The 72089-nt window shown below is 47.4% G+C and overlaps 2 protein-coding genes across 2 annotated transcripts in view; both read right to left on the bottom strand.

Annotated features, from left to right (window-relative positions):
- LOC119179220 (uncharacterized) overlaps positions 1-1845 on the bottom strand; it is a 13662-nt gene extending 11817 nt beyond the window's left edge. Inside the window, exon 1 of the mRNA XM_037430289.1 lies at positions 1820-1845. Within this exon, the coding sequence (XP_037286186.1) occupies positions 1820-1845 (26 nt within the window). The remainder of the gene's footprint in view (positions 1-1819) is intronic.
- Positions 1846-47661: 45816 nt separating this feature from the next.
- Positions 47662-62652, bottom strand: LOC142766931 (BTB/POZ domain-containing protein 6-B-like). Its single transcript, XM_075868126.1, has 3 exons — positions 62570-62652; positions 50404-50624; positions 47662-48258 (listed from the first exon to the last, which is right to left on the bottom strand). Exons 2-3 carry the CDS (start codon positions 50517-50519, stop codon positions 47673-47675), a joined length of 702 nt encoding a protein of 233 aa, XP_075724241.1. The 5' UTR covers positions 50520-50624; positions 62570-62652; the 3' UTR covers positions 47662-47672.
- Positions 62653-72089: the final 9437 nt, after the last annotated feature.

Below are 72089 nucleotides of genomic sequence, written 5' to 3'. Positions count from 1 at the left end.
TCAACACTTTTCCAGCTTGCGCAAGCGACTTCTTGCTCTTTGGAAGTAGCGGAAGAACTTGTCGCCAGATATACTCGGCCGTGTCATTGCTAGTGCGGCACCAGTCCCTGTAGAACGGCTGCCAGCTAGTACCCTGAAACAAGCTTGCCGACACCTTCAACCAGTCCTTGTATCTCCTTACTTGCCAGAGCAATTCGGACCGCAGAATTCGGCACAATCTTCTTGAATGCCTGACGGAGGGAAGAAACCATCCACACAAGGCTTGAAGATCGGGAGGACAGGTTCCATAGCGAATGTGCCAAGATGCCACTCTTGCCTTGCAAATGCATACGGCAATCATTGAAGCCAGCGTGGCCGGGTCCGATACATTGAGGTGAGGAAAAGAATTAGTGCCCTGGGTACTAGAAATGAATTGCAACAGAATCGAAAGTTGGGCTAGTTGGATATGCATGGTATAACTATCATTTAAAGCGCACGAAAAAAACAGACATAAAGAGAGGACAAGCGCTTTCTCGCAACTAAACAGTTTATTAGAAAGGGCGGAATATATATACAGGCAACTGAAAAACACGACTCATGCCTGTGCAGGCAAAAAAGTACATCAGTGGCACATCAAGAACACATGGTAAAAGAAGACAGATTATCTCGGGACATACTCAAGAAAAACAAACTCTTTATCGTGCAGCAAAACAGAAGGCTGTCTGACGCATTGTTCCCCTCTTTTTCTTATGTGAAACGCTTCTGTCAACTCGCGAGTTAATTTATTATTTGACCGAAAAACCACTTCAGTATCCTGAAAAAGAGGGTGACAACCGCACTCTCTGCAATGAGCCGCAAGATGCGATGCACCTACAGATTTCAAGGAAGAATCGTCCTCTCTGAGACGAACATTGACGCATCTTCCCGACTGACCGATATACACTTTACCACAGCTAAAAGGAGTCATGTAAACAACGCCCATTGCGCACTCCACGAACTTTTTGCTGTGCTTTATGTGACATTGCGGAAATTCTTTGCGCATGCGTGAACAAATAGACTGCAGTTTGCCTTTGGCTGAGAAAAGCACATCGACTTTATATCTATTAGCTAATTGCTTAAGTTCATGTGAAGTCTTATGAAGGTAAGGAATAACTGATATCCTCCTATCCTTTCTGCTCTCTTCACGACGCTCCGAGTGATTCCCTTCAAATTTAAGTTTCTTAATCATGTTGTTACAAACTGACGTAATGACATCATTAGGATACCCTGCTTCTACTAGTTTCTTTACTTGACTATGAAAGCTCATTTGCATTCTGTGTTGACAGGACTGCAGGCCAGCAGGCCTGCAGTCCTGTCAGCACAGAATGACAGGACTGTAGGCCAGCAGCAATGGAATTGCTCAGAAAGCCTCCTCCACCTTTCGTGTGCTGCTCCCATGCTTTGAGGTAGGACAGAAAATCCTGCAGCACTGCTGTTCCTGATGAACACGGTCTGAGGGCTTCAGCAGGGAACCGCGATGTCATCATTCTTATGAGCTGGTGGAGTTTGCTGAAATATGCAAAACAGCTGTTTTCATAATTTTGTAGTTTACATTGCATGATGCATTCTTCATAGATAAGAACGGCGCAAAACACACGAGACACAAAACGACGAAAAACACAAGGACGTCATTTTGTGTCTCGTGTGTTTTGCGCCGTTCATAACTATGAACCAAAATCAACTCGCCCAAATGTTGGTGCTAATGATGCATTCTATTAAGATATAATTTTCATTTACAAGTTGGTTACATCAGACATTTCACTACCTAATTTTAACCAGCATATGACAAGAGACGACTCACCTGAAGAACTCTTGTGCTACATCCATCCTTCCAAGTGTTGCTTCCAACTTGTCTTTGTATAGGTGGAAAGCTTGGAGGACTTTTGTCCCAAAAATCTAGAAGGCATAGCTGACCCTCATCTTCTCAAATCCATTAGGATCCAGGTGACACCGTGTTATGCCCGGCATCACTTTAAGGGTCACGTGGAAGGAGTCTATTTTGTGAGCTTCCCTTACATGTTGCATATCAACCTGCAATGAAATTAAGTGGACCATATTGAAATGCACCTGGTTAAGCTTGGAGATAATGTAAGCATATATGAAATCCAATGTGTGATATGCGTAAAAAACATCAGACTTACATGACCTGCAGGAGTGTTGAATCCAGACTTCAGCAGCGAGTTCCGTAGGCATTTGATGAGATGTGGGAAGTCAGATATAAAATATAGGTGCCGTGATGCATCACTGGGGTGTTCAATTTTCGAAGTAGTAGAGTCAGCTGTCGCTTGGATCCCAAGTACTTTCCACATATTTCTATTCTAACTTGCACCATCGCAAGTAATAAAATCCACAAAGAGCCCACTCTTTTCAGCTAGTATGGTTGCTTCAATGACCACTTTGGCGAGTGTGACCTTTCATGTAATTAATAACTTGACTCCATTTGCCTTTAAATGGGACGAAAAGGATAACCATACCGTGGTCACATGGTACACCTTTGTCCTTGGAAGTTGTAAATGGACCTAAATCCACAAAACCCTCAATTTCACCCGACTTATTCACTGAAAAATGTTCTGATAGTTTCAGTTCGTCGATGACCAATCCACCGTGTTTCTTCCAAACATCAAGCTCCGCTGTCTTTTCCTTTGGCTGCTTTAGAACTCTCTCACTAAAGCCAAACACAGTGTGGTATGCATGTACATAGCGCTTCATGGTTGATTTACATGGAAGGGCTAGGATGTTATTGCGACGAAGGTGTTCATACAGGCGAGGGCTCTTCATCTTCATGATTAAACAATCTAAAACCCAGCTTTTCGTATAGCGCAACCCATTGGGTTTTACTCTTGAAGCTGCAAAGCACTGTCGTACAGCTTCCTGCTGTCTTGGTGGAAGCCTTGCAGTCTGTGTTTCTAAAGTTTCTGTTTTTATAGCAGTATTCCTAATTTGCATTTGTTCCAGCTTCTTTTTCACACTTTTCAAGCGAGAAAACAATCTAGTGTTTCTTCTAGCCTTAACACGCAACTTCAGCGCTGCATATTGGCAATTCCTTGTTGCTGTTCGCTTCACCCGGGCTCGTCGGATTCGCAGTGCTCGTTTCAAATAGCGGCAAGACACACATTGTGCACCTCAAAGAAAGGTGCAGTGAATTAGGTTGCAATAACTGGCAAGAAATCTTTCGTAGCGACAAAAGTTATAGCTGTCATACTAGTAAAAATGCACATTATAAATACCTTTTTTATCAACCTGGCCAAGACACTTAATGCTGAAGTACATTTCGTTGCATGTAACCACATGGTCCTTTAGCTTCTTCGTAAAAAATCGTTCTTCATAGTCTTCGTGAGATATTGCTCCAACGCAAATGCACATACGATCACTTGTTTTCAGCACTTCTTCTGCTGCTGCCTCTGTTTCCACGGTGCCTTCTTTCAACAGGGTACCTCTGACGAACACTTTGCAGTAGCTCACAATGCGTGATTCAAAAAACATGACCACTTTTTTCCGATCGTACTTCATTCTTTGGTGTCAACACGGACGTGCAGTACACAATGCCTTTGTGATCTGGAAAGATGTGCTTAGTCTAGTGCGGCGATGGTACCTCAAGACAGCTAAATAACGACATAGACTTGCGGTCTTCCTGCGGATTTTCTGAAGAAGAAACTTCTACATCAATGGCCAGCTGTTCGTCTTCTGGCCTCGATGCTGCAGCGTCTGGATCCGGAGTATTTACGGCGTTTGTGTGCAACACCGTCGAGTTGCCACTCGTGCTCAGCCGGCGCTTCACTGGCGAAGCATGACTCTCAGACTTCCTTTTTCGAGGCGGCCTTTCTTTCACTGCTTTTTTGGCGAGATACGATGGCAAATTTGGCAAAATAGTGGGAACAGCGTCACTGCTCAACATAGGCCTCCCGCGTGGAATCCGCACTTCTTTACCGCCGATGGTGTGTACATAATCGCGAATTACGTACCGAGGCTCGAAGTGGAGTTCACAAACCGCACTTGTGTCTTCGAGTGGCTTGTCCGCACGGTGTAAATTATTCTCCCACAGTCTTCTGAGTCTCTCATCCGTGGGGACGAAGAACAGTGACGGTTTTGGAGCACCTTTCACGTGAACGTAGCCCGTCTGGCATCCGGGCGCATAACAATGGTTCTGGCGTCGTGGTGCCATTCCGCACTAAGTGTTGATGACCACGAGGTGTTCACTACCAATCTACATTATTCACAACTTTAAGAACTGAAAAATGGAACGTATTGACAAAGCACTGCTCGGCCGTAAACCTGCAGCAACGACGACACACAGCCAACACAGAAGCGGAGTGAAAAGGTGAAAACTCCCATTGCTGGCGATGGTAGCGCCGCCACGCGGGCACTCAAGAAAACGAAAACTCGTTGACATTTTTTGCGCTACGGCAACGTACCCTCTCCCCGTAGAGTGGGCTCACTACCCATTCTAGAACACTATAATACTGCGTTGTGCATCCAGCGCGTTTCTGGAGCTCCTACGCTAGCCACTCGCGCCGCGGAGCCTCGGTGGCCACTGAGATGGCGCCAGCGTCGCAGAAGACGGAGCAGCTTACCAGGCGGCTGATCGCGACGTCAGCAGGGGAGGGAATAGCAAAAGGGGCATTCATACCCTTCAATCCGTGCCAGCTCTTGCCTATCACCCAAGCTACACCACCACTCTCCCCCTCCCCCACCCGCGATTCAACAGTACTTTGCATGACTATAGTTATAGCGCGAGAACAAAACGACGACACAGAGACAAGAAAGACACGAAGGACAGGAGCGCTAACTTCCAACTTCGTGTCCTTCTTGTGTCTGTGTCGTCATTTTGTTCTCACGCTATAACTATTGTCATGCCATATCAACTAGCCCAAGCTGCCACACTTCCAAGTACTTTGCACCTCCCAAGACAAAAATCTTTCCGACGACCTTGCTGATCGCCCTGCAGAGTAGCGGCCGTGCTAGGACACTGAAAAAGAATATTGTGCAGAAGCAGCTCATGGAATCGGGACAGGACGTCCCAGGAGATACTGCGGAGAACGGGTCCCCCTTTCTGTAATGAAAAGCGGATAATCGGAGTGAAAAGGAGGAGCGAGAGCTGGTGAGAGACGCGCGTCTCTGTTTTGTCCCTTTGCTAAATGGTGCGTGGCTAATCCGTTGAAAGGATTACCAAACAACAAGTAGGCAGAAATAGAGGTAAACTTCGAAATACTTCACCGAAAGCGCAACTTCTACGATTAACAGATATCTCTCGCTGTTTCTGAACGATCGACAGCGTGCGACGGCAGCGAGCTAGCGCGAACCGTGTACATGATACCGCAGCGGGTGCACGATTTCCGTCCTGCTACTTCACTACATGTCACTTTCCCCCCCTTCCACAAGGGTGCTTACCCCATTAACCCCCCCCCCCCCCCCAAAAAAAAAGATAAATCTAGTTTTTGGTTCGCTAAGCGTTACGGCTAGGTGGCGTTAGCCGCCGCCCGATTCAAAGGGTACAGCCATATTGTTACGTGATTTCGTCTGACTGAAAGAGGGCATAGTGGGGCATACCCAAGTAAGGTGCCTCAGACTGAGAGTGAAGAAGTGGACGTTGTCGGTGAGCTGCGTTGTGGCTGCGGACTGACAAGTGTTATTTTCCACGTAACATTTTGGTGGAAGTGCTGGGTGCTCTTCTGACAACGGAGCTACGCAGTGGACGCCTCCTTAAGTCTGCTACCATGGCTCCGGGTGAGGATATGGCTTCGCCACCTACCTCAGCAACGACAGCAACCCGGTACGTCGCCCTAACGCAACCCCGTGATCCCGGTACTTTTACGGGAGAGGACAACGCGAATGTGGACAAGTGGCTTAGCATGTACGAGCGCGTCAGCAAGCAACATGGCTGGGACCCAACCGTTATGCTTGCGAATGTCATTTTCTATCTTGACAAGATCCCTCGCATCTGGTTTGAGACCCACGAGCACGAAATCACAAGCTGGGAAATGTTTAAACAACAGCTCCGCGACCTTTTTGGCAACCCGTTAGGTCAACAGCTTGATGCCCGAAAGCAATTGGCTGTACGTACACAGACGTCCACTGAGCCCTACTTGACTTATATTCAAGACGTCTTAGCGTTGTGTCAAAGGGCCGATACCAACATGACTGAGGCTGACAAGATTTCGCACATTTTAAAAAGAATCGCCAACGATGCGTTCAGCCTGCTTGTATTTACCAACGTAACGAACATCGACGCCGTGATCAAAGAGTGCCGCCGTCTCGAGCAGGCGAAGAGTCGACGCATTTTGCAGCAGTTTCAGCGCCTACCCAACACCGCGGCAACGTCGTCTTGCGAAGCCACTCCTTGTCATCCGTCTACAACCGAAGACGTGACGCGCATCGTCCGACGTGAACTCGAGGCCGCTTACCCGGCTGCCAACAAACCGACGTTGCCCGACGCCTCAACGCCAGCTGTCGCCTTGATCCAGGCTGTTGTCCGCCAGAAATTCGCTAACCTTGGTATCCTGTCCACTGCACCCACACTGGATAATACTGGTCCCTCGATAGCTTCTGTGGACATGAGACGTCACCGTGCGTACTCTATTCGAACCAGGAACCCGTCTGAATGGCGAACAGCTGATGATAAGCCAATCTGCTTCCGCTGTGGTCGCGCAGGACACATCGCTCGTTACTAACGCAGCCGATGGCCATCTATGTCTTCTGGCTCGTACCCCGCTTACAGTAACTCATTCCGGCCACCAAACCACCGTTATCCGACCCGCACTGAGTCTACAGCATTTACTGCCCCTGAGGACTACGGCCACCCTGTCCCGTCGTCGCCACCGCCTCAAAGCCGCCCTTCTCGTTCAAATACCCGTCGCCGCTCTCCCTCGCCATCGTTCAACCGCTGCATGTCCCCGGAAAACCAGGCTGCGCAGCTTCTGGAGGTGAAGCTGCCCTGTCGACCTTACCCAAAAATCCTCTGTTGCCTTTACGTTTGAACCGGAACACCCTAGAAGAATATGTTGATGGCACACCTGTTGAAGCTTTGATAGATACGGGCGCTCACGTCTGTATTATGAGTTCGCGTTTTCGTCGTCGCATGGAGAAGGTCCTCACGCCCCCCTTGACCAGTGTCGTCCAAGTTGCAGATGGTGCAACAGTCCCTGTCGTCGGTAACTGCACAGCTCAACTTACCGTAGCCGGTCATCAAGTGGTCGTCCTTTTTACCGTGCTTGCAACATGTCCCCACGACCTCATACTAGGCCTCGATTTTCTTGCCGCCAATTCTGCTCTGATTAATTGCTCCGCTGGTGTGCTCCGCCTTAAACTGCCACAAATCAGTGCCGCCCCATACCAACCTACATGCCGATTACAATGCAGCGACTTTGTTCGCCTGCCCTCCAAAACTGTGACGTACGTTGATTTTCTGTGCTCACCAGCTGTGCCCGACGGTGACTATTACGCTACGCCTCTCACCAACGTACTCCTTGCGCACAATGTTACAGTGCCCTATACGGTGCTCAGCATCACCGATAACAAAACTTGTCTACCTCTTGTCAATTTCGGCTACATGAATCATGTGCTTCCACAAGGCATTTCTGTGGCCCGCCTGTGTCCGTTGCTCGATTCACAAATTGAAGTGTTTGCCTTAGACACACTTGTTTCACCACAGCGCACATCACTCGCAACACATTCGGGCAGCCGTCAAATTGTAGACATGATCGCCACTGATCTTCCACATCCACAAGTTGAAGCCCTACAACATTGCCCCGCCGCGGTGGTCTAGTGGCTAAGGTACTCGGCTGCTGACCCGCAGGGCGCGGGTTCGCATCCCGGCTGCGGCGGCTGCATTTCCGATGGAGGCGGAAATGTTGTAGGCCCGTGTGCTCAGATTTGGGTGCACGTTAAAGAACCCCAGGTGGTCTAAATTTTCGGAGCCCTCCACTACGGCGTCTCTCATAATCATAGAGTGGTTTTGGGACGTTAAACCCCACATATCAATCAATCAGCCCTACAACATCTTCTCGAGGCCTATACCAGGATATTTTTGATTTTGGTGACCGACCTCTTGGGCAGACGTCCTTTGTCCAGCATCGCATACACACAGGTGATGCCAATCCTGTTCACCACCGTCCCTACAGAGTGTGTGCTTCTAAGCGCAGCATAATTCAGAAGGAGGTGAACAAGATGCTAGCGAAGGACATTATTGAACCATCCTCCAGTCCCTGGGAATCCCCGGTGGTATTAGTTAAAAAGAAGGACGGATCGTGGCGGTTTTGTGTGGACTATCGCCACCTTAACAACATCACTAAGAAAGACGCATACCCTCTGCCCCGCATTGAAGACGCCCTTGATTGCCTCCATGGTGCCGCCTACTTTTCTTCCATCGATCTTCGTTCTGGTTATGGGCAGATTGCCGTGGACCCCATGGACCGAGAGAAGACGGCTTTTGTAACACCCGATGGCCTCTACTAATTCAAAGTCATGCCGTTCGGCTTATGTAATGCCCCCACCACCTTTGAACGAATGATGGACCCCCTGCTCCATGGATTCAAGTGGTCTACGTGTCTTTGTTATCTGGATGACGTGATTGTGTTTGCTCCCACTTTTGAAGCGCACCTTGAGAGACTGTCGAAAATTCTTGATGTATTCCGTCTCGCCGGCCTTCAGCTGAATTCATCCAAGTGCCGGTTTGGTCGCCGTCGCATTACAATACTTGGACATATTGTTGACGCTTACGGCGTGCAGCCTGACCCAGAAAAAGTTCGAGCTGTGAAGGACTTTCCTGTGCCAAAAACCGCCAAAGATGTCCGCAGCTTTGTGGGGCTCTGCTCCTATTTTCGGCGGTTCATCAAGAACTTCGCGGAAATCGCTCGGCCCCTAAACGATTTACTCAAACCAGATTAGACGTTTACCTAAGGTCCGTCGCAAGCAGCAGCATTTTCCGACCTGACCACTTTGCTCACATCTTCTCCTGTGCTGGCTCACTTCGACCCTACGGCACCGACCGAAGTGCGCACCGATGCCAGCGGTTACGGAATAGGCGCTGTGTTGGCTCAGCGACAACGTGGGCAGCATCGCGTGATAGCTTATGCCAGCAGGCTGCTGTCCACCTCGGAGCGTAATTATTCCATCACAGAGCGCGAATGCCTAGCGCTGGTGTGGGCAGTCGCGAAATTTCGCCCTTACTTATACGGCCGACCATTTATAGTTCTCACCGACCACCACGCTCTCTGCTGGCTCGCCTCCCTCAAAGATCCCACAGGTCGTCTCGCCCGCTGGGCACTCCGCCTCCAGGAGTATTCTTACACCGTAGTGTAGAAATCAGAAAAACTGCACAAGGATGTGGATTGTCTGTCACGCTACCCTGTGTCCGACTGCGATCCTACGAGCACTGATTCTGTGGGCTGCGTCCTTTCCATCTCCCAACTGCTTCATCTCGGGGACGAGCAGCGTCGCGATCCGGATATCAGCCTCCTAATACAACAGCTCGAACCTTCACCGCAAGACGCTTCTGTTCGCATGTTTACCTTGAAGGACCACACCTTATATCGGCGTAATTTATCGCCCAATGGTCACGACCTTCTTCTGGTCATACCAAAGCACCTGCGTTCCACAGTCCTACACGAGCTCCATGACGCGCCAACCGCGGGTCACCTTGGTGTCTCTCGCACATATGACCGTGTCCGCCGCCGCTTCTACTGGCCTCGCCTTTCATGCTCTGTACGTCGCTATGTCAACGCTTATGAAATTTGCCAGCGTCGAAAAAAGCCATCGGGACTCCCTTCCGGATATCTTCAGTCCATCGACATCCCATCGGAGCCATTCTTCCGTGTTTGTTTGGACCTTCTCGGTCCCTTCCCAACATCCGCCTCCGAAAACAAGTGAGTCGCGGTGGCTACGGATTACGCGACCCGTTATGCAGTTACGCGAGCCATGCCAACAAGCTGCGCCACAGACGTCGCTGATTTTCTACTACGCGATCTAATTTTAGTGCATGGAGCCCCTCGTTAACTGCTGACAGACCGAGGCCGTACGTTCCTTTCGAAAGTGGTTGACGATATCCTGCGTTCCTGCTCTACCCAACATAAGCTCACGACATCGTACCACCCCTAGACAAACGGGCTTACAGAACGTTTAAACCGCACCCTGACAGACATGCTATCGAAATACGTCTCGGCCGACCATCGTGATTGGGACCTTGCACTACCCTACGTGATGTTTGCGTACAATTCTCCCCGGCATGACACTGCCGGGTACTCGCCATTTTACCTTCTGTTCGGACGCGAACCAACATTGCCGTTGGATACCTTCCTGTGAGCCGCTGCGCAGTCTACTTCTGAATATGCACGCGACGCTATTACCCGAGCTGACCACGCTCGTCAGCTTGCCCGCAGCAGATTAATGGCGTCCCAAGACTCGCAGAAGCATCGTTACGACGAGCGACATCGCGACGAACACTTTCCAACAGGTTCCCTCGTTCTTCTTTGGTCCCCTATGCGACAAGCAGGCCTTTCGGAAAAACTTCTCTCTCGTTTCACGGGCCCATACCGCGTGCTTAGACGAGTGACCGACACTACATATGAAATTGTTCCTGATAATCCATCAACCTCTTCCGCTCTGCTGTGAAGGGACATCGTCCACGTATCAAGGCTCAAGCGTTACCACACTGCTCCTGCTGTGGCCCCGTAAACTCGCCGGGTCGGCGCTTTTGCCGCCGGGGGTCGTGTTACGTGGTTTCGTCTTACTGATAGAAGGCATAGTAGGGCATACCCAAGTAGGGTGCCTCAGACTGAGAGTGAAGAAGTGGACGTTGTCGGTGAGCTGCGTTGTGGCTGCGGACTGACAACTGTTATTTTCCACGTAACAATATCAATCCATCCATCCATACTAAGAAGAAGGTGAAGGAAACGGAGGCCGATATGTGGAGAAGTGGCATGATTAAGAAGTCCGCACTAGAGATCTATCGAGCTTTTAAGCAGGAAATTGCCAAGGAAAGAATCTATGAGAATACTCGGGGTAGTTCTCAACTGTTTGAGGGGGTAGTTCTCAACTGTTCTCAACTGTTTGAAAACTCACTGTCTAGTTCTGCAAGAAAACCGCACTCCTTACAGAACTAGACAGTGAGTTTTCGGCCACACGCTGACCCACACACGTCACGGACGCCGTGTTTACTATGGGAAGAAAAAAATATACGTGCAGAATTTATGGAGCTGTGTAACAGAAACAGAACCAAAAGGAAGACAGTCTTGGAAATTTATTAATTTCACATTACCTTTATCTGTAACTGCTCGAGTTTCATTATAAAGAAAGCGGCATTTTACTTGCTCGAGGAAAATGAGAAAACTATATTTATTACCCCCCCCCCCCTCCCAAGGCTTATGAAATTCGCCGTCTGCATCAGCTTCCGGTTCAAGATATCCGTGGCGCGCTGTTTCACTGGCCGCTTTTTAAATGCGAAGCATTTCTTGGCCAACTTCAGCGACTTTGCGCACATCTATCTATCTATCTATCTATCTATCTATCTATCTATCTATCTATCTATCTATCTATCTATCTATCTATCTATCTATCTATCTATCTATCTATCTATCTATCTATCTATCTATCTATCTATCTATCTATCTATCTATCTATCTATCTATCTATCTATCTATCTATCTATCTATCTATCTATCTATCTATCTATCTATCTATCTATCTATCTATCTGTCTGTCTGTCTGTCTGTCTGTCTGTCTGTCTGTCTGTCTGTCTGTCTGTCTGTCTGTCTGTCTGTCTGTCTGTCTGTCTGTCTGTCTGTCTGTCTGTCTGTCTGTCTGTCTGTCTGTCTATCTGTCTATCTATCTATCTATCTATCTATCTATCTATCTATCTATCTATCTATCTATCTATCTATCTATCTATCTATCTATCTATCTATCTATCTATCTATCTATCTATCTATCTATCTATCTATCTATCTATCTATCTATCTATCTATCTATCTACCGTATATACTCGTGTAAGGGCCGCCCTCGTGTAAGGGCCGCACCCCAACTTTGAAAGCGGATATTTCGAAAAAAAAAAAACAAAAGTTCAAAATGTCCCGCCAGAAAAGTGTAGTTAGTTCATTTACAGCCAGATGGCGCTGCACGCTTTTCCGCTTTTATTCTACTTCCGCCGACGCGCCGACCACGCTGTTGACAGCGCGCCGCCATATTTGCCTTGTGCGGCCTCTTTGTTGGCATCGTTCCTAGCATCGTGTCGATACGTTGGCAGCGCGACTTCAGATCGGTGTCGTCGGTGTCACTTTGTTGGTTGTAGTGAACCCTGCAGAAGCCAGCGCACGTGACGGACGATGGGCCGGCATCTGAGATCATTCACTGCAGCATTTAAGCTGCAAGTGATTGACTATGCCGAGGAGCACGGGAAGCGGGAAGCTGGACGAAAGTACGACGTCGATGAGAAGCGCGTGCGTTACTGGATGAATCAGAAAGATGCCCTCGCCGCTACTAACAGGAGCCGAAAGGCGTTTCGCGGGAAAAAGTGCAAGTACCCGCAACTCGAAAGCGAGCTCGTCAACTACGTCGTCGACACACGAAGGGACGGCTACGCCGTATCGACTGACATGATACGCGTCAAAGCCCTCAGCATCGCTCGCCACATGGAAATACCCCCGGCACAATTCAAGGCAAGTCGGGGCTGGGCTACGCGGTTTATGAACCGTAACCAGCTTTCTATTCGGCGCCGAACGACGATTTGCCAAAAACTGCCGCGCGAGTACGAAGACCACGTCATTAAGTTTCATCGCTTCGTGAATGCTCTCAGGAGGGAGCATGAATACGACCTGTCCCAAATTGGGAATGCGGACCAGACACCTGTGTGGTTCGATGCACCGGAAAGCACCACAGTGGATTTAAAAGGTGCGAAAAGTGTGTCTGTGCGCACGACTGGTGCAGAACGCCAAAGGTGCACTGTGATGTTGTGCATCACGGCAGACGGCAGGAGGCTTCCGCCGTACGTCGTATTTAAAAGGAAGACTCTCCCAAAAGAGAAGTTCCCTCAGGGAATCGTCGTACGTGCGCAAGAGAAGGGCTGGATGTCCGAGGAACTGGTCGTTGACTGGATTAAGACCGTCTGGGCAAACAGACCTGGAGGGCTGTTACAACGGAAAGCCCTCCTTGTTTTGGACAGCTTTAGGGGCCACTTGACCGACCGCGTCAAGAACCGAGTTGCCGCAACTCGTACGGACTTGGCCGTCATTCCCGGTGGCCTGACGAGTGTGCTGCAGCCGCTCGACGTATGCGTCAACAGACCATTCAAAGTGGAATTTCGCCGATGTTACTCTGAATGGATGGCTGGAGGCGTCCACGAGAAGACCCCTACAGGACGGCTGAAGCGGGCGTCGCTCCAACAGGTGTGTGAATGGATTTTGAATGCGTGGCGTGCCATGTCAGTAGAAGTAGTTGCTAAAAGCTTCAAGGTAACGGGAATTTCGAACTCCATGAACGGCACCGAAGATGACCGTCTCTGGGAAGACGCGGACGCCGAGGCGAGCTCCTCCGAGAACGAGGACAGCGAAATGGAATCCGAATAAAAACATTTCTGGCATGTCATTTGTGACTCTTGCACTCTGCTACTGTTGCATAAACAGTACAGACCTTTGGCCTGTACTGCCTGTACTAAATCGGCCTGATTCGTGTAAGGGCCGCACCTAGCAAAATTTTCGAAAAAAAAGTGCGGCCCTTACACGAGTATATACGGTATCCAGCCAGCCAGCCAGCCAGCCAGCCAGCCGCCTAAGCCTTTTAGCTCTCCTGGCCGTATCGATAATGCTATCGATACCGAACTTGGTATGGCATAACATGACTGTATGAAAAGCATATCTGACAAGTCTTAAAATAAAAATCATGACACGGAAGTCGTGAATGTCATGATTTAGATTTCATAGTCCTGCAGCTCTTGCAGTGGTTTCGTTCACATGCATGTCCCAAAACTGGTATGGTATGACATGATTGCATGGTGAACACAAGCGACAGACCTTAACATGAAAATAATCCCATGCTTCTCATGTAGCAACATGACTACATTCTACGCTCACGATGCCCTCGCGACCGTTTCGCTAGCGTCACATATACCAAATTTGGTATTACGGTACGTGAATGTATGACGAAAGTATGTGACTGGTGCAAACATGATAATCATGAGATGCGTGTCATGTAACTACATGAATACATGCCACGCTCATGATGCGCTCGCGACCGTTTAGATAGCTTCACATGTACCAAACTTGGTATTGCAGGTTGACTACGTGCCATCGACGTTTTTGCACGACTAAAGAGGAACAGAGGTATCGAAACGGAAGCACGAAAGGCATTTAGGTCTGCTGTTTTTCGTCAGCACAACCACAATCACCATCTGCGCAGCTACGACATGCATACGGCGTTTGCGCTAAAACACTCGGCCGCCGCTAATACTGAAGATAGCGTGACGCAGCAGCCAACAACGGCACGATGTCACGCCAGCGGGGACGCCATGAAATTTACGGACACGGGATTGGTCAATGACATCAACTGCAGCAATGTACATACACACAATCAGCGAGTGGTTCTGAAATCGACAACCTCGCACCAGAGGGAGACAATGATGCGTCATGACGCCTTATAAAAATGAAAAAAAAAAGTGCCCCACTATGCTACCTATACAACGGGTGTACAGTGTGTTGTTGCTGGTAATCGCAAGCGTTCCTCCAAGCTTTTATTTCGTAGCAGTCAATTTACTCTTATTCATACCTTATCGGGTGCACATGCGAGCAGAACTGGTAACAGAGCAAAACAAACATGCCGATAATAAGGTAGCGTCGTCTTGCCCAGGCTGTTCATTAACGCGATCCAATACGTAAACGCTAAATCAGCTGGACTTCGCTGAAAGAAAAAAAAAATGTTACTGCAGACAGATTTCGCTTTCAAAGCTTTTTCGGCGCTGCATTCTGGTCGAGGCCATTCACGGACGATTGACTGAAAGGCCGTCGCCGCTTCACACACAGCTTTAGTAACATAGAACCCTGATTGATTGATTGATTGATATGTGGGGTTTAACGTCCCAAAACCACCATTTGATTATGAGAGACGCTGTAGTGGAGGACTCCAGAAATTTTGACCCCCTGGGGTTCTTTAACGTGCACCCAAATCTGAGCACACGGGCCTACAGCATTTCCGCCTCCATCGGAAATAAACATAGAACCCTTGCACATGGTAAACAGTCATACAAGCTATTGTTTACCGAACAATCTGAGACGGTGAGAGAGCTGTCCAACTTCGAATCCAAAAACAGCTGAGCACCCTCACAGAAGGAAACACGTAAGAATGAGCGTGTTACTGAGAGATCTGCATAAATATGCAAGTGTAAAATTAGTTTAAAGACGTGGCAACTGAGACCACGCCATTTGTTAATTAAAAAAACAAAAAAACACAGAATCATGATAGCACGTACAGTCCTTTGTTTTCCACTCAGATGAAAATATTATTTGGCAATGACACATGCTTTCCAGCGCTAACGTGTGCTAGAAATTCGCAGCATCCGCGTTTTATTTGCCAGAAAGAAACCGATACCCAAAGAGTGACGCAGCAGATGGAGGGCCGTTGAACCGGAAACCGGTGCACACCGCGTGCATCCCATGAGCCTTACGGCTAATTCAATTGGGAGAGCCGGAGCACTCAAAAGCACGCTGAAAGCGCTCTCGTCGGAGCCGGTGTGTTTGCGTGGTCCAACAGGTGCAGGTGCACTGTCATCCAATAATGCAGCGAGAGTGCTACTGCTATAGAGTGACCTAGCATATGTAGTTTCACACCGCTGTTTTGTACGGGTGGCGACAATGACAGCTGGACGTCTACCGAATGCGTCGTTGCACAAACATACTAGGTACTAGGATAATGAAGAGCCTGCGGCTGACCGGTTTCACGTGTATATTTCTGCTGCCCCACAGAGAATACGTTGGGGCTTGGAATGTTTCGATCACATGGTCTCGGCACTCATCACCTTCTTCACCTGCCCTCCGGGAGTGCGCCGCATTCAAGGGGCAGGTTGAATGGCTATGCTCTCAGTTCACTGCCCCTCTCCCCCTCCTCACTGTTCTACTCCTATACGCCTGTTCTCTCAATAGGATTCGCCATTAGGAAGTGTACGCCTTACTTAATTCTAGGCGTTATAGCAGGCATGCGTTTTGGTTCGTAGCAGCCGCAGTTCTGCTCGACGCAGCTGTTAGTGAAAAACACGCTAAATTCGTTATATCCCGCCGTTTTCGATTTGAAACGAGAGATTGGTCAACTGTTTCCAGTGTTTAATCTTCAAGTTTGGGTACGACTTTTGTTTGTCTAGTAAGTAGGGCAACGTCATAGAAATCGATAAGAATTTGCGGCATATTTGACAACCAGCGCACGTAGAGAAAATTCTTATCAAAATGAATCTGCAAGGTTGCCACTTTCTTGTCAATACTGCTGTCGACGTGCTCGCGGGTGCACGTTTCTACGAAAAAAAAAAAAGACACTGTCTATTTTTATTCAAAATATTCATTGTTTGTAAATACACAAATGATTTACCACTTTCACAGTGACTAGATACAAAATCTGGCATGGAGACGTACGCATCGCAACTTTCACAGATGGTGGCGTCGCCATGCGGCATCCGTCGTAACTGTCGTTTGGGAGATGTCCACGCAGCCAGCCCATGCCATCGTTCAGTCAGCCTTACTTTGGCGGCTCGCTGGTGCTTTATAATTTGTCGCTGCCAATTTCTACTACGGTTATTGTGAAGTCATACAGTTACTGCGAGTCGTGGTAGCAATGATTTCATCTTTATTGTTTGCTTGCTGAGCTAGAAGAACCTCAAAATAAGTTGGACGCCGTTGTGCAGACGCCGTGCACTCAAAGGCGAGGTTTTCTGCTCTGAACGAGCACAGCCGTTTGGTCTTCCCCGGCCGTGGCACGAGCAGCGTTAACAAAGCTGTACACTGCAGCAGACGACGTGGCCGGTGTTCGAAACTTCTTTTCCACCAATATACGCCGCACACGCGTTTCTCAACACGCAGTGTGGGATGTATTACAAGCTAGAGTCCATGAACTTCTCAGCAAAGCCTTGACAATACGGTGGCTGCAGCCGAAAATACTACAGAGGTCGTAGTGACGGGCACACCGGTGGCGGCTGTTGGCGCGCCGGCTGCACGATCCCCCAAACGACAGCCATGTTGGGCTTGCACCAGTGCCCTCTCTAGGCTGTGAAAGTTGCGACATTACTTCGTTTCGTGTTTGGTTGGTATGCCAGGGTGCGTCGGGTCGCTGCTGTGATCGTCGTCAAAAGCACAGCGGAATGCGATGGCTTGACCGGTCGGCACGAGTTGAACAGTGAAGGGGGGGGGGGGGGGAGCATTTTCTACATGTGCGCGTCCAAGTGAGAGGGCGCAGATGGCAATTTTTCATCTTTTTTTTCCATCCTTTTTTTTGCGTGCTCTGCGCAGTTCACGTTGCTAAGGTTCGTTTAGTCATACCAGAACTAATTTTGGATAATTGGTCTCAGCTGAGTGGACCATAGTTGTAAATATGATGGCTGGGCGAGTTCATATGTATCCATATTCAAACTTTCGTACTGAAGCGAAAAATGGGAAATGTAGGGACACTCAAGCGTTAACTATCAGCTGGTACATTTTCTCAGGCCACTTTGTTTCCCACCGTCCCAGAATATTTGCCCCACAAATATTCTGCGACCTTGGTAAATATCTGCAGGAAAGATTACCCGAAATAATCTCCACGTTCCGGAAAGGGAATTGTCCGTAATAGATGCACTGGTGGATTTTATTATCAGTCCAATGGAGGCATACGTTTTGTTTCCTTGCTTATTCTACATATTCCTGTTGGCATTTCTGTAAAGCAGAATGTGATCGTACAGATTATTAACAATGTCTGAGACCATGAAAACCTCTTTCAGAAATTTTGTTGGTCCATGAAAAATTATCTTCGTTGTTGGAACTTATAATAGCCTTTCTGCTTATCAGCATCGTTAAATGTGTATTTGTCGTTATTGTAGAACTTGAGCTGACAAATAGATCGGCAAATATTTTTTTGTTGCCTGCAGAATGGCTCAACTAAAGGCATGCACCAATAAGTACGTGGAAGGGAATCGCTTGCCCTGGGAAATCTTCTAATGAGGTGTATTTTTCCGTTTTTCATCGGTGACCTTCGATGATCTTCCTATAAAACGGGAATAGAATCCTCCAGGAGCTCAATAAAGTTTTCCATCCATCCATCATGACGTTAATCACGTGACTGGATAGTTCATGCTTGAAATTGTATGGGCACACCTTATAAGGCAACCATTGTTAGCGAAAATCATTTTAATTTATTATCATTATATGTGGTTTTACTTTCGAAATCCACGATATGATTATGAAGGCTCCGGAAATTTCAACCATGTGGTGTTCTTTAACGGGCACTGACATTAAATCGTTTTAATTTACCTTCTTTTTTTTTTTTGAGGGCTGAAAATGACGTTTTCGTTAGGGTGGTCATGAAACAAAAATGAAATTTCCCGGTTGCAATGTTTTTTTTTTGCTTGTTTTTACAGATGGAAGCTTTAAGTCATACTCAATGGTACACGAAAGAGCCATTTACAAGCATCTCAGTAGCAGATATGCATACATTTCATTCTGCAGCCTTCGTCAAAATATAAAGAAAACCCCTGACATATCGTCCTGAGCGACCAACAGGATTGTTTGAAGTCGTTTTGTAACTACGCATGCACACAAGCTGTGGAGAAAGATGTTTTATTTATTCACAAGATTCAAATGACCGCGAACGATCTGCACCTCGTTAGTTGGAAAAAGTTAGAAGAGTAAAAATAACAATGGTCGTGGTTGAGATGCCCGTCCTAAGGCTGACACATCTCTGTAAAGTCACACGCTCAGTGTAGCTGAATATATATAAAAAAAATCAGGAACGTGCGCGCACGTGCACCGGAAATGGAAACTTGGCGGGCATGTCAATACCCCATGCCGCGAAAGATATGCGGAGCCTATATACATTAAGACTATATGATTGGGCGTGTCGGTGTCAACATGATCATGTTTCCAAATAAGCACAACCAACCGGAAAGGACAGAAGAAGGCGCACAAAACGATCTGTGCCCTCGCTTCTTGTCCCCCAGCTACGGTCGGTTGTCCCGATTGGCAATCACATCCTGCACACACATTCTGATCAGTGGATGAAGATTTTTCTGTTTGAACCTGAAGATAAAGCGGTAAATGTTAAACAGAACTGTGGACTTTTGTTATGGACGCGTATGCAACACTGTTTAGACAGCTGCATGAACTGGTACATGTGACAAATCTTGATGTCACATGCACTGTGCACGCAGGGCAGTGGCCAAGTCGCGAAACACGGCACCATCGTACACAGACCCCGAAGACTTCATCTGAGAATTGAATAAGTGAAAAGCAACAGTATCTTGTTTCAAAAATGAATTTCAAGACATCTCAGTGCTCTATCATAGTCATATACGGGGGTAAAAACAAAAGGGTCAGAATGACAACCCCTCAAGCCTTTTTTTTTTTTTTGCCACTTGGAGAGGGCCCTCCAAAGTACACTTTAGACTCCTGTTGACAACTGGGCCGTGGGGCAGTAATGAGAAGGGAAAGGGGTTTTTCGTGCCTTCAGACAGTGCGCTACCATCCCCGAACCACGTCCAGGCACTGCGCCGTGCTCCCGACCGGATTGCAGAATTTAGGTGCCTTTTCTCATCTTCTAACCACTGCCACCGCCACCTCCGTCACTTCTCGTCGGTAACGCTGCTTCCTCGGTGACTCCGGGACTTCTGAGAGCAACTTTTTCTTCAAGCCGCGGGGTTGCGCCAATTTCCGATGATGTGTTTGATTGTGTCGAACCCGACCGTCGACAGCGCACGTGGATCGTATTGATTTTACCGGCTGAAGCCTGGCTAAGCGATGGTTCCACGAAAAGCCGCTTGCGATAGCTGGCCTGGAAGTTGACGACGTGAGAGTCGTCAAAAGCTACACGCGAATTGTCGTTAACCTCGGAATTCCTCTGTTGGTCGAACGTTGTATCCCGACGTACTTTTCAAAAGCGACGCCCCGCCGTGGTGGTCTAGTGGCTAAGGTACTCGGCTGCTAACCCTCAGGTCGCGGGATCAAATCGCGGCTGCGGCGGCTGCGGCGGCTGCATTTCCGATGGAGGCTGCAATGTCGTAGGCCCGTGTGCTCAGATTTGGGTGCACGTCAAAAAACCACAGGTGGTCGAAATTTCCAGAGCCCTCCACTACGGCGTCTCTCATAATGATATGGTGGTTTTGTGACGTTAAACCCACACAAATCAATCAAATCAATCAATTACTTTTCAAAAGTGCGTCTGCACTTCGTCCAGTGTCGCCGCCCGCCAGAAGGGTGTCAGCGGTTGCGTTTTCACCTCTCTAACGTTCTTCTTGCGGTCGTTAAGTGCACGCGCAGGGCGGATGCCCTCAAGCCTGCATCAACGGGCAGCGCGCACTCATGATAACACTAGTGGAACTATTCCTTCAGTCGCGGAGGCTGCCGATTGCGGCACGTTGGTCCTTTGCGGGTGTCTTCTAAGCTCAATAAGCAATTGTATCGGGAATTGTATCGAGAAGGTGGATTCTTCTAAGCTGTTACAGTAACGGTGTGTAGAGAGCGCGCAGCGGCGCCACGCGTGCTCCCAGTACTCGTTCACGCAACGAGATTTCTTGCGGCTAATAGCGTGTGCGTGCATTTCGTTGAGTGTGCCGAGTACATCGAATCCTTGAAAAACAAAAAAAAAAAACGTTCGCAGTCATGCGTAAGTCACTTCACTAAACGGCAGCTTGTCTAACTTCAATGTAGAAAAGGAAGCGAAAAAAGAAACAAACATGCTTTAACACCGTGGCTCCTCCCTTCTCGAAATGAAGCGATGACGAACGTGCGCTTATAGTTCAGCGTGTGCCACTACCGAAACGTAATAAACAAAACAACACATTCAACAGAATTTATAGGCGCGCGCAATTAGCTGCGATAAAGCTTGTGGCGTGAACGCGGTTTCTGCGTCAAGCGTACGAGTCGCCTTCACTTGTTAAACGGCTGCTAGGGAGAACGTTGTGAAAACTGTCTTGCTTCGGCGTGCAACGATTTGAAGGAACACGAGTACACACGCTATTGCACGTCCAACTTGCTTTGGAAAGGAGAACGCGTGTTTCGGGAGCAGCAGCCGGAGCACATGCTGAAAACGCCATCATCTTGAGAAAAAAAAAAAGTAATAATAAGGGCCTAAGTTTACGGTTTTGTCTTTCTGCCTTCAGCATTCCGAGTTACTCTCTGTGTGCAGCAAAGGACGCAGCAATACGTCGGGATTGCGATTATGGCGGTCAATACACGCCGATACCCCTTACATATACGTCAACACACTCGGACGGCACCACGCTTGAGCGTCTAACATGGCGGTATGCACACGACGGCGGCACCGTTTTCGATATACTCATGTAACCGATGCTGTATAGGCTTAACGAGTCAACTTTCTGAAATGTCGGAGAACATAAATTGTATGTTAGTTGTCTTTTATCCTCCATACAGGACGCCACTCGACGTGGTGGCAGCTGCGGGCACGTTATTCAGTATTTACGCTACGCCTTTGCGTTACCTGAATGCGGGATCGAAATACTAAAAAGCGCTATTCTAAGCATGCGTGGCGGATTTGAGGAGTGCGTGCCATTTTCTTTAGTGGTTAGAGCTTGGTGATCAAGCAAATGTACTGGTGACAGGAGCGAAATGAACGTCACCTGGCTTGAGAGGTTTGCAAATTTTTCACAAAAAAATACCAGACCTCCCAGACTGTCTACCGGCACGTGACGGACAGTTTCGTGAGCCACGAAACCAGTATGGGCTAGCCACCATGCAATTTAAGCAGCAATAAAGCGAAGTGGGAGTAAGTGCTGCATTTCGTCGCCACAACGTATAGCGATAGTCCCCGGAGGGATGAACTACAAGACGAGGCTGCCGTGTGCAAACTGAAGGGAGGAATTCTTAGAACATCCGCAGCAACTTTCACTCCCATTAAACTTTCCGGCACAGGGGTGGTCTCGAAGGAATGGTGAGCATGCGCGTAAGCCAACAGTCCGCTAAAGAAATCAACTGTTAACAGCTTATTTTTGTGTAAACACTTATGACAACTACGGCAGGAGTAAAGTTATATCAATATTATAGCATGCATAAAACTAAGCTAACGCGCAAGAACTCCCTCTATCCCCACCCCCCGAAAAAAAAAAGCTAGCGGCTGTTTCGTGTAAGATGTACTCTCAAAAAAGGTTGGCGTACTCACTAACAAAATACCAACGGTTCACTTTTCACAAAAAGCGCCAGCCTCTTAGTAAGTGTCCTTAGTGAAATGCAGATTAGCGAAATATACTACCTAGTTAGGGAGTGAATCGTGCTGCTTCGAGTAATCAGTATGCTAATAAATTGCTCGTAACCACGCTATAGCAATAGTTGGATACAACTTCATAAGTCAGGAGAGACCCACCTAGACGACCGAAGCGCGGCAGCTGATCAACTCAGCACCTCAAGCAATAATCCCGTTCTTGCTCTCGTAAACGTTCTCTGCAGGAGGGGTCAAGGGGTCAACGGTCGTCCAGCTCATGACGTCAGCCTGGAGCACACGCTCATTGGCGAAGACTTGTGTGCATCGGCGGAGGAAATGCCGATAACTTCCAAAGTTTTAACCGACTAGAGCCCTGTCTAACCTGAGTGCCTTACGCGTTAATTAGAACCATGTATTGCGAATAATAAAAAAATTGACATCTTTGTTAATAATTTCTAGTGCAAAACGATCAAAAACGAGAACTGATGTCTTGTATGAAGAGAGGAACAATAACACATCTGTAGTCGACTTTACTGCAAGGATTGTAACGAACTATAACCGCTAATTCACCGGCAGCTTTTCGCCTTTCAAGCATTTTGCCTTTTCGCCTTCTCTGCCCTTCAACGAGCGATGCTTCCCTTTCTCTCCCTCACTTGAGCCACACTCTCACCTTTTGGTCACGTGACTTACGTGATACCTTGGAGCTGGTGCGTTAATTCCAAACCTCATAGCGCGAAAATGCGCGTGACAACGACAAGCGATGCGACGTAGATCGTCTTCGCGCGATCAGTCGCTAGCGCAGGCAAACCTCATTCACGCGACGGCTTCGGCGAGCGTACACTGTTGCTGGCATGAGGCCGTCTACTCGCACCAAAAAAAAAAAAAAAAAATAAAAAATAAAAAACCACGTAGTGAGCGGTCTGCAATTTAAAAATAAGATATATTGTTGTGTAACGAAACAGAAAGTGTTTATTATTGCCTTGCAGCACTTTTTTATATGAACATGCGTAATAAACATTGCGTTATTTCTTGTTGTGCATACGTGACTCGGGCAGGGTCACGTGCACCTATGTAGTCTTTGTTTTTTCCGGTTTTTCGCTATTGGCTGCTTGACCCCAGCACTTCCACGCGATGAGCGACAGTTTCCAAATCTGGAGAACAGTGCGACCGCGTGAAAACGAGCACGCGACACGTCGCGCGAACGCCCTGTTTCGTCGCTCATAGCATTGCTCGTCGCTGTCGCGTGCATTTTCGCGCTTGTAAGGTTTGCTCTTGCACGTTAAAGAACCCCAGGTGGTCGAAATTTCCGGAGCCCTCCACTACGGCGTCTCTCATAATCATATGGTGGTTTTGGGGCGTTAAACCCCACATATCAAATCAAGGTTTGCTCTTTACTTCGCATCCATGGCTTCCGAGATAGCGCGCCGGCAGGTTTTGAGAGCCTCAAGCCACCAAAAATGTTTCCGGGTGGCGCCATTAGAGTATTCTCGCTGTGCATGCGCAGAAGGTACCCGTGAAGAAGGCCTAATGTGGTTCCTATAGATCCATTGCAGAAAAAAAGGCAGGTGTAATGGTCGCTTTGACTGACGAAAGGAAGAACAAAACTGAACCAGGGCAGATCACGTAACGCGCAGGACAATAAACGACGGTTAATTATATCTATTGTCATTTTAACTCAAAATTATTTTTTTTCTTGCTGACAATTGGCAAAATAAATGCGACGCGCACAGGTACACTAAAGATCATGTGTGTAGCATGCACTTTGTGCCTTGTGTGACAATCATGACGAAATCGAGCTCGAGTTTGTTTGAGTTGGACTATTTAACGGGTTCGACAGCTCCCTCGCGCAGTTTCGACGTCTGAAAATGTCGCCGCGTCAGAAAAGGTCCCCTTTCCAGGTTAGAATAGGAAGAGGGTGCCAAATTTCTGCAGCCCGGTAGAGAGCACAGTGCAGCGCCTACCACAGTTCTGCCCCGCCGTGGTGGTCTAGTGGCTAAGGTACTCGGCTGCTGACCCGCAGGTCGCGGGTTCGAATCCCGGCTGCGGCGGCTGCATTTCTGATGGAGGCAGAAATGTTGTAGGCCCGTGTGCTCAGATTTGGGTGCACGTTAAAGAACCCCAGGTGGTCGAAATTTCCGGAGTCGTCCACTACGGCGTCTCTCATAATCATATGGTGGTTTTGGGACGTTAAACCCCCCATATCATATACCACCATATACGGTCTCGAATTCGCCTAGACTTGAAGAAGGAACGACAGAAACTGATACGCAAGAAGCCAATCAATGAGCTAGCACTGAGAGGGAAAGTACAGGAATTCAGAGTGTCGCTGCAGAACAGGTACTCGGCTCTTAGTGAGGAAACCAACCTTAGCGTAGATACAATGAATGATAATCTGACGAGTATCATTACGGAGTGTACAGTGGAAGTTGGAGGCAGGGTAGTTAGACAGGACACTGGCAAGCTTTCCCAGGAAACGAAGAACCTAATTAAAAAGCGTCAAATCATGAAAGTGTCAAGTACAACAGACAAAATAGAACTGGCAGAGCTTTCGAAGTTGATTAATAGACGTAAAGTATGCGATGTAAGAAGGTATAACATGGAGAGAATTGAACACGCTCTGAAAAACGGAAGAAGCGTCAAAGCAGTGAAGAGGAAACTTGGAATAGGCAAAAGTCGGATGTATGCACTAAGGGACAAAGAAGGCAAAATAACTACCAATATGGATAGGATAGTTAAAATAGCGGAGGAGTTTTACAGAGATCTGTACAGTAGCCGAGACAACCACGACCTTAATACTATAAGAACTAGCAGTAACCCAGATGACACCCCACCAGTAATGATAGAAGAAGTCAGAAAAGCTTTGGAGAGCATGCAAAGAGGCAAAGCTGCTGGTGAGGATCAGGCAACATCAGATCTGCTGAAAGATGGAGGACAGATTGTGTTAGAAAAACTAGCTACCCTGTTTACGAGGTGTCTCCTGACGGGAAGGGTACCAGAGTCTTGGAAGAACGCTAACATCATCTTGATACATAAGAAAGGAGATGACAAGGACTTGAAGAATTACAGGCCGATAAGCTTGCTCTCTGTAGTATACAAGCTATTTACAAAGGTAATTGCTAACAGAGTAAAGAAAACATTAGAATTCAATCAACCAAAGGAACAAGCAGGATTTCGAACAGGCTACTCAACAATTGACCACATTCATACTATCAATCAGGTAATAGAGAAATGCTCAGAGTATAACCAACCACTATACATAGCCTTCATAGATTACGAGAAGGCGTTTGATTCAGTAGAAATATCAGCCGTCATGCAGACACTGCGGAATCAGGGCGTAGATGAAGTATATATAAACATTCTGGAAGAAATCTACAGGGGATCAACTGCTACCATAGTGCTTCATAAAGAAAGCAACAGAATACCAATCAAGAAGGGTGTAAGGCAGGGGGACACAATCTCCCCAATGCTATTTACCGCATGCTTACAGGAGGTTTTCAGAAGCTTAGAATGGGAACAGTTAGGGATAAGAGTTAATGGAGAATACCTTAGTAACCTGCGCTTCGCCGATGACATTGCATTGCTGAGTAACTCAGGGGACGAATTGCAACTCATGATTACGGAGTTAGACAAGGAGAGCAGAAAGGTGGGTCTTAAAATTAATCTGCAGAAAACGAAAGTAATGTACAACAACCTCGGAAAGGAGCAGCTCTTCGAGATAGGTAATAGTGCACTTGAAGTTGTAAAAGACTATGTCTACTTAGGGCAGGTAATAACCGCTGAGCCTAACCACGAGATTGAAGTAACTAGAAGAATAAGAATGGGGTGGAGCACATTCGGTAAGCACTCTCAAATTATGACAGGTAGACTGCCACTGTCCCTCAAGAGGAAGGTTTATAACAGCTGTATCTTGCCGGTAGTTAGCTACGGAGCAGAAACCTGGAGACTTACAAAGAGGGTTCAGCTTAAATTGAGGACGACACAGCGAGCAATGGAAAGAAAAATGGTAGGTGTAACCTTAAGAGACAGAAAGAGGGCAGAGTGGATTGGGGAACAAACGAGGGTAAAGGATATCATAGCTGAAATCAAGAAGAAAAAATGGACATGGGCCGGGCATGCAGCGCGTAGACAGGATAACCGCTGGTCTTTAACGGTAACCAACTGGATTCCCAGAGAAGGGAAGCGGGTTAGGGGGAGACAGAAGGTTAGGTGGGCAGATGAGATTAAGAAGTTTGCGGGTATAAATTTGCAGCAGCAAGCACAGGACCGGGTTAACTGGCGGAACATGGGAGAGGCCTTTGTCCTGCAGTGATGATGATGATCATATACCACAGTTCTACGTCGTGCAGTGTAAAACCAGCGCGTTTTAGTATCGCCCAAACCGACACTCGTACCATGGTGATACGGGTGGGGGGGTGGGGGTCGTTCTACGTTAGCTAATAAAGGGGGATAGGCAGGGAAGGGTGACAGACGCGCGGCGCTTTCCTATGCTATACTCTGAAAGGTGCGCGTGGTTAATCCCCTTAAACGAGCGTGGTTTCGTAAGTCTTCTAGGTAAGAAAGACGATGGCGGCAGACGCCGGCTGAACATGAGAAAGAGTCGGGGAGGAGGCAGAACCAAGGTAGAAGGGAAACATAATAGCTTTTCTACTATAAAATAAAGAAAAAAAAAACCCGTCGTTTCGCGTTCAACTCGGGCCCTTTTCGCAAGGGTTAGCAAGGGACACCACAATGCGACCGCCACTCATTTTGTTCGGAGTTGCAGGGAGAAGGGGGGGGGGGGGTCCTTCAGGCGAAAACCTGTATTTCAAGCTGTATGGTTATGCCGACCGCGATCTCCGACGCCAGCGTAGGTCTCGCCGACTGGTTCACCCTCCGCGATCTGCTGACGCCGTTCAGTTCTCGGAGTGTGGTGCCCCGTCTTCGGACTTCTTCGACCAGTTCCCACCTTTCCTATCTCCTTTGTTTTTTTTTTTGTCGCTTGACTGGTCATACTTTTTCTATCTATATCTTTACACTATTCTTGTTATCCCCCTTTTCCAACATTTCACTGCGCTGCGTCACCCAAGAAGTAGACAAAAATTAGGTGCCTCCTTCCCTCCTTTCAAGAATCACCAATACAAAAATGTTTTGCTTCAGGCTGCAGCATCCCCGCAAATGTCCGTGAAATGCCGATGCGGGCTGTGGACGCTCGGCAGCGCACTTGGAGCGGCTGAGGTTTACTGATCCACGATTCCTCGAAGCACTAATCATGGTGGCCGGCCACGAACTCGCCCTGGCTGGAGTTCTTAAAAAGCTTTGCAGTCGTCGTTCACCACGCTGAACTCCGCGAAGCCACTCCTCTGTCGGTCGAACTTTCATATTTTCCCGACATACGTTGCCCCAACACCCCAGCCCCTCTAACGAGGAGTCACAATGAGAACACGGTATGTAGCCGATTTTCCTTACACCGTGTTGATGTTCAACGAACCATAACCGAGCCTCGCGTCCCCTCCTTATCCAGCGCTTCGCCGCTGCCTCAATTTTGCAGCAGCTGCAAGTGCAACTCCCAGACGTTGTCCTTATGTTTCTGAGAGAGGGGTGTCTTCTGGCGGACGCACACAAGGCTGCACCAATGGGCGGCGCACGCTCGCTGACAACAATGCTGGGATTATTTGTCCAGTCGCAGAGGCTATCGGCTCCGGCGCTTTGGTGGTTTGAGCGGAGCTTCTGCCATTCTGCAGGCTACCGGCATTTCGGGAGTGTCGTGTCGCCACTATGGCGGATTCTTGTGGTTTGCTACAATGTGTATAAGTGGAGTCAAGTGAAATCTAGGTGAGCTTACTGGATCATGCCATTCGTGAAAGGAGTCTGGACAGCGACGTCAATCATGGACTTAGCGGAAAGTGTTTTCATCAAATCCCACAGAATTGACCTTATCCCATGCACAAGCCGTGAGGATCACCTCTGCCACATCTTCGGAGACATTTCTCTGATGAACCAAGGTTTGTGGTGGTTCAATATCGAACTGAGGGAGCTCGAGCCCGGCCGGCTGTCTCTCGTTCACAGTGATGAAGCGTATGGCGGAGTGTGCAATCGTGACAGTTTCATGAGGAAAGAGGTTCAGGAGGTTGTCAAGCTACTGAGCCACCTGCTGACGTTCCACCAGTGCGTCAGTTCTGTGGTCATAACAAGGCTAATTTTCGACTATTGTCCCCAACTCATATGCGACGCGTTGCGCAAGAACGCCAGCCTTACAGAGCTCAAGTTGTACGCACTGGACATGACCACACCCTTGGAGCGCAGCATCACCGCAGCGCTGCTCAACCTGAAACACCTGCAAAAGCTCGAAGTGAAACATTTTGTCCTCCAACGCCCTTTCATCGACGGACTCTCCGAGTTCCTGGCAAGCACCCAGTCGCTGACAACGTTCGACGTGGCCCACCAGTTTTGGGACAGCGAGGACGATGCCGTCGCTTTCGTGCAGGCACTCAGGCGGAACCAGTCAATTACGACACTCTCGTTGGACGTAACGCTGATCGGGACACAAGAGCCTTACTGGCGGCCAGGAATGCTGATGTCACACCAGTATGTCATCTTGTTAGCCGACTACCTGTACGGTAACAAGACACTGCGCACACTGACGCTGAGAGGAAGTTTCGGAGGACGTTTCACGGATGTGGCCCGTCCAGTCGTCATGGGACTCGTCAAGAACAACACTATCACCAACCTTAGTCTCTTCCTGCTGCCTCTTGAAGATGAAGACATTGAGCTCATCACCTGGCTGCTAAGCGAGAACCAGACCTTGAAGAGCTTCAAAATGCTCAGATGCGATTTACCAGTGAGTTCCAGTCGGTTCTATTCTAATCTGCTGACTCTCCTCGGAAACAAAACGTTTGAAAGACTGACGCTCGACTTGCCATGGTCAGGCAAGAGCGATCGCTGGTCGCTGTTCAGAACACTCGGTTCAAACCCATCCTTTAAGAAGGTCACCTTCGAGCGGTGGAGGGACTCTGCTGTATCTCGGCTACTGCGTGATAACGGCGTACAGAAGAGCTTCTTCATCGGCACGCACTGTGTTCTTCAGAACACCGAAGACGCGCTCACGGAGTGCAAGGATCTTTCCAGCGTGATCGTGATGTCGGAATCTTTCGACAGATTTGAGCAGTTGCTCACCACCCTGAGCCAGTTGCCGTCGTGTAGTCACGTGACATCCCTTTGTCTCGCACTGCTGCCAGCGCACTTCAGAGGAACTGCTGGCTGCCTGATTTCGGAGTGCATAACAGGCATGATCGCACTTCGGAATCTAGAGCTGAGCATCGATGGCACAGGGGTCGGGGACGCTTTCATTAAGGCGAGGAGGGAGGTGGCGCAAGCACTGTCCGAAAACAAGACCATACGCACGCTGAGACTATATGGCTCGTGGTTCGGCAGGACAGAAACAGAGATGCTTGCAGACACAGTGCAGTCTAGCAGAACGCTCTGCGAGCTGTACCTCTTTCCCTGTCACCACATAGATATCATCACGCTGATGCAAAAGCTGGTACTGAACATCTCCAGCAACTACTCCCTTCTCGTTATGCGCCTGCGGGCACAATGTGCAGGCAACGACGTCAGGTTCACCGTTTCGGACGTCATTCGTCGAAACTGCACGCTGGTGATGCGGGCGGCGCACTTCGTTTGCGGCGAGAGGCTCAAGTACTGCGCGGAAGCTGCCGAGATGGTGCACTGGACCCCAGGACTTGTAGACAGAGTTCAGAAACTCGCTTCCGTGGACGAAAACGAAGCGGTATGTCGGATCAAAACAAGCCTCAAGAGCTTCTGCGAGTTGAACGACTTCATGCGTCTGGCTGGGGTCGTCAAGTATGGTGTGACCTGCCACAGCCGCGACGATGGTCAGAAGCAGTTGGTTGACATTGGTAGAGACTGCTGGTTGTGCATTCGAGAGTACCTTAAGGTTAGCGACATCCTGGATGAGCGTTAGGCACGTATTCATTCTCTGTGCCGTGTGTGTATCTGCTGTTGGGTGTAATTATATGTTATGTTGTGCACTCAAGCTTTGCCGTTCATATGTAGGCGGGCTATAGGCGTCACTTGCTTTTTAACATTTCGTGATAATCACTGGTGGAAATCGTTTGTGGCTATTTGTTTTCACCTAAATTGTCCCACCAGAAGACCAGTTTAATAATTTGGACAATGACTGATTCTACCGAAAGTGCCGGCTTTGCTTCGACAGTGGTGGTGCTTATCAGCTAATCATATTTTGCGATCTGCTTAGGTCACTGAAGATTCGCTTGGTATTTACTGATCGCAAGCAATGCTTTCACCCTCACAATGTAGTCGTGATGGCTGCACGAATTTGCCGCGTTGTGTGTCGCTGCAGTATGTACAAGCACGGCTGTACTGACTTGTACCGGCATTACTACATGTGCATTTGTTCGACATTAAATGCCCAACAGCTCATTTTCCCAGTACCTGTTTTCTTCAATGGAAAAGAACGCGCTTACCGATCAGGTCGTCTATTCACTGAATGATAGCGCGACAATCGCCATGGAACATCTGTAGTCAAAATTTTCTGACCCGCAGTGACTACGAAGAGTACACACAACCCATGCTGCAAACAACGGCTCCAATTGTTCCACTATTTAACGCGAAGAAACTTTCTTAGTCTCCTCGTATACCTCTTAAGCATTGGGGAATATAGCTAACGTGTATATATACTCTAATAATGACAACTAATTATGATACGCATAACAGCATCAAACTATGTATGTAGAGCAAGTGGAACAACTCCGTGGGGAAGCACGGAGCCGTTCTTCCGCTAGGCGGCGCAAAATAACGCTGTTTTCGTATATTTGTCAAACAATGTTGAAGACTTGTGATCTTTCTCAAATCGTGAAAATTATGATTCATTATCTCGCTGTAATTCACATCACTTTCAATTCGGTGATGACCTAACCACACGTTCTGGCAACTTGTCGGTCATCTTAAGCAGAAGTTCGAAGCCGCGGGAAAAAAAAGGTATATAAAAAACCCGGAGGAGTTTAGACCAGGAGTGTGCGTAATCTGAGTCTGTTGCCAACATGCCCCTTCTCTTCTCCGAGTACTTTAACCCTTCTCAGAAGAAGATTTCTGTCTGCGCACTAGTGACATTATCTTCTACTACAATGATTCCCTCCCACATGGGCATGGAGAGGGTGTTCAATGGCCTCGAGGTTTCTAAAACATGTAAGTGCGCATTTTCAAAGTTTTCTGGCTGGTTGTGGTCATTCTGCGAGGATGCCAGTCGTATGAATGATGATGAGTTGATGAGTCAGTTATGTGCAACTCAGACAAAGCGCTTTCGGCGCCGCATTTTCTTCCTATCTGACAACGGCACGATGCTTTGTGAAGCCCTTGTTGATATGCGTGAAACTCCCTCCCCTCTCCCGCCTACGATAGCTCCCGGGTCAACTACGTCAACCCTTCGCCCTTTCGTGCAACTGGACACTAATCAGTAATCAAGTAATGCGATTTGCCTGACGGTGAAGATATACTCTCAAGCGTCCGCATAAGCTCGCCATCACCGCCATGTTTAATTCTGGAAGTTGGACTAACTTTGCTGCCTTTGGCGTCATATTGTAACGCAACGGACATTGTAGAGTAGGCGCAGCGAAAGAACTTCTTAACAAGCCTCGTGGCTTGTTGAATTGTTATCTCTCTGGTCGCTTTACCAAGCAGTGCTGACTTTGTTTTTATTATTTTTTCTGCGGCGTTAATCTGAAACGCCAGTATTTCGTGCGGCGCTAGTGGCTAGTGGCGTAAGCAGAGGTTAGCCCACCGGGTCCATGCCCACCATCCCCTCCAGGAAAAAAAATTCTCCAAACGCCCCTGTGTGTCATCGGTGCAACTTTCTTCTGCAAGGGGTCGCTCAGAGCAACAAAAAAAATTGTTTACTTCAAAGTACTGTACTTTTGCTTTAGTGTTCGGGGTTCGAAAACCTGAGTGGACTTTCTATAATGTATTATATAGTATTAGAACCAACGCGATGCCGCACTCGCGAATATTCATACTTTCGGTAATTCCAACAGATTCAAACTTTTTGTGCATTCCGAGCACTCCTTCAACGACCTCTATTCTCGGCAAATGCAAGGAAGAGGCATCGTGGCAGCGTCAAGACGTGTACTGACGATTTCCTTTCTACGTTTGTTGTAAGCCCCATTAAAGCAGCGTGGCCGTCAGTTGGGCCGCTGTTGACAAACATAGGTGCTGGATAGCTTACAGTTCAGTGTGCCGGCGCCGCCTAGCAGTATTGTTAAGCAATAGAAGCCTTGAAGAGTAGCAAGTACATTTTCCAGGGTTGTCTCCCTGTATCTGGTCAAATGTTTCAAACACACGTTACTTTAAGTTAGATAAAACATTATAAGAGTTGGTCCTTAAGTTTGAGCGCCTCCCTTTGTATCTGAAGGCGAACAATTACAACTTGAAACACAAGAGAGTAATAAATGAAGTGACCGGAAGTTCCTTGGCTAGCAACACGTGCTATATGTTTAAACCAACCGAAAAGGCGTCTCGAAATTTCATTGACTGAATGAATGGACGGTTGGTTAGAGGAATTAATGCAATAATTATGTGGTATCCTTTAGATCGGAAGGCGGGTCATAGTAGCTAGTACTAATACGTGGTAAAGAACTATTACTCCTGCAGCAGGGGCAAACACAAAGTATCAGTTTCATTTTATTATTCAAGATACAAAAGTTCATGGTTAGTAGTACGCAGACAAGGGTCCCAAAGTCGAGTGACTGAAGCGGGACCCTCGGTTAACAATATCACTAGAAAAATAGTTATGCAGCATGTGAAAATTACACAGCGCGAATGGAAAGTATATATTGAACTATTTACAAAACACGCAAAAAAACAAAACAAAAGAATACCCCTTCAATGCTATACAAGTGCACAAGAGTGAATTTAGATAGATGTAACACAATAGAAATTTAAGTCAGAAGTATCTAGGAGTTATGTACACATATATTTACTTAGGAAGAAGTCATTGTTGGCAAGCTAATTATAAATATAATTTTTAGTTCATATTTAAATGTGTGCAGTGATAGTGATGATTTCAGCGTATAGGACAAGTTATTCCACAATTTAATTACCGTGACAGATGATGTCAATTTGCCATAGTTCGTGTTACATTTAGGTAAAACAAAGTTTTCATTATGGGTAAACCTAGTGCTATTAGTGCTTTATGATTAATTTAGGATGAATATTTTCCCACACCAGCTGCTTGTTACGTTCAAGGCTACGGTTTATGGTGCAAATAAATGGCTTGCCGTTGACATCCTCTACAGGGTACGTTTTCTGGCGTAGTGGCTAGCGCTGCGACTTTAGAGCATTCTCAATATTAGTAGTGAGATGGCGCGAAGGGCTCGCGTTAAGCACGCTCTAAAGGCCGTCGCCTCGACGCAGCGTGGTCTCATGCGCGCTATCTATCTATCTATCTATCTATCTATCTATCTATCTATCTATCTATCTATCTATCTATCTATCTATCTATCTATCTATCTATCTATCTATCTGTCTGTCTGTCTGTCTGTCTGTCTGTCTGTCTGTCTGTCTGTCTGTCTGTCTGTCTGTCTGTCTGTCTGTCTATTTGTCCACTCTTGACGGCACCGACTACTTGAAACGGCCGACCCCATCCGCAGCGCCCACCAATGTTGCTCAAGATTCAGCGTTCGTACTTGTGCAATTGTCAATTAAAAGGAATTATTGCACATGTCTCAGGCACCATAACAACACGTATATATTCTGCGCGTGCGTCTTTTACTAGAAAAGGCCTACATAAGTAGTTTTAAGAACCGTAGCGCTTAACACGCTGCGCTGACCATGCAACGCTTGCACGGAAAGGCGAGTGTTTCCAACGCTTTGCTAAGACGAGATGGTAGTGGCACCTACTTGTCACCTTGCGTTCTACACCTTATCACCTCTGAGACGGGCGTGCACACACAGCACCCGTCTCACAGCCACGCGCTTTGTTTTCCTAGAAAACAGCCAAATGGCGCTCATGTCTCACGTGTGACGTGACTTCATGCGTTTGTTCGCCTCCGCTGCACGCTCGGGTCACTCCAACGCAGCGCACCCAGAATACTATTCACCGATTTTCTTGCGCAGAACATCAAATAAATGTTTTGTTCACTCTCTCCACACGCAAGACTTTGGTCGTTCGACGACATTTGCAGATTAACATGTAGATACGGAGCCAATTTTTTTGACAAGGCAGAGAGGTCGGCCTGAGCTATATAGTGCGCTCTATCCTGTATACTATTCAGAGGAAATCAGGCAAGGGAAAAAAAAAAGGTACGTGTGGTTGGTATGTGGGGTTTAACGTCCCAAAATCACCATATGATTATGAGAGACGCCGTAGTGGAGGGCTCCGGAAATTTCGACCACCTGGGGTTCTTTAACGTGCACCCAAATCTGAGCACACGGACCCACAACATTTCCGCCTCCATCGGAAAAGCAGCCGCCGCAGCCGGGATTCGATCCCGTGACCTGCGGGTCAGCAGCCGAGTACCTTAACCACTATACCACCGCAGCGAGGCGGGGAAAAGGGGCGGTGAAAATGGTGAAAAAAATGGTGAAGAAAAGGGGTGGTGAAAAAAATGGTGAAAAATGGTGAATGGTGAAAAAAAATGGTGAATAGGGGCGGTGAAAATGAATGATGGGCACAGGAAAAGGTAGTGCGTATTATCAGTAGCCACTTAGCTCAGTACCCTACAGCTTAGTATTCAGTACAGTGCTTTTGAGCAGGGCTAGGCAATGCCCAGCCGCTGTGTGCTCGGGTGCAAGCCGCGCGTGATTCGGAATGAACCGGCTGTCCCATCACACGCGTGCGCGCATTCTCTTCATTACGGACGAATCATTCAAGTGATCTGTGTTTTGGAGGACCAAATAAAAGTTTATCCAATCCAATCCAATTCACGCGTAGTACTCATACGCTGGGCCATATCCCGAGCGCTGCGTTTGTTTTTACTTTGTGCGTCAGCTAATGAGATGTAGTACGTATGCGTGTGCGTATGTTAAATGCATTCCGTTTATGCGGTTTTGAACCAGTACCATCTCTTTTTTTTTTTTTTTGGCTTGAGTTGCATTCACTGCCAAAGTAAACGTCGTAGGTATCACTAGGCCATTGAATGCGTTCTGGCTTATTCGCAATGCATACAAACGGTCGCGCCACGTAGCGGCAGGCGAGAGCAAAATCTCAGAGTTGATCAGTCGAGGAGTGGAGCCAGGCGGGGTTCTCGTTTCTTACCAACTTTCATGCACGCGATGGCAAAAAAAAAAAAAAAATGTAAAAGCAACAGGATGTGTTGCGTGCTTCAGTGCACGAACAGAGCGGTGAAGGATGAGATAAGCCTTCATTCGTTTCCGCTGGACGTGCGACTCAAGAAGGAGTGGGTGGTGAAGCTCCGTATAGGCAAGCCTCTGACGCCGCAAATGAAGGTTTGCAGCGCACATTTTGTTACCGAAGACTTCTTCTGGAGCAGCAGCGGTAATCCAAATGCTAATTGTTGACATTTTTCATGAAAGCATAATGATTGCGCTCTAACGATATTGTTTTTTTTTTCGAACGGTGCCGTCGATGCGGAACGATGGACGTAAACACCGCAACACTCGATTGTTGCTTTTGGAGAGTTAGGAAGCTAGTGCTTGGGCGTCTGTCGCCCGCATAAAATGAAGGGAGCGTTAATTTTGGCATTCTGTCGGTCTTTTTAACAGACCATAATTCGCGACTGCACTCTGAAGTGTCTTTCCTCGCGGGCTCTTTCATTGCGATTAGGGCCAATCCGGATCGGATTTCGTAATCAACACTGACCACTGTTACACGGCAAAAACCTGTCCGGATCATGTTTGGTGCAGACGTCAACGAAACCGCGATCATATCGATCCCAATCACACTTAATCGCAGGTGGCATTGTAGGGGCGATTGATATGGACCGAGCCCGATGCAAATCGGCCCTGATCGTGAGAAAAATTTCCTTGTGACACAGGCTTTGCTCTTTAGCGCGATAGCTTTGCAACTGGTTTTTAAGTCTCATTAGTGTGCAATAGCAATCTGGTTTAACCAACAAAACATTTTAATTTTTGATTCCACCAATGGCCGATGCATCGTGATGAATGCAGAATTACGTAAAATGCTTGGCTACCATGCATGCATTGAATGCTCGTTTAACAGTAAGGTATTCGAAATATGCTTTTCTGTAATGCACTAAATTAGATTGTCGTTGTGGCACATGAAATTGCAGGATTTCATTTCAATCCTCATTTTATGTAGATCCCAAATTGTGGACGCCTAATCGAAGACGACTGAAGAAGACTGCTGTGCCTTCGCGGAGCTTGCCCATAAGAGCACATGAAAAAGAAGACCTGGCAAGGATTCAGGAAGCAGCAGCGCGAGATGCCCGTGCCTCTGCTAGACATGAGCATGGTATGCTTGTTATTATTAACATGTATTACGACACGCCACACAGGGCATACAACAAAGAAACCTTGGAAGGCTGTGGAATCGACCGTAAGTGGGTCGCACTGTGGTATATTGTTTATTAGTCGGCATTTGGTCTGCTAGATTAGAAAAGATAGTAAGCCCGTAGATAGTCATATTTGAAAGGTTTTTTTCAGCGTGCAAACACAGCTAAAAAGGGACAGGACAGGGTCCACGAGGCTGAAGAGCTCACGACACTTTTGTTTAGCAGCTGTGCGATCGTTCCCGAGAAGTTGTATTTGCGGGGCTTGATGGTACAGGCGAGCCTGTCTAAGCCATTCCGAGCGTAGAATCTTGGATACTCTCAAACCATTGCCAACAGAGGAAGTGAGGCTATCAAACAATGCCATGATTGGGGAAGTATCTTTAGCCGGATGCAATACGCCAGAGAGCATGCGCAGCAAACCACCATACAGATTAAACTGACAAGAACTGCTCGTAGAAGAGGAGATATAGATGCCCGATGTACTAGAAATGATAACTAAAATGTAAGATAGTCAGTTGTGTAATGTCAAACCAATTCAGTTCTGCTCTGAAAGTGCCGCAAGCTATTTAAGCACTACTGGCTGTCAGCGATCTCTACACTATCCATAGGCAAAGGTTTCATCTCTCCTAGATTTCTTAGGATTCTAATTTCTTCTGCAACTACCTTGATGTTACAGACACTGCAAAACAATGCTACCCGACATTAAGGCTACCACTGAATTGTGCGTCATGGAACTGCTAAGAATGCACACAACGAAACTCATGAAAAGTGTCATAAGTGCATGACACCAATATTAGCAATTGCTTGAAACGTGCACTCACCACTTCGAGAAACAAAAGCACAAAGAAGACACACACAGAGCGCGTTTTTGCGTTTTTGTTTGTCCTTGTGTAGAATTCACACTGCCTTTGTGTCTCTGTTTGTCTTTTGTGTTGAGTCTGTGCCTTGCAATCACATTTGAAAGAAACTTGAAAGTGCCTAAGTCTTTAAAAAGAATGCAACAGCTGGCTGCAGAAATGCATGGTTGACGAACCGTGAACGAGCCAGACTGATTGGCAGCCAAAACTTATCGCTCTGACTATTTGACATGAAAGAGCTGCTGTGCAGTTTCAAGTGCATGTTGTAAAAAGTCTGCAGCAAAAAAAAAAAAAAACTAACAAGGCATAGAATGTGGCTTGTGACATTGTCCAAACGGCATATTCTCGTGCTCCAGCTCAAGCAGTGAAGAAATGACAGGACAAAAAGTGAGAGCTTTCAGTTACACTCCTTTACTCTCCAAAAATTAGCTTCTTTGCAGTGATTTCAGGGGGTCACAAGATGTATTTGAGGTGGTAACATGTTTTGCCAGACGTATGACGGCAAAACATGTGACCACCTGACTCACCACTTCGAGTTTGAGCGAGTTCACTTGTGAGTTTGCCAACCTTTGATGCCAGATAATATCTTGAAATTCAGGACATAACAGGGCTAATTTAAAGCATTACTTACATGGCTGAACTACATCACTGTAAACAAGAATAAAACTGTGCTGCTCAGTAGAGGTGCTTGCACTCATCTGGGGCTAGAAAATGTAAAACAATCTACAACTATTCAAAGTATACCCATGTCGTGCTATGGCCAAGATAAAGCAGTTTTCAATCACTCTTCATTATAAACTGCCTCAGGCTTGCATGTTCAACATATCGTAAGTACACTCTGAGCTGTCACTGTGCCTGTATACTCTTTTGTAATGCAGAATGTTTACGAATTCTTTCATTTTACTTTTGTGCAGGATCAGCTTCTCAAGGAACATGTTGGGAGCCTGCTCAACCTGTGCGCGCGTCACCTTGTGAATAGAACCCCGATGAAGCCCTTTGTGATGTAAAGGCTCAATCATATGCTGTAATATGTAGTGCTATTGTAGTTATATGCATCCAGGGTGAACGCTTGGAAACTAAAATAAGGATTTATACTAACCAGAGAGAACAACTTTATGTCAATAGCTTAAAGCACGTATCCCTCAAAGCATTGTTACGCCCTCTGGCAACTTTTTTACAACCATAAGCCGTACACTGATCTAACCTTCGATATTGGCAGGATTAATAGCTGGCAGGACGACAGCGGAGAATGAAGTGAGCAGCACGAGCTAGTATGCAAGGTGTCCATAGGGTAAAATTACAAAACGGCTTAAGGAATGCATATCAACTTATGCACTATCATCGAATATAAAGTGAAAACTTCTACTGAATTTCAGAGACGCTTCAGGAAAAAAATATGCCAAATTTCACCTATTGCAAGCATTCATACTTTTGTTTCAAAATAGGGTTGTTACAGCATGTACCTTAAATTTTCTCATATTTTGCTCCATAGCCGAAAATCTCAACATGCCACTTTATCACAGAAACAATGAGTCAAGCAGCTGACAAGATGAACAGGGAGTGAAAGGCCAGAACACTGATACAGTCGAACCCATTTATAAGAGGCACTAATGTAAGAAACAATTGGATATAAGAGACACTTGTGTGCATAGATTCAAATAGGGGTTCATAAGAAAGTGCTTACGTGGTGCCCTGCTCATAAGAGACATCTCATGTACATGACAAGAATTGCTCCCCGGTGTATGCCTCTTATAAAAGGGTTCAACCGTATGCACAAATTGATATAAACAGTATAAGATCATGGCATCACACTATGGCACGCATCATCAGTCGTTAGGCAACTGTGTATACATGTGATGCTATGAAGCATTTAAAAACAATTACAAAGCCAAACAAGCTATGTAATTGCTTTTTATAGCAATTAAGCCAAAACAAGTTAAATCATTTTGACGTCATTTCTTTCAGGAATTAGAAGATTCTCAGCACTTTTGCATTGCCTTGAATCTGTCTTTATGGGAAATCTTTCTTGGGTGCAGGTACAAGAGCAGGGCCAGGAAACTGCATCAGATCCATGTGCTAGTGGTGCAACTGCTACAGCTGTATCAACAGTGGAGGTTGCAGAAGCCCTTCTTCAGCTTTCGCAGTGCATGAAGGATGTACCAGACATCATATGCACACAAGACAAAGGCATCCAGGTCGATGTAGACTCCATTATAGGGAAGCAGTTCAGGCTTGTAGATATGCTGACATCAGATAATAGTGTGCTTGCTTTTATTGGTGTGTCATCAATGACTTTGCTTGTAGCCATTAGTAATGAAGTGAGCAGGATTGAAGAGGCAGTAGCTGAAATGTCTACTCTTGAACGAGTCATTCTCATTCTTGTGCGGTTGAAAACTTGCTTACCCTTTGTGTGTATGGCACCACTATTTTCTGTGAGCCGCACAGCCATCTCTCGCCACTTGTACAGCACACTGTGTAACCTTGCAGCGGTACTGAAATGTGCGATTCCATGGCCAAACAAACAAGAAATTGCAAGGAATCTGCCTCAATGCTTTGAAGAATATAACGAGGTACGTGTTGTGCTAGACTGCACAGAGGTTGCAGTAGAGAAATCGCACTGTGCTTCTTGTAAAACTTTAACATACTCTCATTACAAAGGTACACACACAGCAGAGCTTCTTGTTGGCGTCTCACCTGCTGGCTGAATTACTTTTGTGAGCTGTGGTTTCGTAGACCGAGCGTTGGACAGGATTTGCGTCGAGAAATTGGGAGTTCTAGAAAAACTCGACAGTTTTGAAGATGATGTCATGGTTGACAAAGGTTTCAACTTGGGCTCGCTATGCGAAAACCTTGGGCTGGGGGTTGTGCAGCTTCCGTTTCTTCGTGGACAGCTGCAGTTCACGGCGAAAGACTCAGAAAATACTCTAAAAATAGCCAGGGCACGTGTGCACGTTGAGCGTGCAATCCAGAGGATGAAAGTTTTTAAAGTTCTGAAGGAACCTTTATCTTGGGAAGTCATCGGCACCCTTGATGAAATATTTATTGTGATTGGTGGAATTGTAAATCTCTCCTCCCTTATTCTCTCTGAGAAAAGGTTCGAGTGATATTATGGAACTTGTGTTCGCAATGAAATGTAGTAGAACTTATTATGCAGGTAGTCAGAAACTGAGGTCAATGAGCGACGGCGACAATGAGCGACTGTGTCTCAGTTCTTTATTGTGCTTCGTTTATTTTTTTTTTCAATAAAAAAAAAGAGGTCAATGAGGAAGCTAAAGCAGCTGAGCACCACAACATGAGGGATAACACACCATTGGGCTATGTAAAGACTATTGAGTTAATGGACCGACACAATTGAATCACCCAAGAAGACTTGAAAACGAAAGCCATCTTCTTTTTCTTCTATGTCGATGCACAGTTGTACCCCCCCCCCCCCCCCCCCACCCAGGACACGTGTGTTTGTGAAGAGAGTTATTTTAACTGCATTTCCGAGCTGAGGAAGTTATTTTCGATGTACTCCTAAGCATATCCATAGCTGTGTGATAAAACACCTGCTAGCCACACAAATGGCCTGAGCTCAATCCTCACTCGGACCCGGAAATTCATTACTTATTTTATTCGCATATGTCTCGATTTTTCAATCATGGACAAGATGATTGTCAACTCACAACCAACGATCCCGACGCCGCAATTTCTGTGAAACGAGCTCTTCAATGCTACCGCATTATTATTCGCAAACTCATTGATGCTACCGACTGCTCACTCCATCGCCGTGTATAGAGCACATGACGAGTGACATTACACATATCTTAAGGGCAGAGGGTAGGCTAATATCTCCCATGTATTCTAAGGCTTCAGTACTAAGCCTTGGTGCTATGCCTCATGATCGCCTTCTTGACTTGGGGTAGACCAAAATTAGTATGGAAGGATAAGAGGGTTTTGAGAATATATGTGGCTGATCATGATATGAATAACGGGACAATCATGTCACGTACATCGTCTAAACCTTTATTCAAGACACGTCTGGCCCATACCTGTTTTCATGGGTCGTGGTAGACAGGTAATGAGAGAAAGGTGATTGACAGTTCTTATCTACCTACGAATGGCGAGAATAGACTTTGGTGATTCTTTGGGGCATTCAAACATTCTACCATAGTACCACACCAGGTCTCGAAACAGTTGTAGAAAAAGGCCCTGTGTAGCCATAATGCCAGTGCAGTGTCAATTGAGATGCTTGCTATCTAGTTATATAAACCTAATTATCACCCATGTACTCAAATGATGCAGGCGTCATGTCGAGTTAACATCATTTGGAGTTAGGTGCCATCCTGCAAAGTTGGTTTAGGTTGCACTAGCCAAGACTACTGTCCTCGCAAGCATAAGGGATACATATCAGTTAACCACTTCTGATGTTGGTAATATCCACATTGCTGTTGGAATTGTTACGGAACTCTCAACAACTGGTTATATAAAACACATGTGACTGTGTGTGCGTACAACATTTGTGCATATCTTTAGCATCATTTTAACTTGATTGCTTTCAATATAGCGCATTCTGCCAAGCTGATGCAGCGCCAATGCACTCTCATGTGCTGTCGCAATCAGTCGCTGACGTATTTCCTCTTGTTGTTCGGTGCCCAGAATCGGCAGTGGTTTGGACTGTACATGGCACAGTTCTTTGAGTTTACAGGCCTCATATGGTGCATTTGTCTTTAACTTGCCCCAGGCTTGTGTAACATTAGTAGACGTCAGCAGGTCCAAGTGCTGGATGCCAGTCCTATTAATAAAATGAAAGGAACCACAAATAACACTCAAGATAGTTTCTGCTACATTGCAGTGCTGCGAAATGAATTACTCGGGAAGCACGTGTCGAGCATGTTTTGAAAAGTCGCACGTAAAGGTTTACTTGTTAGTAACCTGTGATGTTGGCTCCATTTCTGAGACATGCCTGTTACACAGTTATCGTGAACATTTTATTGTGCACGTCAATGTTCCCGGTTTTGAGAATTTATTTTGCTCTGTATAAATGAGTCTTTAGCAGTGATTCTAGCATGAACCAAACAGCATGAAGAGACCTTAGTGAACCATAAAATTCCTTTTTCACTCATTTGTAACTTTAGCTACTTATACAAAATATTAATGTGCAGTCAGTCTTGAGTTACTTGATTGAGGAGAGGCAAATTGAAAAAAGAAATGCTGTGAAAGGTTTTCGCACAAATATTTTTGGGGGTGCAGCTTCTGGTACTACCATCAGAGTTTACGAACTATTTCTGTTGAGACAGTAGCCCCATTGAATCATACTAGAGGCACCAGAATCATCAGTGCATTCGAATGCTGGCTGCTGCAGCATTAAAAGCCATAAGCCGAAAATGGGGAAGGGAAAATTAGAACCACCTCTAATGTTTGTTTGTTTCTGAGTTTTGGACACCATGGATTCGAATAGTGTGTATGCTATGCCTGAGAGTGTGAGAAGGCCAGTTGCTGTAAGAGGCAATACTTGTGGTAGCGACAGATCAGTATCATCATTTGATAGTGAGTGCAAATTTTTGCATGCCTTTTTGTAACCTGTTTGGTTATGACCATGTGACTATGTGCACTTGCAAATGTCTGTATCATGAATATATATTGTAGGGTGATGATAAATAAAAGCTGAAAGTTGGTGCCTGCTCATGTTCATTCTTTCCATGTCCCTGCCGAGTTTATAAGCACATACCAGTTTTACCTTCAAGTGTGAACCAAAGCGCCCAGCTACAAGTTTCATCACTGTAGAAAACATTGATGGAAGTTTAGATCGCGTTGTTTTGCTATCTGTATGCTTGGCTGGTGTTTTATACAATTGAATAAAATGAGAAAACTGCTCCTTGCCTGTTCACATGTAGCAACATTGCAATCATATGCTTGCAACGCTCAGTTTCCGGCCTTGCAGGAGCAGTGGCCCTGCAGAAGAAAGTAGGTTATGCACATAAGCCACCTTTGAGAACATGGTAACACTTCTTTCAAATAAAAATTGCACTACTGCGTTAGTCACCTGGGCTCAGAAAAGAAAGCTGCTTCCAGATGGCGGATGGCAACTGTCAAACTTTGTCCACCATATCCTCACATGCACCATAACCACCCAAAGTTTACCTAAAAAAATGCTTTAATTGGGTCAGTTATAAAAGCATAAAATCTGCAAACTGATTTTAGGTATTCCTACTACTGCGGTTTAGTTTACAACAAAAAATGTGGTTGCTTTGGGTAACGTTTCATTATTTATGAGCGCCATAATTATAGTGGGCTAAAATTCAGTCAAGAACACTGCTTGATCACTTGCATCATACACACAGTTTATCGCCGCTGTGCATGGATTTTGAGTGTTTGATAGTTTGGCAAAAATACAATAAAATTTTGAAGTACAGAAGTGCAGCTCGCAATGCAGAAAAAAATGGCAAGGTATAGCCTGTTTCAAACTCAACGGAATACCACGAGGGCATCACAATAAGTTTTCACCGTAACAAACACCGATTAGTGCTTGAATTTCGGCTATTCGCGGCGCTTTTTTTTTTCTAACCCACATAGGTTGTACGATAGTGCTTTCAACCCCACACCAAGCATCTTGCTTTGTTTTCGTTGCTGAGGCAGGCGAAACAGAATAAGCCAATTCCATGGGCGGCACGCTGAAGCGCACGTCCTTCACCTCGCAGGCTCATTGAATACGAACGTAACAGGGTCCGCAGCTCCGCGCCGTCGCTAGCTTTCTAATCTCTATCTTATATCGTGCACTAACTACCTTCGATCATAATCCAATTTGCAAACGAGAACAGCGTACTTTTTCTGGCCTTCTCCGAAAACGCAACCAGCCATATAGTCGTTTTTATAGATACCGTGCGCGTGTGCTCAGATTTGGGTGCACGTTAAAGAACCCCAGGTGGTCTAAATTTCCGGAGCCCTCCACTACGGCGTCTCTCATAATCATATGGTGGTTTTGGGACGTTAAACCCCACATATCAAGCAATAGATACCGTGCGGTAAGATAAGCACGTACGCGCTTATTGTTCGTGACGGCACGATGTCGAGCACGTACTCATCACTTATTAAACATGCTAGTCATCGATATTTACATAGGGTATGTGACGGTTCGTTGTAGACATATGCGCAGCCAATGTGACCGCATAAAGCTCACGTAGTACGTACCTTGATGCGACTGCTCACGTCAAAAACAAGCTCCAGCTCATGAGGCTTTCCTCGAACATGGGACGTTTGCAGGCAGAGTCCTTGAATGGCAACGGCGTCGATTTTGCATGCTTTGACGCTACAACAAATAAGGTGGCCGGCTTCAAAACCTCTTCTCCCTCGATGAGACACCGAATCCTTTCTTCAGAAGCTTCGAGGTGTGCCATAATATTCGCTAGTGATAGCTGCTTTGTGAAAGGCAGCGGCATTTTAGAGCCGTTCAGAATCAACTCTGACAGAGACTACAAAAAACCGGCCTGCTACGACACGCTACGTGCAGTGAACAAGTTGATCATCTCTCGGTCCTCCGTCTTGAATCGCCACGCGCGCCACCTATAGTTCGTGTGCATTGCGAATAACTATATAGGCATCATATTTGACATTACCCGTAACTTGGGAGTGCGTTGACGCTTCAACAAAACGACATTTGTGGCTTAATACGTGGCCGGTCGTATGCGATACTTTAGTGCGCGAGAACATATATGATGACCTCTATAGCGCGCGCGAGAGAGAGAGAGACACAACTTTATCCCATCTTAAGGAAAAAGGGTTGTGAGACGGTGAGGGATCTTACTGATGGTAGGCCTCCTCTACCACTTCAGCCCACCTCAAGATAGCCTTCTTATCGAAGGTCGGGGTTGCAGCTGCGCGAGGCAGCCTCCCACAATTTCTGACTTTATTTGTTTACGAAGGCTGGAGTGATTTGCACACTGCCACATAACGTGGGTAAGGTCCGCTTTTCCGACAGTACAAAACATGCAGTCCAAACTAGTATGAATTCGGGGCTAAATTTTGTAGCGTAAAGTGGGGGAGAGAAACATTCGGCTTTGTAGTTTACGACATAGGACCTCCCACCTGCGGGAGGACTTACGCAGTAAAGGCGGTAGCGTTCGGCGACCGAGGCGATAGTGCCCACAGATGTCGTTGTATGTAAGTAATCTTCCAGTATATGTATACATGCAGTAGGGAAATCATTAGTTTCTGAGGCATCCCATCGGGGATTTCGCCCTCCGATCATGAAAGCTCGAAAGCTTGCGTGGGCCGCTTCATTACCAATTAGGCCTGAGTGAGCAGGTGTCCAAATTACCACCACAAGTTGGAATGGCGAGTTACTGGAGAGAATGGGAAGGGCTGTCCTGCAAATCCTACCCGCTCCGAAGTTTTATATGGCAGTTTTTGAATCACGCACACTGACATAAGAATGATCAATTATAGCGGCAAGTGCAACCGCCGCTTCCTCCACCTCTTCCGTAGACGAGACTTCGGTAGCTCATACTTGGGAAGCCACAGTTGGCACGCGCATTTAGCTCATCATCGACTAAAAGTCTGGGCGTATGATACTTGTTTCATTTCATGGCGGAGACTTGAATCAATGTGAGTTTACGAATCATTATGATTGTTACATTAACGTCGCGTTTTGTATGTTTATGCAGTAAGCAGTGCGACTTTGGAGCCAATGTGCCTACCAGATATTGTACGTCAATAGCGTACTGCTATACCCTACAGTTATACTTTTGTGTAAAATTGAACTTCAGTATAACCGAGGTATGTAGGTGTACCTAGGAAAGAATAAAAAAAGAGTGTTCCAGGAAGACGCGTTGTGAAACCGAAAAAAAAGTCACAGCTTTTTCACAAAGGCGTAGCAATGAATGCGATAGCAACAAATTGTAATGTCACGCAAAGAATGGCAAGCAGATCAAAACGTGGCCCGCGTTGCTCACGCACAAATTATGTATAAAATGTGCTCACTGGTACATATGAACGCAAATAAGTGCCTCAATTGTTAATTTGTTGTGTCTTAAAAAGCGCGCCTTTTTCACAAACAGATACCATGCAGCGAGTGCAGTGACCTTTGTGCGCCCGGTAGCTACAGCAGAATCGTTGCAGTGAAAGCCTGCAGTGTACTGTTCTCCCCACCGCGAGGTATGCGTGCGCACACGTAAGCATCCAACCCCCCCCCCCCCCCCCCGCTTCCGCAGCGGGGCGAAGTACATGCGGCAGATGAACGCATCAGCGCGCGTCACCGCGTCGTCGTGATCTGCCGACGCGCGCTCATTGCGCCATCTCGCTGGTAATGCACGCACCATAATAGTTCCCCTAAGTTCGCCATTACGAGCGGTAAGAGGCAATGGCGAACTTGCCATTTTGAAACAGCTTGCCATTTCAACGTCGAAGGAGGTACTCCTAAATTAATCAGTGGCAAGAGGTCGGACGTTGGACAAACAACCCTCAATAAATCAGACAACAGGTAGACAAAACGAGCTGCAACATTTACAGCATTTGAGCTAAGGTGTAATGACAGAATGAATTGGTATTTTTCATCACTGAGCCTCTGCTGGTCCCCCTTTCACCCAAGAGGAAATGAAGCGACTCATTAAGGCCCAGGACCAGACCTCTCAAATCCTGGCCGTCCAGAGGGCCCGCGCGAGGGCCGTCAGGTTTAACCTGATGGTCCCCGAGTGGGCCTAGCCAGGTGACGCTGAGTTTACTCGCGTCTATTGTGGACCGAATAAAGTTGTTTCACTCACTCACTGACGGATATGACCTACGTTCATGAGAATGATTCGTTCATTGATAAACCGCGGTTGAATTATCAATTACCATTTGTTTTGTTTTCCGTTTTATTGTTATGAATTATCACATAACGTGTCACCAGCAACAAAGCATCTCTTCAAGCAAGTTCGGGATTATGGTGGGCTTCATGAGAAATATGCGCACGTGATCCCAGCATGTTTTTGTATTACTACGCTCGATTCTTTCGGATCTTGGAGAAACCCTCTGGCATGGCCATCGAGCGTCCCTTGATGATGTTGCTTAATATGGCCAGCGCTTCGGCGTCGGTGAAGATTTTCCATGCGATGGGACCTTGGACGAACTCAGTGGCCGTCAGCGCGAGGAACCGCAACTCGGGAAAGAGCGGCAGCATAACGGCGCGAATGTCGGACCGCTGATCGTCCTCGAAGAAGTGCGTGAGCCACTGTTGCTTCGCCCAGTCATACACGGATTCCACCACAATCGCCTCGGGCACGTTGGTTGCGTGGCGCAGGATGTATCGCACGGTACGCTCGGTTGAATGAGGAAAATTGCGTGCACCTATCACTCCAAGAGTGTCTCTACGGATGAGGGCCTTCGCGGGAGAGTCCAGCTCATCTTCGCTCATGGTGAGAAAGCAATCCAGAAAGGGACACACGTCCATCGGCCCCAATCGAGCGTTGACAAAGGAAAGGCACTTCTCCTCCAGCTTCGGAACGAGGTACTTGGCGGCGGCTGTCCGGGTGCAGGCGGCCTGATGCGCGTTAGCCACTTCTAGATTCCCGCTGTAGAAGTACCTGCATGCATTGAAAACTCGTGTAACCGGCCAGTTGCAATGATTTCCTTCGGCTCTCAACGAATACACTGTAACGGCTCAACACTGTGTGTGCAGTAGGCACCGCTATTTTTTAGCGTTTGCTTTTTTGAACTGTTTCCACACAATATTCTGGGGTATGGACAAGAATCAAACTCTATAGTTTGCAGCTTTGCGTTGGAGCTGATGATAAATGTATGAATTGCAGTAAAACGTGGCAGAAAAATAGATATGTGGGGTAATAAATACATATATAACTACATGTAATGACTTGTGCTGATGTGTGGAGGGGTGCTAGCTGCATAATATTTCATATGGGTGTTGTGCGACGTCGACAACAGGGTCGATGCTGCTCCCTACCTTACAGAAAATATGAAGGGTAATTCAGTTTAACACGGTTGTACGCAAAATGACAGCACAAAGCGAGGGACATAGAACACGGCGAAAACAATCAACTGAAACTTTATTGCATCAACCAACATATATAGCGCTTATATAAATACGTGTGGATGAAACAGTTAGTTGAGCAGTGAAATGATGAATAAGTGACGAGCTCCCAGAGAGGCCAGCTAAGCGGCAAGTACAGTGACCGGTGGTTTTGCGACTCATGTGTTACCAGCTTTGTTGAAAAAAAAAAAAAACTGGCTTCTTGAATTTCACGCGCTACGCAATCCTTCAAACTAGATTTGACTGATGTATCACCGAGCAAGGATATGCAGCCATGTTCACTACAATGCAAAGAAAGATTAGAACATGGTTACTTGGTTGTCCCTTTGGTGAACCTGTGTGATCTATAAACCTTTTATTGACACAGCACTCGGTTTCTGTAACATAACGCTTCACACACGAAAAGCGGAATGTCGGACACCACACTGGTGGAGAATGGAACTTCTCTGGCCATACGCTTGACTTTGCAACTATCCTTGCCTTGCTCTTCACCCTCGACCTTCCTCTCTACAGCTGCGCAAATGCTGCCTAAAATGTTGCTAGCCGAAAGAAAACATTGCATACGTACCTCGCTCCCACTTTTCTAAAGCTGTGTGAGACACCATGGAGGCATGAAATGCTGGAAACCGGCAATTCCTTCGAGCGTATACAATGTTCAGAACCTTTCGCTGGCGCTTTGAAGTCTCGGACAACTGTTCAGGCCAGCTTTGCTAAATGCAGTAAACTCGTATTGGCGAGCACCACGGTCTTGGAGTGAACGGACACAGTAGAGGTGGTTGGAACAAACCAAACAACACGCATTTATTGAACTACCTCTAGAATGACAATTTCGTCAGCCGAATAATTACACATCAATTGTGATCAACACGCTCAACAACCTTAAACAAAATTACACAACCCTCAACAAGATAACAAACCCAATAACGCATCCAAGGTGGCGTCGCCAACGCTTCACTTACCACGAGAGCCCCCGACGCGCAACCCGCGGTGCCACGCACCGGGGACCCACGCTAGAGACAGCCGTTCGCGGCAACCGGCACGCGCAAAAAAGACCACCTTAATTCTGGCGCGCCGCATCCGAGGCTTGCCACGAGGCGTCGCCGACGGCGCTACCGTTTTCTAACCACGATGATGATGGTGGCGGTAAACGCCCACAAGCACAACGCCACCGACCGTTCAATAGGTGTGACCCCTACATGCGGCTTCTGCGCGAGACACGTGCGCCTTGAGGCACTAGATACTTTACATGAAGCGTCGGCACTTCCACAGCCTGGACAATTCAACCTTGAGCCTGTCCAGTTGCCTCCCGAGCCTTTCCTCCATGTTGGGCAGACAAAAGATAATTTACACCTAAATCAACTTTTTTTTATGTCCTAGAGAGCTGGCTGATATGTTACCATGATGGTTCGCTGAGATTTTGAGCGATGCGCATGATGAAAACCTCATAAAGAGGAGCGAAGTTGGTAGTGCTCAATCATTAATTATTTGCTCAATGCAAGCCTGTGGCGAAACGACCAAATGTGCTTGTATCGCTTAGAAATGCCCCTAATTAAATAAACTGACCGACGGACGAGCAAACCGTTACCTTGTGTTCACTGACACAACACAATCACTATCGTCACAGTAGGCCTAATTACAAAATCATCCTGACAGACAATAAAGTGAGGAATCGGGAGCGTACCGCAAGAGGCCTCTGACACCATCCGGGTGTAGGTCAGTAATGACTATGCGATCTTCCTTGGCGAAGTCGCCGTAAAACATGGCCTTGAACACGTCATTCTGTAGAGCCAGGATCATCTTGTGGGCCCTGAAGGTAGACTGACTGCCCGGGAAGTGCGAACAGTTGACGGAGATCTCCACATCGGCAAGATATCCAGCCTCGAGGCAACTGGACAGTGAAAACTGCAAGGAAGATGAGCTCTTAAAGGGCCACTCACCAGGCCCCATATCACACTTTAGTTAGACCATGGAAGTTGTTGGGTGTCCAATGAGCAGAGCTTTTTGTTTTTTTAAAATGCGGAGCATTTGTAGTGAACTTCGGTGACTTTGAGCATATCTATCTATCTATCTATCTATCTATCTATCTATCTATCTATCTATCTATCTATCTATCTATCTATCTATCTATCTATCTATCTATCTATCTATCTATCTATCTATCTATCTATCTATCTATCTATCTATCTATCTATCTATCTATCTATCTATCTATCTAGCCGCCTACGACTTTTATCTCTCCTGGTCGTTTCTCTCATGGTATCAATACCAAACTTGGTATGGCATAACATGAATGTATGAAAAACATATTTGACTAGTCATAACATGAAAATCATACATTTCATGATTGTGCCGCTCTTGCGGTGGTTTCGTTCACACGGAATGTTGCAAAATAGGTATGGTATGGCATGATTGCATGGCGAACACAAGCGACAGACCATAATATGAAAATCATCAAATGCGTGTCATGTAACAACATGACTACATGCCACACTCATGATTTGCTCGCGGCCGTTTCGCTAGTGTCACATATACCTAACTTGGTATTACAGTACGTGAATGCATGACGAAGGTATTTGACTGGTGCAAACATGATAATCATGACATGCGTGTCATGTAACAACATGACTACATGCCCCACTCATGATGCGCTGGCGGTCGTTTCACTAGCTTCTCTTATACCAAATTTGGTATTACGCAACGCGAATGAATGACGAAGGCATTATACTGGTGCAAACATGATAAAAATGAGATGCGTGTCATGTAACAACATGACTACTTGCTACACTCACGATGCGCTCGTGGCCATTTCGCTAGCTTCGCATGTACCAAACTCGGTATTACGTGACGCGCACGGACAACATAGATAAATGACACATCCAAACATGATAATCCCAACATGCGTGTTATGTAAGAACATGACTACATGCCACACTGATGATGCGCTCACGGCCATTTCACAAGCTTCACATCAACGTTACTAGATACTTTTTTCAGTTTGCAAACTGCTGCGCCGCGAGTGTCACCCTTCCCTGTACCGGTTGTTATGCCAGCGAGTCCCCGTCAAACGTCCGTGCCTCGGAAAAAGGCAATCTGGGTCAAGGCCAGCCCGCAGTCTGCCTGACGCGAACATCTCAACGGCGTGAACACGCGCGGCGCCTCTCTCGCCCACGTGCATTGAGTCAGCGGCGCACGTGACAGCGAGCCGGCGTTCTCGTGTCGGGTGGTCTGACGCATGGCGCGGCAACCCCATTGGAAGAATCTGCGCTGACGACCAGCGGCGCTTCTGATTGGACATTTTGGTTGGACCCGGTGTAAATAAAAGAAGCCCTGCGGCGCGTCGCGATCGGCGGTCCTATGTGAGAGGCGTCCCCGTGTCGGAGTGCCGACATGTGTGTGAGTCAGCGGTCTTAGGCGAAAGACTGACCTATGTGTTAGAGAGAAGAGCTCGGCTCTTCGAGTCTCTGCCGGCCCCAGTGCCGAAATTGTAACGCCTCTGTATATATGCTGTACATAAACCTTGTTTAACTCACCGTCGTCTCGTCCGCTCGTCTCCTCAGCTCTGCGCAGAAGCAGTCGCGAGCTGAGAAACATACGCTACCAAACGGCTGGTGACCTTCCCGGCGGGGTCGAAAGCAGTGGCGCCTCCGGGACCGCGTCGGCGTCGCCGTCTTTCGCCACAGTGGTGGCTTCGGCGGGATCGGTCCGCCGTTTTTCAACAGTGGTGGCAGCGGTGGGATCGGCCGGCGTCAGCGACATCGATGCGGTGAGTGCCTGATGTTTTCCCCTCAGTTCACCAGACTACTCTAGCTCAGGTTGTAGTAGTTTAGAGAAGGGCTGTGTGAAGCATTAGAGTGAGCTTTGATCGTTTCAAGCAAAGTCGAAGTGCTTTGAAACCAAAGTTAATGCGGAGGGGGTAAACACGGGAGAGTGAAAAGTTGCTTGCGCGTCTTGCTAGTTGACTTATAGTGGGTACGGCAAGTAAATTCTTAACAGGGGCAAACAGCAAGAGGCTAGTGTGAACGATGGAGAACCTTAAAGTGAAGGAACTCATCGAAATTTGTGAGGAACTCGGCATTACTTTGGGCCGTGCGAAACGAAAGCAAGCGATCCTTGAGATCATGAAGGATGAGGGAGTGTCGGCTGAGGAAGTCGATGAGGCCTGGGTAGAGATCAAAGCACGCCGCGAGGAGGCTGAAAGGCGAGAAGTTCGCGAACGTGAAGAAGTTGAAAGGCGCGAACGTCGCGAGCGCGAGGAGGCCGAGAGACAAGAGCGTCTCGAGTTGAAACGACTAGAATTGGCAATCCTACAGTGTTCGCAGGCGCCTAGCGTAGCTTCTCCGACGATTCAGGTCAGCGGTTTTAGAATTCGGGACCAACTGCCACCGTTCGTAGTAGGCGAGGACATGGCGAAGTATCTCGTCAAGTTTGAACACGTCTGTGAGCGAAACGCTTTGGAGCGGTCTCTTTGGGCGCAGAACCTGTTAGCTCTTCTTCCCGGCGAAGTGTCCGACGCGATAACTTGCTTGTCTAGGGAAGCGTTTGAGAGCTATGACGAGGTTAAGGAAGTGCTCTTGAGACGTTATAAGTTGTCACCCGAGGCTTTCAGGCAAAGGTTCCGGTATGCTGAAAAGGGGAATGAGTCACACGTTGACTTCGCGTTTCGTCTTAAAGCCGATTTAATTGAATGGCTCAAGGGCGAAGGTGTTTATGACGACCGCGATAAAGTGGTGGAATGCGTTGCATTGGAGCAATTCTACCGCTGCATCGAGGAGGATGTTAAACTTTGGCTGCAGGACAGACTTGGGGAAGTACAGTTAAATAAGGCAGCTGAGTTAGCTGAGGAGTATTATACTCGCCGAAAGTTGCATAGCAGGGCAGTGCGCGTTGAAAAGGATGAGAGAAAAGAGGGCTTTTCAAGGAAACCTGATCAACGGAAACCCGTTCCGCACCGTAATTTCAAAAAGGACCCATCTCTTACTAAGGACAGTGTAGGGGAAGGGCAAGCAGAAGCGGAGAAATCGAGTGAGGTTTCTACCACACAGGCTTTTGAATCGGAAAACAAACGGAAGCCGCTAATCTGCTACAACTGTAAAAAGGAAGGGCACATCGCGAGAAACTGTCAGGAAAAGTTTGCCTTCGCAACGATCCGAGAATCAGAAAAAAACATGCGGTTGCTGGAGCCGTATCTCCAAGAAATTAGGGTCAATGAGAAAACGTGCCGAGCACTTAGAGACTCAGCGGCAACCATGGACGTTGTCCATCCTTCATTGGTGTCTCCGGATGACTTCACAGGAGAATGCGCGTGGATCAGGCAAGTCGCCGAGGAGCAGAGTGTTCGCTTACCAATCGCCACCGTTGTCATTGAAGGCCCGTTCGGTAAGCTTTGCACCGAAGCGGCTGTGTCTGCCGCGCTGAATGGTCGTTTTTCTTATCTTTTCTCCAACAACTCGGAGCAGCTTCTCAAAGAGCAGGGCAAATCGTTCTTCCCCAACTTAGCGTGCATGGCTCCCACGCGATCGCAAGCGCGAAAGCTTTCGCGGAAGCTTGACTTGGTTCCATGCGGTGAACTCTCAAGTGACCTTGTCGGCGGGTCGACGGAACCCCAGAAAGGAAATTTTCCGCATGAGTCATGTGAGCAGTCACGCGAGCGGCGCGTCGCGGGAGCGGCCGGCGCGGTATGCGCTGGGGGAGACGACGTGGCGCCATTGAGTCAGAGCGAGAGGGTTGCAACGCTCTCGCCTGTTGCGGAAAGTTGGAGCGAGCTGCCGAGAGTTGATCGAGAGACGCTCATTCAAGGGCAGAGTGAGGATCTCTCGATTGAAGCGCTAGTGGAAAGCCAAATTGAAGCGCTCGTGGAAAGCCAGAAAAACGCGGCAAAAGTTCTGTCGAAGGAGCACTACGAGAAATCGGGGAAGAAGCGTGTTTTTGAAGTTGATAATCAGGTACTGCTGCTGCAGCCACCAAAAAGGAACAAGCTTGAGGTTGATTGGGAAGGGCCCGCTAAAGTATTATCGAAGCCTTGCGATACAAATTATGAGGTGCAAGTAGGAAGGCGGCAGAACAAAATTTACAACTTGATGAAACCCAATGTTCGATATCAAGCGGTCGTAAATCAGCTGTTGAAGGCTTCAGAGGAAGAGGAAGCAGAAATTTTGACTTCTAGTGAGGTAATTGAAGGGGGATCGAAAGTAATCCGGGAGCAGATAAACCTAGAGCCTAGCGTAAGTGAAGGAGGACCTGAGAAAGAGGACCTGAGAAAGATTGTTTCCGAGTTTGGGTATGTGTTGTCGGACCGTCCCGGAGACACGACGGTGATCGAACACGATATCGAGCTAAGCGGTGAGGAGTCAATCAGTAGCAAGCCGTATCGTTGTTCCCCTGTGCAACGTCGAAAGTGTGAGCCGCTCTTGGTGCCGCATAGGTATCGTCGCCTAAAAGTGGCCAGTTACTGAAGTGGGGCATGTTGCTCCACAGCGCAACTTTGACGTTCGCTAAAGAAAAAAAAAAGAAAAAGTAAACGCTAATGCAGGTGCATTGAGCAGTGCGTTCCAGCTAGTAACTTCTCAACCCTTCGGTTTCTGGCTGGCGATTCGGGGCAAAATTTTGACCTCATCACGACCTGGGCTGAGCGCTCTCGTTCAGAGTGATCTCAAGGGGCCAACTTTATGTGGTATTCTAATTCGTTGCGGGGTTGTAATTGTGAAAAATTCAAGTTCTTACTTTAGGAGTCTTTTGTCCCACATGTGCCTCTTGATGTAGAGGGAACGAAATTCCGATAGACACGTAGATAGGTATTTGTTGTTCTATACTTTGTCTGGTGTTCTGTTGGGTGACCGAGGGCACTTGCTTGTGTCGTGTGTTGTCTGTTGTCGAACCGTTCTTAGCAAGTTGCAGAACCATCGACAAGTGCTGAAACCGAAGAGGGTCGGAAGAGACGAGCGAAGTCGGCCAGCAAATTGTGGCGACAAGCCCGTGGAGCTGGGATCCGTCGTCAAAAATGGGATGTGTTCCCGGAACAGTCTGGAGCTGTATTCTCCCCATGGCCCTGGAGGCGAACCTGGAGGGACCTGGCGAACGAGCGCACCTGACATCCGAGCCCCGTGGAAGCAGCTCGTCTTTCCGGTGCATTGTCTGGCGGCGGGGGTGCTGTTATGCCAGCGAGTCCCCGTCAAACGTCCGTGCCTCGGAAAAAGGCAATCTGGGTCAAGGCCAGCCCGCAGTCTGCCTGACGCGAACATCTCAACGGCGTGAACACGCGCGGCGCCTCTCTCGCCCACGTGCATTGAGTCAGCGGCGCACGTGACAGCGAGCCGGCGTTCTCGTGTCGGGTGGTCTGACGCATGGCGCGGCAACCCCATTGGAAGAATCTGCGCTGACGACCAGCGGCGCTTCTGATTGGACATTTTGGTTGGACCCGGTGTAAATAAAAGAAGCCCTGCGGCGCGTCGCGATCGGCGGTCCTATGTGAGAGGCGTCCCCGTGTCGGAGTGCCGACATGTGTGTGAGTCAGCGGTCTTAGGCGAAAGACTGACCTATGTGTTAGAGAGAAGAGCTCGGCTCTTCGAGTCTCTGCCGGCCCCAGTGCCGAAATTGTAACGCCTCTGTATATATGCTGTACATAAACCTTGTTTAACTCACCGTCGTCTCGTCCGCTCGTCTCCTCAGCTCTGCGCAGAAGCAGTCGCGAGCTGAGAAACATACGCTACCAAACGGCTGGTGACCTTCCCGGCGGGGTCGAAAGCAGTGGCGCCTCCGGGACCGCGTCGGCGTCGCCGTCTTTCGCAACAGTGGTGGCTTCGGCGGGATCGGTCCGCCGTTTTTCAACACGGTCAAAAAGCCGCAAGCGCGCCCCCTCTCGGCGGTGCCGTTTGACAACGGCACCGACGCTGTCAGCGTTGGCGTGATCTGCATGGTGCCGGGTGTTTTTTAATGTCTTCAACTCAGTCATCGCTTTCCCTGTGAGCTACACAGCTCACATGTGTCATGTGACGGTTCATGAATGTGAGAAAACATGCCTCGCTGCTTTTGTGACTGGTTGCCGAAGTGGGTACGATTCGACGAAATCCGCGGCCGAAAAGAGACATTTTTTCAAGCCTCCCGCTGACGAGGTGCGCCTCCAGAGATTTCAACCATAAATTAGAAAGCAAGGAAAAGGTGGCTGTAGCAAACAAAAAAGCACGTCTCCTGTAACTCTGGCTCTTGCCTTTGAAGAAAAGTGGCTTCCAGTTTGTTTGTTTCAGTGTTCAGTAAATTGTGTTTAATTTGACTTTGTTCAGTGTTCAATAAATTGTGTTTAATTTGACTTTGTGTTCTCGTCATCTCGCGCATTTTATCGCCTTAAAAAGGCCAAATTTTTATTGAAGTAGTTCGGTATCTTTCTACGCTATGCACTTCGATTCAGGTGCACGTTAGAGAAACCCCAGGTGGTTAAAATTTCCAAAGCCCTTCACTACAACGTGCCTCATAATCATATCGTGGTTTTGGCCCGTAGAACCTTCGATATTATTGTACGATGAGCCACGCACTACAGCCATCTAATGACGCCGGATATGTTAAAGTGTAAAGCCCAGAACGACTTGTTCGTTCCAGATAACTGAATCGTATGATTCGCATTATTTTAGAAGAAAGATACCGAACTACTTCAATAAAAATTTGGCCTTTTTAAGGCGATAAAATGCGCGAGATGACGAGAACACAAAGTCAAATTAAACACAATTTATTGAACACTGAACAAAGTCAAATTAAACACAATTTACTGAACACTGAAACAAACAAACTGGAAGCCACTTTTCTTCAAAGGCAAGAGCCAGAGTTACAGGAGACGTGCTTTTTTGTTTGCTACAGCCACCTTTTCCTTGCTTTCTAATTTATGGTTGAAATCTCTGGAGGCGCACCTCGTCAGCGGGAGGCTTGAAAAAATGTCTCTTTTCGGCCGCGGATTTCGTCGAATCGTACCCACTTCGGCAACCAGTCACAAAAGCAGCGAGGCATGTTTTCTCACATTCATGAACCGTCACATGACACATGTGAGCTGTGTAGCTCACAGGGAAAGCGATGACTGAGTTGAAGACATTAAAAAACACCCGGCACCATGCAGATCACGCCAACGCTGACAGCGTCGGTGCCGTTGTCAGACGGCACCGCCGAGAGGGGGCGCGCTTGCGGCTTTTTGACCGGTACAGGGAAGGGTGACACGTTGGGTGACACTCGCGGCGCCGCAGTTTGCAAACTGAAAAAAGTATCTAGTAACGTTGCTTCACATATGCCAAATGGTATTACGTCACGTGAATGGATGACAAAGGTATGTGACTGGTGCAAACATGATAATCATGAGATACGTGTCCTGTGAGAACTTCACTACAGCCACACTGAAGGCACCAATACACTTCGACGTGCGCCCTGGCGTTCGTTTTGTCGCGTCACACCGGCGACGCCATGCCAGGCGCTGATCTACCTGTCATATACTTGCAGGCGTGCACCGCGCTGCGTTCCTTCGACGCATGCGCACTTCAGCGCGTCCGGCGTCCCTCCGTGACGTCAAGAGGGGACGCAATGTTGACTGGGTAACGCATCGGCGCGAAATGAAGCATGTCGCATTTTGCACAGGTTGCCGTCAGTACGTGCCACCGGACGCTGGTCGCGCCTGGCGTCAGACTATAGAATGCTTGCGTTTCGCTAACGTTGCGTTGCCGTGCCAGCATGCGCGCGCGTCAAAGCTACATTGCAGTATATTGGGCCCTTCATTACACACTCGCGGCCGCTTTGCTAGCTCCACATATGCCAAATTCGGTGTTACGTGACGTCAATGAATGACGGAATATATGATTTGTGCAAACATAATGATTCTGACAGCACGTCATGTAAGAACATGAGAACTTACCACGCTCATTGCGTGCCCACGCCCGTTTAGCTAGCTCCACATATACTCAATTTGGTATCACGTGACGTGAATAGATGACGAAGGTAAACGACACATCCAAGCATGATAATCAAGAGACGGAAGTCACGTTCGGCATCATTTACCTTCACCTCGTAACATTGTGCTGATCTTAAAGTGACATGTCAACGTTTCTCATTCGTGCTCTGCATATTATTGAGTCCCACTGTACGTGAGATCTGCCCATTTTTTTTTTTTTTTGACCAGCGTTATTTTGGGGTCTACGGCATCTTTCTGCGAGATGGTTTGGAAACACTGGTTTAGATGCGGTAGATAGATCAGCACAATAAGCACGAACGCGTAGGAGCGTTCCACGGCTGTCGTCTGCTCGAGTAGCTGACCGCGGGGATACGAATGCATGGGAAACACCGGCACATTACCTCCGCATCTCGTTGCAATTCACGGGGAGAAAAATGAAAAACCAGAACGCTCCCATTCCCTTATTGCTTCTTATTATTGATCTAGTGATTCAATAATCTCTTCAAGCAACGAGTACATGAACTACGCATGTCGTGTTAAATAATTTTCACCATGTCACGTGCCACTGTTGCCAACGCCAGAGCATAGTCGTCTACTTAGAGGACCAACGTCCCTGCATTGCCGTGTACGTAGGGCCATTCATACGCGGATGTCATGCCCTCATTCTCTGGGCGCAAGCCTGCAAAAGGAAGGGGGAGCAGCGTTCATCTTGAAATTTGACCCATTTCCGCGACACCTAGCGTTGCAAATTTTGGCAGACGGGATCATTAACGTCTCATCTACCCATCGCGCGTTGTCAGCTTAAAATTGGTGAGCCTGGTGAGTGGCCCTTTTGGATAATAAATGCGCACGTCACAAACATTTAACCCATCGACATAAAGAAGTCTGTATGGTGTCCTACCGTTTGGTATTTCATCAATGAGACTACAGCTATCGCATTGCATGATCCAGTTAACAGGCTTGTCGTTAGCGGAACATGCATACATGGAGTAGCGAAAAAAGAGGGTGTGCGAACCTACAGCCACCTCGAGCTTTAATACTTAGTGAACCAAAAACTAGATTTATCTTTTTTTCCCTTTATATAGTGAAGCTGGGGACTCGTACTTTGCAGTGAAGGGTTTAATTTTCACTCGTGCGTTCACTTCAGCCACCTATCAGATAACCTCCTCCTATATAGTTATTTCTACGCTCTTAAAGTCTATTTTGCCCTACCTGTCCGTAAGCCCCAGTACTTTGAGGAACTCTGCGCCATCATCCTGAACTCTAGGGCGAAGCCCTTTACAGAACATTATGAAGTGTTCGGCAGTTTCCTCCTCCTCTCCACACGCACTGCATACCGTGTCTACACCTTCGTATTTGGGCCGATATGTCTTGGTTCGCAGTACTCCCGTCCAGGCCTCAAAGAGTAGAGAGCTACCCCGAGTACTATCATAGATCCTTGGCAATGTCCTGCTTAAAAGTTCGACAGATCTCTAGTGTGGACTTCTTCATCATGCCGATTATCCGCATATCGGTCTCCATTTTCTCCACCTTCTTCTTAACCGATAGGTATTTTTGATTTGGCCCCCTACTATTTTTTAAGTATTTACCCGTCAATTTTCTGGTTCGCTTCCTCCATTTTGTATCGACATTATTCATCTACAAGTAGCTGAAAGCCTAGCCCGACGCTCCTCGCCCATTTCTCTCAATCGCCTCTGAAAATTTATCTTGCTGCTAGCTACCCTGTCCTCAAATGATGTCCATCCCATATCAGCTTGTTCTCTCTGATTTGGTGCATTCCCGTGCGCTCCTAAAGCAAGCCTACCTATTCCACGTTGCTTAATTTCTAATCTTGCTTGAACTTCTGATCTCATGCACAAGACCGCATTGCCGAACGTCACACCTGAAACCACGACCCCTTTCCATATTCCTCTCACATCATACCTATTGTAATTCCACAGTGCCCTATTTTTCATCAGTGCTGCATTCTTGTTACCTTTAGTCGTTCCGTATATTTCGTGATCCATTAGGTACTCGGTCCCATTGCTTATCCATACGACCAGATATTTGTATTTGTTATTTCTAGCGTGACCTCCTGCATGAAAGCTCAGTACCTTCGTTATCGCTTAAAAATCATGACTGTTGATTTTGCTTAATGAATCCGAAATCTAACCTATCTCCCTCATTACCGCAGATCTCCATCAATCGCTGCAAATATTCTTGTTGTCGGCCATCAGCACTATATCATCTGCGTACATCAATGCTGGTAGGGCCTGTTCAATGAGTTTTTCTTGCTTGACAAAAGAGAGGTTGAAGCAAAGTCCACTTCCCTCTAATATGACTTCTAATCCTTGTAGGTACATCATAAATAACAAGGGAGACAGAGGACACCCCTGCCTAAGCCCCCGTTTTAACTCTGCGGGATTGGATACCTGTTTTTCACGCTTTATATCTACCTTATTACTTTTATAGATATCTTTGAAAATATTAGTGACTCCACCTTCCAAACCTAGTGTGCCCAGTATTTTCCACAAGTCCTCCTGAACCACGCTATCGTACGCTCCCTTGATATCCAAAAATTCTAGCCATAGCGGTCTGTGTTCCCTTTCTGCAATTTCTATGCACTGCGTCAGTGAGAACAGATTGTCTTCCGACCTCCTGTGTTTCCGAAACCCATTCTGCAGTTCCCCCAGCACCCTCTCATCCTCTATCCATGCCTGCAGTGTTTCCCTTATAATCTGCATTGCCAGCCTGTAGACCACATATGTCACTGTTGTTGGGCGGTAGTGGTTTATGTCAGCTTTGCCCCCTTTCGTTTATAGATCATGTTCATCCTGCTAAGTTTCCATCCATCAGGGACTTCACCATCGATTATTATTTCGCTCACTGCCACTCTCAAAGTCTGCTTAGACTTCGGATCCAATGTATTTATCAGCATAATAGGAATCCCATCTGGGCCTGTTGATGTACTACTAGAAACCCTCTTCACAGCCCTTTCCCAATTTCGTTGTGAAAATGGAGCCATTGCGCCAATTTATCCATCCTTGTATTTTGTGGTGAATAAGGCACTCATTTGTTGAAAATCTTCTGTCACCCTTGTTCTTATATGTTCCATAGCTTCGTCCCCTTCCAGTCTAGCACCTTGAGCTGTAGTTATAAACCTCTGCTCTAGGCTCGCTTCATTTCTTAGGGAGTTTAGTTGGTTCCAAAATTTCGCAGCTGCCTTTATATCTTTATATGTACTTCTGCCAGCCACTGAGCTTCCTTTCTTCTAATCTTTTCATTGATCATGAGGGATGCATCCCTTCTACAGCTTAGAAAGATTTCCCATTTTCTTTCAACATCATCTGCCGGTTCACCCAGCTGCTTAGCATGTCTGTTCCCTAGAAGCTTCCTGCCGTTTTGCTGTATGGCTCTCTTAACTTCCTCATCCCACCAACACTTGGGTTTGTGTCTTCTTTTCCGGGATGACTTGTCACGTGCCTTAGCAAGCTCTAACTCAAATAGTCTAACTAGATTCGTGTATGTCCACACTGTTTTATTGCCCTGAGTGATTACTTTCTCAATTTGTTTAGTAGCTATTTCTATTTTCCTTTCTGAATAAAAATTCTTCTGTAGTTACTCATCTTGTCTCTTTCCCACTTTCACTGCTCTTCCAAAACTTAGCTTAATACGTTTGTGATCACCACCCAGATTTCTGGAGACACATTAATCTATGCGCATTCCCCGGAGCCTATCATACACCAATGTGACATCAGCGCGTAATCTATCGTTGACTGCGGCCTTCATGGCCGCCCATGTTATTTGCCCTTCACACTTCTCAGTACTGTTACAAATGATGAAATCATGCCTTTCACACATATCCATGATAATTTTGCCTGTTGGGTCGGTATACCCATCTATGTCTTATATGTGCGCTTGAAACAATGAGCGGAAAAATTACACGTATTACCTCGGAATTACTCTCAGTTTGCGTCGAAACATCTTGGCGAGGAGGTGGAGAGCAGCGGTAGCATCGTTTGCTGTTGCGTCGGCATCTGTAACAGTAATCTGAAAAAGATAACACAGAAAAAACCAAGGGACCATGGATGACAGAAGACATTGTTCGCCACCACGTAAACTGTGCTACGCTGCGAACTTACGTGGGATGGTTAACACGCCCTATCCAAGAAGTACTTCAATATAACCCCGATCATTCCCTTAACTTTCCTCGTAATATGATCTGCGCAAGATAGTTACATAAAAAACAGCAAAAAATATGCATAGAGCATACATAGAAGCGTAGAACTGTTACACAGGATGAACTATTCGCCCCGCCGCGGTGGTATAGTGGCTAAGGTACTCGGCTGCTGACCCGCAGATTGTGGGATCGAATGCCGGCGTCGGCGGCTGCATTTCCGATGAAGGCGAAAATGCTGTAGGCCCGTGTGCTCAGATTTGGGTGCACGTTAAAGAGCCCCAGGCGGACGAAATTTCTGAGCCCTCCACTACGGTTCCTCTCATAATCACATGGTGGTTTCGGGACGTTAAGCCAACGTATCCATTAGGCTGACTATTCGAGCCCCACCGCGGTGGTCTAGTGGCTAAGATGCTCGGCTGGTGACCCGCAGGGCGCGGGATCAAATCCCGGTTACGGCGGCTGCATTTTCCACGAAGCATAAATGCTGTACGCCCATGTGCTCAGATTTTCGTGCATGCTGAAGAACCCCAGGTCATCGGAATTACAGGAGTCCTTTACTACGGCGTCTCTCATAATCACATCATGGTTTTGGAACGTTACACCCCACATCAATCAATCAAAGCTATCGAAATTTGAGCCACATCATCAGTACCAAGTAGTTTCCCTGTCTTGCTGAGATATTTCAGGTGCTTTTTTTCCCTTGTGCTAACGGATTCTCTGTTCGATTTGAGAATTGTAAAACTGACGTCGCTTGCCTTTTTATTTTTTCTTGAAAGCGCGTGTATAAAGAAATTCACATGTTCGTTTCCCTTCGTTGTTTCAAAATGTTGCGTTCACTTGTTATTTTACCACGCTGCCAAGATTTCGAACAATGATTGCGATGGAAAAGTACTATAAACAAAATGTGGACCATCTCCCAGCAGGGAACCATGATGGAATGCGAAGCAGCAGCGGTGCGTACACCGTTAAGGCTCTGGAAGTTTCGACCATCGTGGGTTCTTCGACGTGCCTCCAAATCTGAGCACACGAGCCTACAACAATTGCAATGCACATTCACATTAACCCTGCTGAACCGGGCGTGGACGCGGCTGCTGGAAGGAACGTTTTTGAGCGAAACTCGGTGTAGCTTTTACTCGAGTAAACGTTTCCTTGAAACGCAAAGACACTGAAAGTGGGTTCGTGTAAGATTCATCGCAGATAAACGAGCCGAAAGAGTGTTGCGGGTCGTGGAGAGGGTCAAGCGAGAGAGAAGTGTGTGTGGCGACCGGGCAGCAACAAACACCACCTACGTGTGTTGGGAGGCGCCGGCAGCTGCTGCGGGTAAAGGAGAGATGATGATGATGAAAAACATTTATTACAAAAGAGAGAGGTACGGGGCCAAAGCATGACCCTGCTACATGGTCGGCGTCCTTAGTCCGGGACACCGCATGACGAGGCCCCTACTCGCGCCCGTCTCACCAGAGCCCGTTGAGACTAGTGATGAGCAGTTGAGGAGGGCAGTCTCCCATGCCTCTCGGGAAGGGGTAGGGGAAGGGGGTAGGTGGGGATTTTTCGTACATGCCCATACCATGTGGAAGATATCACACGTCTCCCCACAGTGTGGGCACCGCCCATCTGTGTTCGCATCGAAATGCTTTAGGATTGCAGGACAGAGTAGAGTACCTGTCTGCAGGCGCCCTAGAGTTCGCTCTTCCGCCTTACTCAGCCCCTTTGCAGGAGCCGGGTAAAGACGGTGAGTGTCACGATAATAGGTGAGAATTTCTTTGAACCGCAGCAGCGGTGTATTGGCCTCCGAGTCATAAGAGCCAAGGTGAGGAGCCCGGTGGGTAAGCGCTCGGGCGGCCGCGTCAGCGGCCTCATTACCTCGTAGGCCCTGATGTCCAGGAGCCCATACGATGCGTTTCGGGGCTGGATCAGCGAGAGCCCGTTTTAGAATTTGGCTGGCTAGGGGGGATATCTCTCCTACCAAGTAATGAGTACATGCTTTCCTGCAGTCCGTGATGATAACTTTCGAGTTGGGGTCCGCAGCAGCAAGCGCTATCGCGACTTCCTCAGCGCGCTCTGGATTTTGTGCTCGGAACGAGAGCCCATTGACATGCTTTTCCCGGTGAACTACAGAGGCCGTGTAAAATCCCGTGGGCGAAGGCCCTGCTATATCTACGTAGAATACACCAGGTCGGGAGCCGTGTTGCCTCTCAAGCGTCCGAGTCCGCGCCTGTCTTCTGCTTTCGTGCGTGTGCTTATCCATGTTACTGGGGGGTGGAGCGACCGAGAGCATATGCCGCCACAGTTCCGGAATACGCTCCGCCTCCTCTGCAGTGCAAGTGTGTTGTATATGTAAGTGGTTTAGCAGGCGGCGCCCGGGAGCCGTCTGCATGAGCCGCGTATATTGATTCATAAGGTGGGCCTCCCGCAACTCCTGGTAGGAGTTGAGCACACCTAACGCCTTCAGTTTGGCGTTGGAAGTGGCCACCGGGAGATCCAGAGCTCGTTTAGTAGCCTTACGAATGATGGCATCTATTCTTTCGTCTTCTTGCTTGTTAGTGCGAAGGTATGGGACGGCGTAGAGGATCCGGCTAGTCACGAAGGCATGCGCGAGCCGAAGCGCGTCCCTGCCTTGCAGACCACCCCGCTTGTTGGAAACGCGGTGGATCATGCGCCCTACCTGCTCGCCTATTCTCTTGAGTTTCGCTATAGTGGAGTCCGGTCTGAGTCTGTGGTGAATGAACAGGCCCAGAATCCGGAGCTCCTCCACCTCTCTGCTGGGAACCCCAGACAGGGAGATGTGTATGGCTGACTTATCTCTTGGCTTCGCTCTAACGTGCAGAAGCTCTGATTTGTTTGGAGCACATTGGAGTCCACAATCGTTGGCATACGCCTCGACTATGGATGCGGCCTGCTGAAGGCGTTCCTGCATTTCACCAAGGCTCCCTTCAGTGGTCCAGATTGTAATATCGTCGGCATATACTGCGTGTTGTGTGCCTTCCACCCTGGCCAATTCGCTTGGAAGGCGCATCATAGCAATGTTGAAAAGGAGTGGTGATAACACTGCTCCCTGTGGGGTACCCCGTGTTCCCATAAAGGAGAGAGTGACATGAGGGCGCAGATGCGACTCGACCGAATCGTTCCAACCACCGCAGCGGGGAGAACGTGGTGTGGCGCGTTGGCTCAAAGAAATGGACAGACAGCGTTACAAAGATTAGTCAAAGAGCGGCTGCGCATGTAATAACCAAAATGAAGAAGCACCATCCATTCAACCTATGAATGCCTGGCGCTACGTAGCTGTCTCATGGTCTGGTGTCGCGGACATCGGTCGTTGGATGCCTGAAGTAAATGGGAAGTACGCAGTCGTTCCCTTCTAATCGGGCCACAGTTCATCCACTTCACGCGCAAACCCGAACGGGCCTTCCCTTCACCCACAAACCTGAATGGACGATCGTAGCTACACCACAGCCTCGACGCCAGTGCTTTGCGGGCCTTGCGAGCTGCAAGCTGATTCGGATTTTCTGCGGGCGTGGTTGAGGCAAGCTCTAGCTGCGGCTCGCGTTACGACGCATGCACAGTGCCAGCGGCCACGCCGCAAAGGCTTTCGGTATACTTTATTCTAAAGTAACTATTGTAGAGAGGACGCAAAGCACATTCAGATAGATAAGTGGGGTTTAACTTCCGAAGACCACCTTATGATTATGAGAGACGCCGTACTGGAAGGCTCTGGAAGTTTCGACCATCGTGGGTTCTTCGACGTGCATCCAAATCTGAGCACACGAGACTACAACAATGGCAACGCACATTCACAATGGTGATTGACGCGTCCTAAAGAACGCATCATGACGAAAAGATCAATGCGAACATACGCAGTCGTTAGCCATGCAAACGTACGAGACAGCTGTTGCGACACTTATTCCAGATGCGGCCTCAGTCTCCACACGGTTTCAAAAGCAGAGACAGTAATGCTATCTCAGCTCTTAAGTGTATTCGTATAGAACCGGGTAATGCCAACGCCTTCAAAAAAAAAAAAAGAAAAGAAATGTACCACTTCTTCGAAGCGAATGGTGAGATAATGCGAATTCGTTGCGTAGAGTACATGACGGCGTTTCGCACGTTAGAACCCAGCATTAGGAGAATAATGTTTTCTTGTTTTCTTACACCGTGCAGCCAATAGGGGCGTTCCCCGCACGTGGTGTTTTTCTGTCGCGAGAAACGCACCTCGTTTCTAGCTCCAGTAGCTAGCGTTCTCGGCTCGGCATGGCGTTTCCCAGCGGCGTCTGGAGCGCACATTTGCGGGTGTTTTTGAGGGGCGCCCAGCCAGCGAACGGTTGAGAGTGAGGTGCGAGCGACCGGGAAAATTGGGCGCAGAAGAAAGAGAGAGCAATTGACGAGAAAAAGGAAGGCGAAACATTTCCTCTCCTTCACCTCCCCTCTCCTAAACTCTCGCACCAAATGCTCCGGTTGCTAGGGGCGACGATAAGCGCACACGGCCGCCGCTGTTGCTGTGGGAGGGGGGTGAGAGTGGCCCCGCGGACGCCATGCACAACGCCGTATGCCTGACATGCATTCGCATTTTAAACCCTTAGGCCTCAAACTGATCGATACGATGTCCTTCCATCAAACACGATACCCGTGACCACCAATGAGGTCAGAAGGGTGCTTCTTAAGCCTACGCTCGGTCAGTACCCATGCAATACCTAATTGGCGGCAAGATGTACATGTGCAAGTTTGCCTCGTCAGTGTGAAGTGGAGATCATTCCTTCGGCGACACACAATTGTCTTCACCGTTAGCTGTCAATCACATGGCGAGGTTTAATGAATAAAATGGAACCAGCGCGCACAAGGCAAGCTAAATTAGATATTTCTAGAGCACATCTACGAGCCGAAACCGACATCGAAATATCCAGGGAATGACGATGTCAATAAAAAAACCATGCTTCATAAGATAAGCTGTGTTACTTCACTTGGCAGACACCCGTTGTTGGTTATGCCTACTTTCTAATGTCTCGTTCTTAGTTAGTGTCCGTTACCACTAATGCTATTCGACCATTCCAGCAACTATAGGCGGCGCAGCAGTACGTCGAAATGGCGGACGAGACGGTGTTGTCGCGAGCGTGCACGTCAGCGTCGCAGAGCGTGAAGACGCGTTCATTGGTTCATGACTACTGAGAGACCAAACTGCGTCGCAGATTATCACCGTGCGACAGCTTCGGAGCACGGCTGCATGGCGCCGCCAGCGTCATTGGAACGGCCGGATAGCTGACACCACCGGTGACGGCAAAAAGTGCAAAAGTATTGTCAACAATCATGGCATGATCAACAACTGATACTGCAGGATACTGCATGAGTTTTACGCTGTCGATTATCGATGACTCAACCACGAGCAACTTACCACTCATTTCGTATCACGAGGAAGTGAGCGATCACGATGTACGGCGAGCACGTCGAGGCGTTTTCCGAATCTTCGGTCGACTCACCGTCGCTGAACGCTGTGGTAACAATGATGATGATCGTGGTAGAAAATAATCATATGGATTATCGCTATGGTATCGCCATGTAATCGAGGGGACGAGCTTAGCTAGCGTAATCTGATTGTAAAAAAATTAACAGAGGTTGATTGATTGATACGCGGGGTTTAATGTCCCGAAACCACCTTATGATTATGAGAGACACCGTAGTGGAAGGCTCCGGAAATTTCGACCGCCTGGAGTTCTTTAACGTGCACCCAAATCTGAGCACATGGGCCTACAACATTTGCGCCTCCACCGGAAATGCAGCCGCCACAGCTGGGATTAGATCCCGTGATCTGCGGGTCAGCAGCCGAGTACCCAAGCCACTAGACCACCATGGCGGGGTAGTTAGCAGTGGCTGTCTACCTACTGAAAAATAGTTCGTTGTGGGCAGTATGCTGGTCCAGTCACAGCCCTTGGCTTGTTAAAACGCAAGCACGCTAGCAAAACACGAGCACTGCGTGTGCGTGTATGACGGGGTGCGCGACCAGCGGACTGGTTGTCCGTTGGCGCACCCTTAGTTGGCACGGTTCCAGTGCACGGGGCGCTTGGAACTTCCGATTGAGTCCACCGGTTTTCGTGGAGAGAGAGAGAGAAACGTCTTCATTCACAAAAGCATGGAGAAGGAGGGCAGAGTAGAAAAAAGAACTTGCTTTGTGGAGTGGCTCTCACGACAGAGAGCATGAGAGGCGCAAAAAAGGAGCACAAGGGAACACCCTCATTCTGCCAATGAAGCAGAAAAAGTGTTGCCGCAGGTGCTCGAAATCTGCCAATGAATGACACGATTGGTTTGTCGTACAATGTATCGCCTGGGTTGCTAGCGATCACCCGAGATCTGTAGTATATGTCGGTGATGGCTATTCGCTATATATATACGACGATCACATAATTTGTAGCTTCATTTATGCTTAAATGCAGTATCATGATACAAATAATTGCCAGGTTTTTCTGGAAGAACCTTTATTTACCACACCAATATGAGTGGAGTAAGTCATCTTTGAAATAGAACTCTTAGGAATTTCGATTGTTGTTTAATCACGCCCAATTCACAAAGGTGACGCAAAAGAAGTGAACGCGCAGCTCATTCGCATGGAGCCATGATGCGCGTTGGTTCGTCCACGCATTTTCTGCTTCGTTTGACATTTGGAGCCATTCATGTTGCTTCCGTTCACTTTCTACAGCAGAGCTTTAGCTCCTTATGCTCGACGTTTTCATTTTGTCGTACTTAGACATATGTCAACATATGATGAAATGGCACGCGTTCTCTTCGTCTTCTTCTTCATATTTCTCCTCTTCTGTTTTGCTCCGAGAGTTCACGCGCCAATTTGTACGGTGCGAGATGCACTAACTGTGATGTGCGACAGACCGAATACCAAAGATGAAAGAAAGAAAGAAAGAAAGAAAGAGGGAAAGGAAGGAAGGAAGGAAGGAAGGAAGGAAGGAAGGAAGGAAGGAAGGAAGGAAGGAAGGAAGGAAGGAAAGGGCATAATTTATTGATGACGTGAGCACCGTAAGCACTTTGGTATCCAGGCACGTTAACACAGCATAGCATATAGTCTATGGACCTTTGCATCGGGCGAAAAGTCCGGTCTGGCAACCAACGCATTCTTTCTCTCTGGCATGTGGGCGATGGCTTGAAGCAACGTTACTAGTACCTAGTAACGTTGGCTTGAAGTGAGTGAGTTAATGTTGGAATGTGTGGCATTATCGAGCAATTCGCTGTGTATTAAGCCAACCTGCGAATTTTTGTCAGAAGAAATGTGTCATGTGCATCACCAGACGCCGAGTTTTTGTGGCTGGGGACAAGTTGGGGACAAGTTGCATCGTGTTTCTGTTGACGAGGAGCAGCGGCTTCTATAGCTTGAAAAATTAAACAAGAAAAAAACTTTGTACCGTTATCGGGTGCTCAGGTATGTAGGAGCACTTCTCAGGCGAACTAACCATAACGACTTCGACACCGATGCTTAACCTCGGCTATGAATAAAAGGTACGCAGCCTACATTTATTCCGACTATATCTGAGAATATTTCCCCGTTAAACAGCCCCACGTAAAATTTCTCTCTATCACAGGTCAAAGTACCGCGGTACCGAGATTCACTCAAATATATCGATTAAAAAAAAAGATAAAGGGGGACACGCAAGCATGTCAGCGTCTTTTGGTGGAAAAACTGTATTCTAATGCACACCTCTAAAAACAAACGAGCGAGTAAGATAGGGTCACTCCTTCAGAATTAATAAGAAACATTTTAAACAACAGTTAGCGCGAAATTAATGAAAACTGTCAGTGCCACGAAATAAAGACGAACCACCATGCACACTCTAATGCACAGTTTCATGCAAGAGAGGTAGCCGAATAAATGTTGCTAGAAAAGCGGATGACTACAGCTATATAAAAATATTCACTATGCTCTCGAAGTGCTGTTGCTCCTCCTGGAAAAGAAAGACCGGGAAATACTGCGCAATCTTCGAGCAGAAAGTCGCTACTGTGGATATACTGTATACACAGAGGCGGACTCGATCGCGGCACTGCATAATAAAACAGTTGACCCTCAACGACTTGAACCTTATCATTACGTCTCATAGACTCATTTTCTAAAGAGCCTGCATCACTTCAGTTGAAATTCACCACGTAAAAATTGGGGAGAATGATAAAACCACGACCACACGCTTACCGTCTATGCAAACAGCAAGCTTCCCGCATGCCACATTGGTTGCCAGACCAGAAAAGGGCCGCCCGCTAGCAGGATGGATGCGCCCGCGACTAAAACGTGTATAGTATATCATCGTAAAGAACAGCTTGTAATACTTGTACATTATAGAGGTTGCCAGATTTCTCTAGAGCTGCTCAATGGATTTTTTTTTTTTTGCCTGGTCGTCTTCACAACTCTGTTGCAGACAAACTCAGTTCAATTCAATTCATTTGCAGGGAGGTGAAAAAGGCACGTTCAGTTCGGTGGAGGGGAGAAAACAAAGTATAACACAAAGACAGAAATAACAAGAAAAAAATAAAAAGAAAGAGAAGAATGACAGAAAGAGAGAAAGATGTAAACAGAGAAGGAAATAAAATTTTTGCAGATCCCACGTATTCGGGAATCGACGTTATGCGAAGCATGCGGAGGGAAGGTGACCGTGTTGCAGTTTTTTGATTGAGCGACGCTTCATAATATGACGCTAAATATATGTACAAATGTTGCACGCACAGACACATGATGAGGAGTTGTAGATGTTTATATAACAAGTTGTTTTCACTTGCGCATACTGATCCCGAATGGAACATGCGTATTAGCAACACCAGAAGCTCATATGAAGCGCTGATTCTCATGAGGATGCTGGCCCTACACACTCCTACATAAATCGACCTGAGCGCATGGCAAGTAACCACAATTGACGTTAACCTGACGCGCGACGGCTGTATTAAAGGAGTACACATGTAATGTCAATAAAATTGGGTAGGCCACACTGCAACCACTGTTGACGTTTCACGTGTACGCGACTGCCTCAAATCTTCTAAGTTTTGTTTTATTTCTTTCTTTTTGCGTGTGTTGTGCCGTGCGAGTGTCCGTTGGTCACTCGAGGGGGCCGTCCTCCTTGTTTACGGGCAGCAGCGATCGGCAAGCCTCCCAGACCTGCGGGCGCCGGGTCAGCACAAAGGCGGCGGCCCGCTTTAATGCACCTTGCCAGTTCGGGTGCAAGAAGAGGGAAACATGTCCCTTTGTGCATCCGTGGCCTGTGGGACGTTCGACTCTGTTTCCCCGAATGGCTAAGCGACGGACTTCCCCCACTGACTTCGTGGA

This window comes from Rhipicephalus microplus, chromosome 7, assembly GCF_043290135.1.
Source record: "Rhipicephalus microplus isolate Deutch F79 chromosome 7, USDA_Rmic, whole genome shotgun sequence".
NCBI classification, from domain to species: domain Eukaryota; kingdom Metazoa; phylum Arthropoda; class Arachnida; order Ixodida; family Ixodidae; genus Rhipicephalus; species Rhipicephalus microplus.
This window is presented reverse-complemented; position numbering and strand designations above follow the sequence as displayed.

Coding starts and splice junctions, on each gene's coding strand:
- LOC142766931 (XM_075868126.1), bottom strand. CDS start 50,519: ATGATCCTGGCTCTACAGAATGACGTGTTCAAGGCCATGTTTTACGGC. Junction 48,259..50,403: donor GGTGTCAGAGGCCTCTTGCG/GTACGCTCCCGA, acceptor CAATGCATGCAG/GTACTTCTACAGCGGGAATC.